This window comes from Patiria miniata, unplaced genomic scaffold (genome assembly GCF_015706575.1).
Source record: "Patiria miniata isolate m_02_andy unplaced genomic scaffold, ASM1570657v1 HiC_scaffold_3, whole genome shotgun sequence".
NCBI classification, from domain to species: domain Eukaryota; kingdom Metazoa; phylum Echinodermata; class Asteroidea; order Valvatida; family Asterinidae; genus Patiria; species Patiria miniata.
The window spans coordinates 41,979,792-42,051,606 of NW_024037069.1; the positions used below are offsets into that span (position 1 = coordinate 41,979,792).

At 40.5% G+C, this 71,815-nt stretch overlaps 4 protein-coding genes across 5 annotated transcripts; 3 read left to right on the forward strand and 1 right to left on the reverse strand.

Moving 5' to 3' along the window:
* Window positions 1-337: 337 nt before the first annotated feature.
* LOC119738117 lies at window positions 338-9,211 on the reverse strand. 2 transcript variants are annotated; one of them, XR_005272428.1, is made up of 7 exons: window positions 8,910-9,211; window positions 6,234-6,394; window positions 4,733-4,829; window positions 4,170-4,328; window positions 2,744-2,841; window positions 1,677-2,005; window positions 338-766 (listed from the first exon to the last, which is right to left on the reverse strand). XR_005272428.1 is itself a non-coding variant. In XM_038212857.1 (6 exons), exons 1-6 carry the CDS (start codon window positions 9,088-9,090, stop codon window positions 1,931-1,933), a joined length of 771 nt encoding a protein of 256 aa, XP_038068785.1. In that variant the 5' UTR covers window positions 9,091-9,211; the 3' UTR covers window positions 1,576-1,930. The 2 variants fall into 2 exon arrangements, 1 of the variants encoding a protein (XP_038068785.1); XM_038212857.1 differs by lacking the exon at window positions 338-766 and having other exon boundaries at window positions 1,576-2,005.
* Window positions 9,212-16,723: 7,512 nt separating this feature from the next.
* Window positions 16,724-22,059, forward strand: LOC119738718. Its single transcript, XM_038213654.1, has 6 exons — window positions 16,724-16,927; window positions 18,291-18,451; window positions 18,702-18,792; window positions 19,546-19,719; window positions 20,234-20,328; window positions 21,134-22,059. Exons 1-6 carry the CDS (start codon window positions 16,825-16,827, stop codon window positions 21,215-21,217), a joined length of 708 nt encoding a protein of 235 aa, XP_038069582.1. The 5' UTR covers window positions 16,724-16,824; the 3' UTR covers window positions 21,218-22,059.
* A 5,417-nt stretch (window positions 22,060-27,476) lies between these two features.
* On the forward strand, window positions 27,477-33,974 carry LOC119738308. Its single transcript, XM_038213153.1, has 6 exons — window positions 27,477-27,920; window positions 30,285-30,445; window positions 30,776-30,875; window positions 31,163-31,327; window positions 32,891-32,988; window positions 33,161-33,974. The coding sequence occupies exons 1-6, from the start codon at window positions 27,779-27,781 to the stop codon at window positions 33,236-33,238; spliced, it is 744 nt and encodes a 247-aa protein (XP_038069081.1). The 5' UTR covers window positions 27,477-27,778; the 3' UTR covers window positions 33,239-33,974.
* Window positions 33,975-38,846: 4,872 nt separating this feature from the next.
* Window positions 38,847-44,373, forward strand: LOC119738309. Its single transcript, XM_038213154.1, has 6 exons — window positions 38,847-39,205; window positions 40,143-40,303; window positions 40,965-41,055; window positions 41,172-41,342; window positions 42,250-42,344; window positions 43,124-44,373. Exons 1-6 carry the CDS (start codon window positions 39,052-39,054, stop codon window positions 43,202-43,204), a joined length of 753 nt encoding a protein of 250 aa, XP_038069082.1. The 5' UTR covers window positions 38,847-39,051; the 3' UTR covers window positions 43,205-44,373.
* Window positions 44,374-71,815: the final 27,442 nt, after the last annotated feature.

A 71,815-nucleotide genomic window follows, 5' to 3' on the forward strand; every position in this document is an offset into this window, starting at 1 on the left:
CGCATGCCTAAAATCGAAAACTTGATCCCATGGTCGATTTGACATCTCTTCGAACATTATTTTTAACTTTGTCAAACATTATCAGATTTTGACTTTTGATGTCTCACTTTAAAGTGGGAAAGGCGTATCTTTCATGCCATACCTATATTATCTATATTGGTTATACATTCTACGTCTGGCATTCCGTTATACATGTATTTTGTTTGCATTTTTTATACACACTGTACAATGAAATGAATTTTGAAAACTCCCATTTTCTTGCATCCGATTAATTAGGTTAAAAAAGAACACTTATAGCAAATGACTGGTTCAGACATCGAAGATAATGAAGACTAAGTCCATGTTTCCTGCTGTATGTTTTATTTAATGTTAGTTGACCGAAAGCCCCTTTAATACAAAATCAAGTGTTAATCATTTCACTTCTTGGTTTGTCTTGTTCACACATCGACATTAGCAGTAAAATGAAATTAATTTTAAACCAGATGTTTAAACAAAAACCGATTATGTCAATATAATGCCAGTCTTAAACAAAATTCTCACAAATAAGGCTTAAGTTTAACAACAGTGACTCTTTTGGTCAAACTCTCTGTTAGGTTTCTGAGAAAAATGAAATGTGCCTATTACTAACTCGGAATAAGCCGTTCGCAGTTTGAATTGAGCAATGGAGTATAACAACATGCGAGTTCGGTACAGTGCGGTGCAGAACCCCAGACGATGGATCCTCCCCCGTGATGCCTCCCTCCGTTTGGAGGGGTAACGATGCATCAGAGTTGCTGACTCGAGTCATGTGACTTGGACTCGAGTCGGACTCGAGTCGCTATTTTTGTGACTTGTGACTTGACTTGTAAATACCAGCTTTGACTTGTGACTTGACGTGGACTCGCAAACAATGACTTGTGACTTGACTTGGGATTGCAAAAAATGACTTGTTTATACCAACCCAAGTCAGACGCTAAATCCAGTAAAATGAATAGTTCCCACTAGTTTCAAAAGTTTTCAAAAAGACTGTCACAACAAACTACACAGTTTTCAATGACCAAGTCTCTTGCTTAATGTAATGGTTGATCAAACTTTGAAAGGAACCTTTCATGAAAAGAAAGCAGCCCTTTGTCAATTGCATGTAAAATACCGGATAGCCTAACCCATTGGTAGGCGTTTAGTATACATGAAAATTGAACAATAAAGTGTTAGTATACTACATGTAATCGAGTGAGTGAAGTCTTTTTTTCATGTCATCTCAACATTTATTTCTACAGTGTTAAGTAAATTTATTAAAGTATACAAAGGGCTAATATCCGACAGATATGTGATAAACTACAAGAATAGTATTAGCAACACATTGAAAAAGGGGAATTAAGGAGGCATGTTCAAAATAACTCGTAAGTTGACGCCAGGTTCTTTTAGCTTATTACAGCTGGACAAAATAATGTGCAACTTGACGTGTTCTTGGACAAAGATACTTGTGACTTGACTTGTGTTTAGACCAAATAACTTGTTGTTTGACTTGTGACTGGACCTAATGACTTGTGACTTGACTTGTGACTGGACCTAATGACTTGTGACTTGACTTGTGACTGGACCTAATGACTTGTGACTTGACTTGGACTTGCAAACAATGACTTGTGACTTGACTTGGACTTGCAAAAAATGACTTGCTGCCACCTCTGCGATGCATCCAGCAATGGCTGGTCTTTGTTTAATTCTGTCTATGTGTGGACTCATGTGATAGCACTTACTCACGTCTAGGATATCATTATATTCTTCTGAAAAAAAAACAGTACCTTTGTGATAGTCAAATAACTGTTACAACAAGTCAGACCGAAGCCAGTATACTTTTGAGCTACAATCTTCTACGTTAACATGACGTTTATAGGATCACAGAAATGTGGCTTGATTGCGCATGACTCGACGAAGCCTTCATCAAGCCAAATCACAATTTACGGAATCTTCGCAGCTTCTGGATATGCTTCTGCATCTCTTCAGTGGGCTCCTTCAAAGCATTACCCTGGAGAGAAAAAAGGAAACAATATATAAAAGCCAAGAATTTGTCCCATGTTGGTAAATTTTCTTCCTGCAATTATGTAACCAAAATGTAGTGACTTTAATAGTCAATTTCGAATTTGAGGAGAGAAACCACAACATATTAATAAAGTGGTTGGAAAAAAAATGTTGCAACCTGACGCCGCTTCCGCGATTGTGTACAAAGTCAATGGAGAGTCAATAAAATGTTCCAAGTATTTCCTAAGAAAATTGACAGTGTTCCTCAGTCCCAGATTCATGTCTTATCATTAATTCGCAATGAATGACCTTCATTGAGATGATATATGAAGCAAAAGGGGCATCAGGTTGCAACGTTTTTCCTAATCGGAGTTGGGCTTACAAAAATCATTGCTTTAAGTTTTCCAATGCCTGTCTCTGAATAGTTGCAGCTTCAAGCAAAAGAAAAACAAAACTCATGTTGAAATTCAAAAAGACATTAGTTCAACGCTTCAATGTTGTAACCGTAACTTCCAGGGCATTTTGCTAGGATAAAAACCTAATCCTACAAAATCCTCAATTTTGCAAAAAGGATTTTGAAGGGTTTGAGTTTTAGAGTTTTGAATGTGAGCAGTAGGAATGCACAAAGCACATCCTTCATTCATTAACATATTCAGTTGTTTCTGTAACTGATTTGCATTGAATTTGCATTAAATATGGTATCGGACTGAATAAGTGAAAGAGAGGCCCAACTCGGAGGTCTCACCTGTTGGCACTCTTCGGGGACTTTGAAGTACTTGTCTCGGTCACAGATACCAAGTTCGAAATTGAAGAGTCGATTATCGAGGAACTCAGTTTGCTGATCTTAAAAAGAACATCAAAGAAATCTCTTAAAAACAATATCTCTCAAAAACCAACTCTGTTTTAGCTCATTCGTTATTATTTTGCTAAACTGTTCATTTTAACATGTACATGTAGTTTAAGCTTATTTTAAGTTTTATAAACTTTGTGATCTCGTATAAATTGAGCAGTTTGGGTTTTTTCAGGTTTCTTCCTTTCTTTGCTTTTTCAAACCACAAGTAGAGCCTTGCTCCCACTGTGTCCACCATATCCCTAAAAGCTGATCGTGCACCTATTTTCTTCTCAACACAAATCGAGGTACATCTTTCACTCACACACACTAAGACACACACTAAGCTCGTTTTTACCATACTCATGAGGACCTGATCCTTTCCTTCTATTGTTCCCTTTTGTTTTGTACTTAACTTTTCTCGACAGCTCCCACAAGGTATGTACACGAAATTCTCCCGAGGACCTCGGGCCCATTGAAATCGCACACACCCTATTGTCTTTCAAGTTTTCAGTCTGAATGGACAACCAAACCCATGCATGTATACAAGCAAACAAACTACTGTGTGGACTTCCGAACAAAAGATGTACACATAAACCAGGTTTCAGACACGATGTTTGGACTTCTTGCCCACACAGGTTTTCCCCTCCCTGGAAAACAGGTTTAGAGGCATGTTGGGGTTATTTGACGCAAAATGAAGAGAAACATTCAAGGGAATCATAGGGGGAAAATGGGTTGAACATATTCACAGTTTGAGTAAATGAGTTGGACAGTGCGAGTAAACGGGGTTTTTTTTTCAACATGTCTATGTGTGAACCTTTGTAAACACCGGCAATTGAGGACCCCCTATTGTCCCTAATCCTCATTCCTTTGTTTGTAAACAAGCTTCCATTGAGTTTGTACACGTATTTCGATCGTAGACGTTTGGTCAATCGTAGACCATCTGTTATACTGCCCTAACCATTTTGTCCCTGCTCCACGATTGCCGGTGTTTACACACGCACACACACATGTTTACGTTACATACCAAGTGTGGACGTTCGATTGTTTCGTGTAGTTAAGAAAAACCTCTGAAAAAAAAATCATTTTTCTCTTACTGTGAAAACTATTTTAACCCAATTTGTTTTCTATGATTCCCTTTAGTGTTTCCCTTCATTTTGCAACTGATAAACCTTACCCAAAAATGCCTCTAAACCTGTTTTCCAGAAATGGGGAAACACTGTGTGAACTTGCCCAAGTCCACACAACGTCGCCTCTACCTGGTTTATGTGGACTTCTTTTGTTCAGAAGTCCACACAGTAAATGTAATGCCCACCCACGTCCATCCCCTTCGGATTCTCACCAGTTTCTGGGTCGAAAAAACGGCGTTCGATTGACACTGGTACGCAATCTCCGTGAGTCACAGTCTTCACGGTGTGTACACCTAAGCTCGTCTCGAGCCAGCTATCCGTAACAAGATCACGATCGCCTATGACTGCCTCTCCTTCGTATTTGGCCGAGTCTATCCCACAAAACAATTCGAAAGAGAAAAAAAAAGAAAATGCAAGGAGACCTGGTCACGAAATAAGGGACAAGGGGCAGGCATACGTTAAAAAGGAGTCAAGAAAGTACTCGTATCAGAATTAAAAAGCAGACAAAACGAAATCGTGGTAATTATTTGCTATCAGCAGATCCAGTAAAGGCACAATTTACCCATTGGAGCTCACAATGCACTGACAAAACTTCTTGTCAATGTCATGGCCTCACCCATTAAAGGGTCTGTACAAAAATTGCATCAAGTGGTTTTGAACTTGTTGTCAATTAGACATCCAAAAGTGAACCTGAGAGTTCCATAGAGCACCCAAAAATGCATAATTATGCCCCCCCCCCCCCACAAACCCACTGACGGTAGCCTCTATATCGTACATGGAATGAAATACTGCTCCGGGAACCCTTTTCCTTCGACTTCAATTGCAATGCACACCACTTCATCTCCGCCCGTGTATATTTCATACCGTACACCCTACAAAGACAAAAAAAGTCATGTCCAATGATCAAAAGTAGAAAAAAAACACGTAACTGTTCTTCATAGAGAAGCTTGGTTCTGTTTGCTTTGTGTGCGCCAGTTGCCCATGCAAATCAGACGGCAGACAACAATGAAGTAACATGGAGCCGGATATAATAACCCGATTATTTTCAAGCCGCTTTCAGCAACATAATCAAGAAATCATTGAAAGCAATGGGATAGGCTATATTAAAACACGAGGATCGTACAAGTACTTCTACCCCAAGAATCCCTACCTTTAGGACCCCGTTCCAATATAATGTTAAAAGACTCACCAACACAGCAGACACTCAAATTCAAAAGTGACATTCTGATATTTCTTGACACATCTGAACAGTTGGCAATGATGCACCTGCTTGAATATCGATAAGTTTAATTTTGTGGAAAGAGGGCAGGGCTTTGATTTATGGGGAAATTACGGGGTAAAAAAAGAGGACGATGGCAAACAGAAAACAGATTCAAAAACCAAGATGGCAAACTGCAAAAAAAAGGTAGGAAAGTCGCATTTTCTTTAAAAGCACTTTCAAAATTACAACTAGGCCCAACATGAGTTTATCTGAAGGAAAAAGACGGCGGTAATCCTTGTCTTTAGGACACCTGTATGTTTTTAGGAGTTCTGTTCGAAACTGACTTTTGCAGATGACTGTTCAGTATCAAAGGCTAAATCAGTTTTCTTTTATCTTCAGATAAACTCATGTTTGTTCCAGGTTTGAGAGCACTTTCAAAGAACATGCGACTTTCCTACCTTTTCGTGCAGTCAGACGTGAGACGTTTTTGAGCTTATTTTCTGGTTGTCGTCGTCGTTTACCCCTTAATTTCCCTCAAAAATCAAAGCCCTGCCCTCTTTTCTCAAAATTAAACCTGCTGATATTCAAGGTGTCATTACCAACTGTTACAAAGATGTGTCACGAAATATCAGAATGTCACTTTTGAGTGTCATTTAGTCAGTAGTTTTGGCAAGTCTTTTAACCTCGTACAGGAACGGGGTCCTTAATTAAGGCCATGGGCGTCGCCAGGATTTTTTCTAGAGGGGGGCAAAACATATTTTTCCCCAAAAGTTCTTGTTTTTCTCAACATATTCTCGATTTATCAGTTTTAGAGGGGGGCAGGGATATTTTGCCCCACTAACCATTAAATTAAAACCACTATGATTTTTTTTGCTTTTCCATGGGGGGGGCAAGCGCCCCCCTTGCCCCCCCCCCCCCCCTCGCGACGCCCATGATGAAGGCAAGGGTTACCGAGACTGCATTAGCCTGCAAAAAGTCACTTTGGTACTGGACAGTCATCTGCCCAAGTTTTGAACCGAACTCGTAAAAAATGGAGATGTCCTAAAGATCAGAATTACCCCTAGGACATACCCACCTTTTTGTAGTCTTCAATCACTTTGAAAGAGTACTCAGTTCCATTGAAGAAATCCTCAAATATCTTCGCTGCATATTTCTTGGATATGTCGTCATACGCTCCCTCGAAATTAAGGTACTCGAGCAGAAGGCTGCCCTCTTCCACCGAAGTCAACATGTCGACTTTGTTATTAAAACAAAATGAAAATACGTTCAAGTATGGCCTTTAAAATAAACCAAACGGTTCGTGAATTAGCATGGTCGTCTACCAGTACCACTTGGTATAAACATTCTGTATCCAGTCACCCACCACTTGTTTCTCCCCCCCCCCCCCCCAAAAAAAATGTGAAGTGCCATAAGTTTACGTCCTATATCGTCATTTTCTAGACTCCTCACCCTCTGCTCAATTTGGAAAGAATGTTGCAACCTGACGCTACTTCAGCGGTTGTGTACAATGATCAAAGTCTATGGGGGAGTCAGAAAAGTTTCTCTAAGTATTTCCTAACAAAATTGGAAATATTTCTCAGTCCAAGATTCACGTCTTATCATTACTTTTGCAATGACTGACCTTCATTGAAACGATAATTATATAAAGAAATAAACAGCGTCAGGTTGCAACATTCTTTCCCTTAAATATGGCTCCCAAGGGTGGATCCAGGGGGGGCCAAAGGGGGCATGGCCCCCCCCCCCAAACGAAACCATTTTTTTTTTTTATGTGACATCGCAATAAAGGCAGGCAATGAGTACACCACCATCTTTTCCTCAAAAAAACATTGGTTAAAGTGGTCACAAATTGCCTCAGATCGCACCACAGAGCATCTAGAATCCAAAAAATTTTCGGGGCCCTTAAGCGGGCCCCGAACCCCACGCCGTAATTTTGTTGACCCACTTTTTGGGGGGACCAAAACATTTTTTGGCCCCCCAAAAAATTGTGTTTTCTGGATCCGCCCTTGATGGCTCCCTATTTTGTTCTCTCGTAAGTTGGTGGGTTACTTAACGAACATCCATGAGAATCAAACCGGAAGAGAGGAACTGTCAATATTAAGCACACCAGCCTTCCCCGCCCGACTACAATTGCGAGTTTCCGTTGAAAGTCTATTTGATATAATTTTTAAGGCTCCCGTTTGAAGTTAGACTAATAAATATTGAATAAATGAAATATTCATGATAAATTAAATATGCATGATGAGGTATCGCTTCCTTATTGGCTTGTGCGTTGACATGGGCACCGCAGACTTCCAGACTCTTAACTGTGGCTGCCTATTATTATTACTATTATTATTATCATTATTATTATTAAACAAAACGAATCAGGTAGAGTGGGAAAAGTGCAAGCACTATAAGTTGCTTAACTGAGCAACCCCCACACACCTGAAGCGTCGACGAAGAAAACAAAACCAAGAGACAATAAAAAAAAAACGAGAAAAAAAGGACAAGTATGATCGACAAAAAACTGAACAATAACGAGCAACACTAGACAAAAAATAAATGGACCTTAGATACTTGTTGGCTATTGACTTAAAAAGTATGCAAACTGCCTGCTGTATAATTATACACGATCGGCAGTCCGACCGATGTGTGTGCCCAAAATATGCTCTTGAAGGCGAGTTGGAGAGTTTTGTGAGAAAGATTCCCATACACCCTGTGCACAGACCCCATGAGACTAGTCTAAACAATTCTAAAAAATTTCTCATTTAATTCCTTTAATATTTTCCCTGTCAAGTTTGACTTTTTAGGACATATCACTTTCTGATGGCTGATAGGTCACTGAAGGGAAAACTTAGTGATGGCCAGATATGGAGATCTTTACGTTTTGTGTTTGGCGGCAAATCATGTGGTGGCCGGAAACGGAACTAAGTTTTTTTTAATGGGAAAGAAAACATCAATTGTTTCATCATAATTGTATCATCTCTCTAAAAGTCAGTCATTGCAAAAAGAATGGATAGATTCCCATATCTGGCCATCACTAATTTTACCCCAGACTGGGACCTTAAGTGCTCAAAACGATGCAAAAGAAGATCAGGCCCACTTTACTCATTCTTTAGCCAGCAAATTTCTCCAAAACTTTCATTGGGCAAAAAAAAGGTCCTCAGATTTCACCAAACAAGTTTGAAGACTCACTTCAATTTTCAAAGGAGACTTTTCTTCAATATTTTCTTCATACACAGTATTGAGAGTCCCAAATTTTCGGACTAATGTTTCCCCTCGGTGACCTATCAGCCATCAGAAAGTGATAATATGTCCAAAAAAGTCAAATTTAGCATGGAAAATATTGAACTATTTACTGCGAAAACACTTTTAGAAATTTTCAGACGAGGTTTATAGGGTTTGTGCACAGGGCTAGGGTAACAAGTGATGACCAGATATGGAAATCTTTCCCCCAAAACGTTGAAAGACATGAAACTGGGACTGGGAAACATTTTCAATTTTGTTAGGAATTACGGAAAAATTCCCATATCTGGCCATCACTTGTCACCCTGTGCACAAACCCTATGGGACTGGTCTGAAAATTTGTGTTTTCTTAGTAAAAACTTCAATATTTTCCATGCTAAATTTTACTTTTTATGACATATTATCAATTTCTGATGGCTGAAGGTCACTGAAGGGAAAAATTAGTGATGGCCAGATATGGGAATCTTTCCTTTTTTTAAACCTTTATTAAAATCAAATTCAGACTATTTTGTTACGTCTTGCCTACCTTCATCGAAAGTGAAGTAGGGAGGAGGTTCACAAGGCACATGGTGTTCATGGTCTTCGGTGCTACCAACTCGTTTGGGCAGGCTTCTGAACACATCATAGGCCCTAGGCATGGCGGGCTTGGTCACGGCCACTGCTCCAGCCATCACGACCATGGTGCACACAAGGAAACTGGACAACATCTTGCTGGAAGGACTGTCTCCGAAGTTCTCCGCAAATAATTCTTTTAGACAACTTCGTCGCTCGTGGATAATCTTATACGTCTTCACTGGTCAATGACTACCTTCCTGGTTTATTAAAATGGCTTATCCTTGTCGGCTGTTCTCCTTATTGTGAAACCTCCCGGTTCATGTTTTATGCAAATTTCCAGTCTTCTTCGTTTTGAACGGACGTAGGACCACAGCGACGTAAGGAATTCTCGCCGAATCAGAAGCTCTACACGCTATACGCTCCACTCAACTGTGACCGCTGCTTTATTTGAACATCATAAATATTCATGGTATAAAAGAGTTCTTGCAAGAGAGGCATGCATGCGCACTGTTATATAAAACCCCAGAAACGTATCCCGCTATTGATGTCGGGGGGGGGGGGGGGGACCGCACATCCTCGTCGGATATGCAGACATGTTTTTTTCTCCGGACACTTGGCCTCCGCAAACTCAAAATCAGCAGTTTGCATCATACAGGTTAGGAATTGAGCGCGCAACAGAACGTCATTTGAATCACGGTCCGTATTTGATTACAGGTTGTGTTGCCCAGCGGTCAAGACAATCCAGTTTAGTTTTATCCGAGAAAAATAGGCATTTCGCATTTTAGGAGTGAAACTTTGATCCACAATTTTCTTTAAATTCATTGTTTAGCTATATATTTTCCTTTATTTGTGAGTAAAATTGTCAAAGTGGCGGAGTGAAGAAAAATTATGCCATTAAAAACAAAAGCAAAACAAAAGGAACATTTAGAAGAAAAAAAAGAAATTAACACCGAAAAACAAAACAGAAGAGGAAAGAAATTAAAAGAATATGAAAATAACCCCATCAACTATGAGCAATATATTTCAAAGCGATCCTCACGTTGGCTTCTGTGTTTTTATGCTTTTCACTAATTTTGTTTTTGAAAGCTGGTGCTTTGTGAACTGACCGAGCAGCTGTGAGAATGTAATATACAATTTGCCGAGGGTGGGGAGACGGGAGTCAGACGTGGTTTATGGCCAAACCAAATTCATTTGATTGTGGACAACAGACCTGGACGCGGCGTTTACATTCCAATGAGATTTGGGTTGGTCATTATAGAAAACACCGTCCGTTGATATTGGGTGTGGCGTTCACATTCAAATGCGATTTAGGTAGGTCACAGAAAGCACCGTCTGATGATATTCGGATGTGATGTGCACAATTAAATGACATTTGGGTTGGTCATATGAAACAGTGTCTGACAATACTCGGATGTGGTGTTCACATTCAAATGAGATGTAGGTTGGTCATAGAAAGCGTCGTCTGATCACGGATCCTACACACAAAGATTAACGACTTGGCCCAACTCCTGGTCAGACGCGTGATAACGGTCAGTACTGGTGGCAAATACCATGAATACTTTTCAACAAAGACCACTGCGCGCGGTGGCTTTCAGATTTTCAAGGCTCTTCGCCCGATCTGGGCGCGAAGTCTGTCAAGCCAGCGAATTATATTTTTGAATATTCATGAGTCTACGTTTTTTGTCTTTATTATTAAATTTTGATAAGTGATAACTACATAACCATGGTAATGCCGAGCACAATATCTTTAGCTTTAAGATGGACAATGAAATGTCGCTTTTGTTTCATCGGTTCGGCATCCTATCTCTCTAAAGCCCGGTTCATACTCGGCGTGAAAGCGAAAGCGAACGCGAATTTGTGACGTCATGGCAAGTATTCGCAGTGCGAATTCGTAAAAGTTGAACACATTTTAACTCGGGCGAATTTCGCAGCGAATGTTTCATGACGTCAAATTCGCTTCGCATTCGCTTTCGCATGAAGTATGAACCGGGCTTAAAACTTTAAAAAACGAAATTTGGGCAAACGGTGTTCTCTTCGAAATTTGACGTTTATTTCCCGGGTAAATACTTCATCTATGACGACAAAAACTGCAAAATACCATCTGTTATATCCTGCAGTATTTATTTTTTAAATAATTTGGAACAAGTATATCTTAAATAAGAAGTAGTTTTACTTACAGTTTTATGAATATTTCCGTTTTAGATGTCGTGCAAAAACCCAACACAATGACACATCTGGAATATTCGCGATTACGCGGGTATTAGTGCCCGTTATCACGCGTCTAACCAATTAAGGCAAGTCCACTGAGTGCATTTTGTACTAGAGCTCAGAACAGTCATTTATCCTGGTGTCTATAGGATCCGTGGTCTGATGAATATTGTGATATGGCATTCACAATTGTATATTTTTCCCTTTACTTTATTTTACTTTATGATTTTTCGATTGATTGTTTCATATTGTTTTTCGTATTTCCCTTGGTTTTATATTTCTTTTTTTTTTATACATGTATGGTTTATTTCATCACAAGAGGGTTTGGATGTGCCATTTAGGTCAGGCTAGGGACATGGCCCCATTAGCCCCCCCCCCCCCCTCCCCCGGATTCACCCTTGGGCTTTCGGCACACCGCACTTGCCCACCCTCCGCCCCGGCAGTAACCTCTCTGGCTCCGCCCGCGTGGAAAGACCATTTTTGTTCATAGCGAGAGGGCACTGTTGCTTTTGATGGCCGGCTCAGTGACCTTGTTTATTTGTGTGATGAGGAACACTGCTAGTTTTCCATGAGTGGGCAAAGTATAATGGTGCGAGCGGGGCACTAATAATTGTTCCTTCGAGGGGCAGTTTTGCATGTTGAGAAGTTTTCTCGAGAGGAGCACTATTGTTTGTTGATGTTCAATTTTCCATCTAGAGAAGGTGCACAATGTTGTTAATACGAGATGGGCACTTGTGTTTTGAGAGGCAGTTTTCCATTAGGGGCCGTATCACAAGTCAGACACTTTATAAATACGCATTTGCTGACTTGTGAGGCGTCGGACTGATGGGCCTTTATTTAGTTGGGAGCTGCGATTTTGTCGGCCTTATGAGGCGTCGGACTTATCAGCGGACCCCTTCCAAGTTCCAATACAAGACAGGAGACACATTTATTTTCAGCGCGAACAATGATGAGTTCGTGTGCGTTTGAGGGGCAGTTTTGTTTTCATCTCGAGGGGCGCATTTATAACAGCGAGAGGGGCACTTTTGTCGGCCTGGGAAAATGTGTGGGGGGGGAGTGCCCTCCCCCTCCCCGGTTCGGCCGCCCCTGCTCAGAGCCTAAATATGACGTTAATATGGTCCAAACTGGCATGATCCCGATTTCCACATTCCGACTTGACTTGTAACACCCCTTCTCCTCCACAAATTCACAGTTCCCCCTCCCCCACCCCCTGGTACCGCCCCCCGGAGAATTTGGAATTTGTCATTTGCCCAGGAAACGTCTTTTTTAAAGACTTTTTGTAAGTTAGTAAAACGAAGAGGCACTTTGTTTACGCTTTTCAAAGTATTTGCAGCACTTTTGATGGCCTGAACATTTCAGGGAAATGTTGTTGGGTCCACCCGTGGCGCCCCTCATAAAATACTGGTGTCTATCCCCCACAGAACAAAATTCTGGCTAGGCCACTGCGGCTGAAATGACAATGCAGGAATACGGTTGTTGACTAATCTGCCCGAAATCATTCACCTTTTTGTCGACCCCAGTAAATCCTCACTTTGAATGGATATCCTTGGGTTGGTTGGCCTATATATAGCTCTCTTTGCATGGATACCAGTTTGACAAAAGAAGAGCGTAGGCTGCAGGTCCAATGACTGGACTGCACCCCCTACATTTATTTCAGTAGGCAAGCCCAATATGGTTTGTCCCGGCGCCACTGATTGAGGGGCACAGTAGTCACCGATCTGAGAATGCACAGGTATAGGATGCCGGTGCAGTGCGCATGAATACAATTAAAACACTGGCATACACCTACAGTTCACCCATAGCGGCCACGAAAATGCAGATTTTTGCAATTCAAATCTGAGTCAGTGAATACAGTTTTCAAAGATGCGTGTTGAGGTACATACCTAACGAAAATGTACAAATGAAGTGCTTTTGGCGTAACGTAAAATGAAATTGGCTCTCATATGAGCTGCTAGAATTATATCAGTCACAACCATTATACTCTCTTAAAACTGTGTTGCGCAACTAAACACAATCTTGCTATCACTTTATAAACATTTTAGAAGATAAGCTTTACTCTTTAAATTCCGAAACGTCAATATTCACTTGCTAAACAATATCCATCAATACTCTTTATCACGGAGGAATAATCACGTTTATTATTCAAACATGGTTAACAAGCTGATAGCAAGAAAGTCTTTAGAAAACTGTGAATTGCTAAAAACACCGTTTTTGTAGTGTACTCTCGGCCCACATCGCGTGATGTCTTGGTTGGTAATCGTTTCTAAAGTAAATTGTCCAAGCTTTGCAAAGTTCTCTGCTTATAGCCCCATGAAATTGCGGCCCCTCGATACTTAACTGCACAGTTCAGTTGAGTTCCGAGGTCACATTTGACACGCAGCCAGCGCGTGATCGAGTGAGCTTATATTGTATGTATTTACTCCAAACAAATTTACAAGGCGCCGATCCAAATGTACTGGGCGGCGATATAAGAGGAGGGGGACCCCCCTCTCCCTCATAATGTTTGGGCAGGGAGGCAATATTGCTTGTATGTATGTTTGAACAGCGCACCCAAAGGCCCATGGGACGTCGTTGCTAGGTAAAAGGGCGCCCTGTTTTGTTGGCGCACGGAGCCCAAAGGGCCATCGCAATTTTGTCCTTTAAAAAAAAATAGGTAGAACAAGCAATTTTCAAAATTTTCAAAATGGTTGCCATTGCTTGTGATGATATCCTACCTATTTTTTTTCAACGGACAAATCTGCGATGGCCCTACAGCCAAATATCTTTCTCATGACATACTCTGACTGTGCCAAATTCCATGCTTGTATCTTCAAAGGCAGAATCCCATCACCTATCTGCCGTATACTTTGTAGGCCGCCTCCGGTTCCAATGGTTTCAATGCTACTCCCCGTGCATGTAGGCGTGGTTTGAGTTGAAATGACATCACAATAACGACCCGGATGTATCTGGTCTCATTTTATGGACTCTGTCCAGCACACGTGATCTCTCTCTTTCTCTCTCTCTCTCTCTAGTCGACAGAAGTCGGAATCATGTTGAGATTTGCCCATTCATGTATATCCTACATTAAGCTAGGAAGATCAGTTTGAAGCACACCGATGTCCCTAGCAACTACATCTATACAGCTGAGCTTTGGTCTTCCCCTATTTCTCCTTCCTTGTTTTGGTGGCCAGATGATAAGTTTAGAGACTAGATCTTTGGTGTTCCTGTATAAGTGTCATGCTAGTTTAAGACGACGTAGTTGTGTCTTACAGGACAGTTTTGGTTCCTTGCCATATACAGTTGGGTATTTGTGATAATGATGCGGACTCCAATGTACATTAAACATTGCCGTAGAAGTCTTGTATACCACCCATCTAGTTTTCTTCCAATTCCCTCGTAACGGTCCATGTATCGGAGCCATACAGGATGACAGACTAGATAGTTGACTTAAAGATCTCTTGAAAAAAAAAAAGTAAGACTGCTGCAAAACTGCTTACTGACTGGATGGACCTGAAATATATAAATCTAAAAATTATAAATCTAAAAATTAATGTGGCCTGACGTTGCGAACTTAGCAAGTTCTTCTTCTTCAAGAAGAACTTGCTAAGTTCGCAACGTCAGGCCACATTAATTTTTAGATTTAAAAATCTCTTGTTAGCTCTTGTTGAGGCCGGTATCCAAACCGGATATCCAAACAGAGTCCATTTTGTTCACGGTGACCGTTTTAGCCGAACTTTAGGCTAATTTTGACGGACTTTTTTTCGGGGAAAAACGAGTGTGACAGAAAATTTAGCAGAATCAAAATTTTGGTAGCAGTTTTCTAGCAGAATTCGGTAAAATTTGTGATTTGACTGAAAAATAGGGCAGATTTGAAAATATACCGGTAGCTGATTAGTTTTGAAAAAAAGCTTCAATTTGAGGTTCCCTGGCGCGTAGTAGGGCACAGTTGCAAGCCATGCTAAACCGTGCAAATTTATCTAATTTCTTATCTTATTTTAATGTTACGATTTGTGCAACATTGTGCATGCGGGTATAAGTGTTTATAATGTATTTCGTGTAATAGTGGGTGATCTAACAGATTTTGTGTAAATCTAGCAGATTTTTGAAGTGCATCTAGCAGAATTTTGCTGTTTACCAAGCGCGCACGAGGATTCACACACACGGTAAATGCGCATGCGACAGTCCACTACGCATGCGCTTTACAAAGCAATCGTGGAACTGTCGCAAGGGTGTAGTACGCACGCGCTAACGTCGCCCAATTCCAAGCGAGCTACACACGAAGAGACGGCTGCGCGGTACCCGTACCGCGCAACCATCTCTTCGTGTATGTTAATTTTCCCGAGCTCAATGATGCCGAACTGGAGAATATTTATGGACTTTAAATATATCTCCTGCACAAAAGAAAGTTGTCAACGAACTACTGAATTTACAACTGTAGTTGTAAACGAACTCAAGCTGGACAAATTTCTCCGAAGATTTTGTTTCAGGTGCATACTGCTTCGCACAAATAAGGCCACAAAAAAAAATAAGTCGGTCTCTGGTCAGCGCGCGCGTCGATTTTAATCATGCGCGTCGATCTTTTTTTTTTCCAAAATGTTCCGCGGTAGCTCCAACAGCGACCTCTTTTTCCGCACCTCCTCAATTTTTTTTACCAAAGAGCACCAAGGAATGGGAAATTGCACCAAGGCAAATGATCGAAAGCAACAAGGCAAATTATGGAGGACACCAATGTACATGAGGACACCAAAAAAGCAAAATAGTACCCAACTTGTCTGTACAATCCAAGCTTGAAAAAAAAAAAAAAAGCTGCGTGGCCGCGTCAATTCCGGAACTTTGGTCTGACCAGAGACCGAATATTTTTTGGGGGGGCCTAATCGGCAGCTCAATATGCATGAGGTTTACATGTATAACATGGTTTGTTTCGCTTCGCCTCGGGAACTAGTTTGTCAACTTCCAATACCTCGGGGAGCGAATAAGGACTGTCCACCCTCAAACCATGTTATATTTGTATATTACTGGCCCCGAGATGTAGGTAAGCTACACTGAGGGACCAGTAATTCCACCTTTTTTTTCCAGAAATAAACCGTGCTATTACTTCACCTCATAACACACTGCCATTTAGTAGCCGATCACTGCCTTGTCGATAAAGGTCTTCGCATAATGGTCTTCGTATAAACTTTTTACTTCCCAGACACCTGGCAGAATCGGCTAATAAACTGCTCCAATTTGATCATGAATATGTATGAGGTGTAGTTATTTCTATTACTGAAAGCTCAGAACGTCTGCATTAAGATGTGTATCAGAATTCTGAAATTATAATGTCAGATGTAAAAAGGACAGGGAAAAATGTGGGTCCCAAATTGAGAATGACCAAATTTGCAGTCGAATAATTCAGACGTTGTTAAATCACACCCCTGCACATTATCCAGGTTAGTCACAGCTATAAGCCCACAATAATTCTGACTGTGACCTCCAGTAACAATGCGCTTTTCGAAATTGCCAATCACCCGTAGGCCACAAGTGGGCTGCCTTTCCTTTTTTTTCGTCGATGCGATTGTCATTCAAATCATTTACGAGGTCTGCGTGAAAGTGCTAGCGGTAACGCCGATCCTTGCAGTCGGATTAGAGTTGGACCGCCGGTGCACACACTCTCGACTCTTTCGTTCGCTTGGTATTACAGTCTGCAGAAGAAGACCAAAATGTACGCTGCCGTGCTTTTCTCCGTGTTGATAGTAGCTGCCTCCGCGGTCGGCGAAGAACCCGAGAAATGCTGCTCTGACCCCTACTACACGTTCATAGCAGGTAAGAATATCAACTCCAACCCAAAATGTTTTTCTCGGTTGTTGTTTTTTGGGGGGCTGCAGTGCCTTTTCTCGTTTTATTAACCTAAAAAAAAGTGTCTAAAGCGCTGTAGGTGCGGTAAAACTTGCCCCCATAAAATGTGACCAATTTACTAGACTACCTCCGTAAATAAGGGACACACTTGGGTCTATTTTTTTGGTGTAAATTTCGTGTTGAAATTTAGATACACAAACGTGATCAAACGAACCTGGATATTACATGAAAAATAGACGTCTGAGAAAGGAGGGACTTCTTTTCTATAGCTTTTAATAGGGTGTGTGTGCTTCTAAAACGTAAATAAACTACAAAGTATAGATATGAAAATCGAAACTTAACAAAGTTCTACATTTTAGGGTACATGTTCGAAGCGAGGTAGTCCAATAAACTATTGGCCATATTTATGGGGCTAAATGTTAGACAAACTGTTTGTTTGGCCACCATAGGCAAAAACCTTCAGAATTGTTTTACTAATTTTCTGCCAAAACATTCCTAAAGGCCTATATAAAAAGAAACTCAAAGTGAGTCTTTTGACTCATTATCGTAAAAACAAAATGAGTCATTTTGTCCGTGTAGTGACACACTACGGCTCAAAGTGTGTCACTACACGGACAAATTGACTCATTTTTGTTTTTACGATTATGAGTCAAATGACACTATTTTTGTTATACGGTTATTGTATCTTAGAATGCCTAACTTGATTTTCCTTTCCGTTTAGAACCTTTAGCATGTGATTTCGCCCATATTAAACACCAATCACATTTCGAGAAAAGTTTGCTGAAAGTTGCCATCACGTGACCACGACATCCAATTTGTTAACCAGTTATATACAGTGTCCATATCCAAAATTATTTTTGATAGCAGTGTATTTTTCAATGTTAACAAAATGCATATTTCCAAAACAAATAGTCGGCATAGTATTTTGGCCCCATCAATGGGCTAAAATCGCATAACCAAGAAAATGACTTCTTCCTCATCTCACACTCTAAAAAAAGAAAATTAGTCAGAATTGACTATAAACCAGTCAAATATGACTAGCTATTCAGGGTCAGCTGGGTGCAACTGAAAATCAGTCAATCTGACTAGATTTTCCAGTCAGTATTATTTACTATAGGAAAAATAGGTATGCAAATAACTAAAATTGGAGTCAAATCCAACTACTTTTTCAAGTCATAGTATGAAACTTCGCACGTTTAACTAATTTCCTAGTCAATTTTCAATAGCTAGGACAACCAGTCAATATTTTGCTAAAGCTGTTTTTATAGCCCAGAAGTTAAGACTCATGTATCCGACTACTGATGTGTCATTCATTCATGTTTAATATCAGAGATTGTTGCGACTGAACTGAAAGAAGGCGCGCTGCTGACCGAACTGATTCAACAACCTGGGGCCTACGATTCCATCGACAAGAAAATCGGCTTGAAATACAACGTACACATCTCTAATGGCACCCAAGAAGCCTTCCGGCTAATCGCAGACTACAACGAGGTATTTGTCTGGCTAAATGTTGTATTAAGGTCATGTATAGAAATACACCTTAGTTTGATGTTTTCCTGGCCTGTAACTGAAAGGATCGTGCCGTTCGTGCATCGGGAACCGTTACGAGGTGTCCAATGAAAACAGAAGCCCTACATCTTAGAAAATTCAAACAGTGTCCAATTGTCTTGTTGATTGATATCATTAATGACAGTTGAAATGGCTTTGTTTAGATCACATATTGTGGTTTATTTATCGACAGGGAAAGGCCTACGTTATCTACAAAGAAGAGGAAGAAACAAAATGCGACATCTATACCTTTTCCTATGGTTTCCCATACAACTGTGTGCCAGGTATCTGAATCAGTCAATTTGTGCTTGCTTACGCCATGTAGGTCTTTATGGTACTTTCATTGTCATCAAATATAAATTTCAAGAATGTTTATACAATTGATAATCAAAAGAACTGAAGGTATATTAACCTAGACTCAGAAATCCAATAGACAGGTGTTACTGTTACACCCCACCATAAATGGTGGGACGTGGACAAGTCTGCGAAAAAAGCCAACTCTCCTCGATCAGAAGTGTCTCGGCTTCTAAAAAAAAAAAAGTTTGTTAGAGAAATCATCACTTAAAGAAATCTTGTCAATAAGTAAAGCAATGGATTGAAACATCTCTGAACACAAGTGGCGGGTCGTTTTCTCAGGCTTTCCTATACCTGACCTTTGATGGTTTCTGTCTACCCCGATTAATCAATGATCTGATTGGAGTCGAACAGTTTTCAATTTGTGTTTCAGCCCTCGCTTGTCATATTGGTAACCAAACCATGGGCGTCGCGAGAGGGTGGGGGAAGGGAGGCACCCCCCCCCGGAAAACGAAACAAAAGGAAAAAGATGTTCGAAGCCATATTGCTGTTAATTTGATGGAGGGGTAGGGCAAATGCTCCCCTGTTTAAGCTCGGAAAAATGATAATATAGAGAATTGAGAATATAATAAAAAAGTTAAGAATTTTGGGGAAATGTGCTTTGCTCCCCCCCCCCCCCCCCCCCCCCGGGAAAAAATCCTGGCGACGCCCATGAACCGAACATTGTATTTCTTCCTATACAGAGGACAGCAAGTTTGCCGGTTCTGTAACCATCGGCGATCGAGCTATACGTGCGAACAACTGGTACCACAATGACCAGAGTTCCCCCTCCGAAGACGTGCACACTGTGTACACCATCGAGGAGGAGGAGTGCGTTGATGTCAGCAGCTTCCAGCGAACCTTCGACCCAGAAACAGGTATTAATGCAGTCTCAAAATCTGGCACATTTGGTAGAACTTGAGAGTGTGGAGACATGCAAAGCAGGCATGAAAATAAATCGGCAGATAAAAACGAAATATGGTACCTAGTCTCTATGTTGTCGAACTTGTTCTAGTCTCGTTTTTAGACTTAAAATTAAATGGTCTCACGCTCAAGTGCAACATGCTGAAAAAAATCTCCTTGAATATTAGAACAGATATCTTGAATTTGGCTGGTTCAATCTTATGGCTCTATATTTGCACTGCTGAATTATTGAGAATCTTAGTGGGAATAAATAGTGGGCCAAGCTTACAGCTGGCCGACATTTGCTTTTTTTTTATGCACTCGGGCCTCAGTCTGGCACTAATGGTAAAAAAGATCCTTCATCTAACTTTGAAACAGAAATAATGTTAAAACATATAGCGACTCGAGGGATCTGACGCATTATGACAGTACCTATCATATTGCCGTGATTTGCAGAATGAAATTGCTACCAACTTCTTGTATTTTCAGGAGATGAGATCAGCCTTGTAAGGTCCACCTATTCGGATTTCAGTCTGGGCATCTGCCATCCGGATGATTGGTTCAAAGTCCCAGAGGAATGCCAGGTAAGATGGTTGACATTCTTACCCCAACCCGGATGCGAATTTGTTCCGTAGGTGGGTTGCTCAAATGTCATGCATAATTCTGTTTCCTTTGAATTGTTGCAAGACACTTAGGTTCTCGTTCTCTTTCTCGTTCTCCCTGGATTCAAACCAGAAATCTTTCTATCCAATAGCCTACCGTTTGGTAGCTTGACGACGTCCGTAATTTAAAATGCTTTAAAGGTTACTGGTTGACTAAATAACAACAATGCCCTTGACATCATTGCCCCGTTTCATGAATAAACATACTGGCCCAATCGAAACTGTTGAATTATTCATAACTTTTGAGCAACCCACCTACGGAAAAGAAATTCGCAACCCGGATTCTTCAAACTTCTTCAAAAGGAAGTGAAGGATTTTGTCAGATGGGGAAGGTACCCTATACGGCCCAGTCACTATCGTCGTACGTCCAAAGAGTTTTTGGTGTGAAAATCAGACAGATTGAGTTTTCCAGTGAAAGAGTAAAATTCGAATCTTTGGAGTGAGTTTGAAGTTGAGTGAGTTGGAATTTGGTGGAATCTTATAAGTAATGTGCGTTGGGTTCATGTTTACAGAGGTGCAATTTGAGAATTCAGGAAATTTGTTGAGGAAAAAAAGGGCAAGTTGGAGTTAGGAGAGGAAATTGAATACCATTGATGAGAGAAGGTTTTATAAAACCTGTTTCTGTTCTCAACAATGGTTAATATACCTCTGGGCTAGTGTCAAAAGTTAACGAATACATTTTTTAAAGAAGTTTGATGGACTTTTTGTCTTATTGATTCTTCCATAGGCTGGGAGAGCAAAGATGGTCGAAGGCATCCCCAAGAAATATGCCGGACTTCGCGGACCAGGAGGAAAGCGTCTGTTCCAGTAGATGACTCGTAAATACGGCTTCAGTTTGAAGATGGAAAGTACTTAAAACGAAATATCTACCGAGCTGAAAGATTTTAAACGCTTGCGCATAAGTTTCTTTTAGATTTATACTGGTTGAGGGTTAATGATAATTTAGTTTCTGCTGGTTCAAAGAGGCCTGCCTATAGACAATTATCATGTTGCGGCCATCTCTTTTTTTCCCATTCAAATCAACGTAACCAAAGCGAGGCTGGAAGGAAAATGGTCTGGTTCCTTTTGCATTAAAACCATTATCATTCAGTACTGTTATTGAATACAAGGAATAAAACTGAATTGGTGGCAGCATGTATAGTCCTCTTTCTCCCTGACACTGACTTACTGATCACCCCATGTTACCAGTGAATTAGACTGGACATAGTCACATCTTGGCCCAAAGGTTTGACATAGGATTATCCCGAATGACTAAAGGGTTAAATCCGGCCCACTGTTCGGGCCACATGCATGAAAAGACTAGAATCAATTGAATAGAATTTGCTCGCTCTGTGACCAACCTTTACTAGGCTTTGATTGTCTTGTTTTATCTTTATCATGGTTTTCTTTGGAACCAAACTGCAAATAATTTACAATTCAGTCTAGGTTGCTAATATAAGCATGTGAACCTGCTTTGTTTGAAGGTCGGCAGCCTGTGCTCCACACTCCAGTGTTTTGTGTTTAAACAAAAACATGATTGATCATGATTTATCTGGAATTCTCTTTATATTGGTATTGTTTGTAAATCTTTGTATTCGTTTGGAATAGAAAACAAGTTTGTCTTGTCTAAAAAATAAAATTGAAATATTCCACAATCAGATGTTTGAAATATAATTGTGTGTTGCCTTGTTTAGTTCCCATTGTGCATAATTATATGGGTTTGAGGTTTCAACAGCATTATTGTCAGACGGTTTAATTATCGTCTTTGATGGTATCACGTCCTTGTTGTACTTGAAAAAAAAATTGGCAAAGATCTATCAGATTTTTTTGTCCTCATAATTTGTGTAATTTCATGATGCGCCTGCCTCTGTCAGCACTTGCTTTTGTTTCTTGATATTATTAAAACAAGTGGCATTTGATAATTGAAAATGCAATTAATACATTGCTGAGAATATTTTTCACTCGCGATAGATGTAACAGAGCTACCTACGTAAATCAGTACGTTCTCCTAAGTTCTCCTAAATACATCGTTCACACAAACATCGAACAGCTCTGTCAAACTAAACGTCCTATTTTTGGCTTTCCAACCCTCGGGATGAAGGTTCAACCATTATTGGCTCGGAAAACAAGTCCGATCTCCCTGGTAATGCATATGGGTGGTCAACGGGGAAGAGCTTTGCCCCCCCCCCCCTTCCCCCACTTTTGTAAAAGTGGGGATATCATATCATTTCCCCCTCCCCACTTTTTTCGGCCCCGAATAAAAATTGTAGCTGATGTATATGATTGAAAAGCTCAAAATAGCTGATTCAATGACTCCAAACTCGAAAATGATGTTTAAATGAAAGTGTACAGATTGTGCCAAAAGATGAAACAATTTTTTATATTCTGTAACGAAAGAGGAATTACCACAGGCGCGGTTCTAGGGGGGGAACTAAGGGGGGCTTTAGCCCCCTAAAAATTTTGTCTAGCCCCCTAAAATAAATTCCGTAAAAAAAATGGCATTAGCAAAAAGAAGGATTGTGATGTACATGCGAACGGTCTCCCCCTAAAGAAATAGTCGTGACAAGGGTGCATTAGTTAATATAGTGTGAATGATTTTAGGATTTTATTGGCGCTCCCCCCCCCCCCCCCCCCACCTATTGATTTTCGGAGGCCTAAGTGTCTGGAAAAAATAACCGGTTTTCATTTCAGCACGCCTCCCTGAAAAAATTCTGGATCCACCCTGCTAGCCCCCCCCCCCCCCCCAAAAAAATATTGGTTCTAGAACCGCGCCTGAATTACCATCTTCAACTAAAGCTCTAGTTTAAACACCAATAATGTTAAAACGAGTCACTCATACAGTGTTCGGTAGTGGATAGCGTACTTGTTCTGCCGTGGCAGTTTTTTACTTATTTTTCTTGGCGGCAGCATGGGGAAATCATTGCTTTCTTTAGAAAAAAAACAAATCAACATAGCTCAAGCAATATCTTTTGATTCAGTTTGTTTGATCTAAACTGTTGTCCTACCGTCTCAATGTTGATAGCACACGGCCACGTATATCTTAAACTTGGATTGAAATGGAACAAAATCCGTCATCACACTTTAAGCCTGGGGATCGGGTTCGTGTACTAGGCACAATTCACTGTTGGAAATCCAACATGGCCGACCTCAATACGACAGTATTCTGGGGGTCCAGACCGGTATTGTGTGCGTCATGCATCATATAAGTTGTGATGGATTGTCACCTGCATCGCAAACAAATACCTTTCGGGCCAAGGACACATCCTTGCTACCAATCTCCCGGGGTTTTTCTTTGTTCTTTTCTTTCCATTTATCACCGCTTCTAAACGTCTGATATAACTTCTGGTTGAATTAGAACACTGGGAATATTCTTGAATGGTGTTGATACGAAATGAATGGTGCATGGCCGGTACCACAGCCGGTCGGTGCAGTCAGTGACGAGTCAACCGCGTCCCCGGGGCTCACTTTATTTCCAACCACTATTCCAATAGTAAACCCTGGATAGGAAACTTTCTTCCTGTATCCTGATTCGATACCGCAATTGGCTAGTAATGGATTTTTATCGTGTACTTGGTGCTATTATTCACAACGTGCAGTACGTGTTTTCGCGATCATTCGTCCACGCCTTCTCGAAAATACTAATTTCCTTTCCAATTTGCTAATATTATTATGAAATATGATACTGCATGTTGTCTCGATAAGATCGTAATAGTTTAATTTTAAAAATCGTGTTTTCGTAACTCACGCCGTGCTTGCGCTGCGACGAATTGACTCTTTTTACCCCAGACGCCGCATACAAAAACAAACGGTAATGTAACGCATATCCAGGTACCAGACTGTTCCTCATTTGCATACGTGTTCAAAAATCTTGCACATGCAAATGAGCCAATACCAGGGTGAGAGAGCAGGTAGTGATTCGAGTTGTGTACACTTTCGAACGGAGGATTATAAGAAATGAAGTTGGGTTTTCTTCGGTTTCTTTGTCATTTTTGAAAGAATAAAGAAACAGAGATCTAAATTGATAAAAATCAATGAGAAGTATAGTCAAGGTGTGCGCAGTATTAGATTGCTGGAAGGGGAAGAAAGGAGCGTTGAAGAATAGGACAAATTATTATTCGCAAGTAAGTTGGGTTTTTTTAACGAGGCCTATACAACATGGCATGGAGGAATATGAACATGGGAATGACAAAGCAAATTATAATATCGTTAATGTTGTCGCTCTGAGTTTGAGGGGATGGAGGCCTGTGTGGTAGCTAGCGAGATATTCTGTTCAAATTCCATGCGATCTGGGCCTGTCATGCTGGTCGGCATCATTTTTTTTTAAACACATAGGCCTAAACGTGCATGACTGATCCGGCAATGGCAATGAACAAAAGTTGACTTGTTTAAAATAGTTTATTCGAATAACTTTTATTACTTTTATATGCAAAATCTGACTGAATTATGTCTGCCTTGGTTTCACGCCTACCGAAATGTTTCTATTCTTTTTCTCTATAAAGAGAAACCGAGGAGATGGTTTATGCTAACTTACTGCACAACCGGCCGATTGACCTTCATATCAAACAAAGAACTTCAGCAAAGCCATAGCAAAAACCACCAGTTGCAGGACGATATCCGAGATGGGCGAAAATGGAGAACTTCACGGAAGGATGGAATCGACTGTATCATCCACTGAATGGAACATGCGATGTGATAAGCATCTGAAAGTTTGACTTAATCAATTCTTACGATGTGGAACTGTTAACATTGATTGATTTTGTTTTTGGAAAAAAGCTGTGGAGTTCAACGCAAGTATTTTCATGAGCTCCCAAGATGACTGTCACATTATTGACAGTTTGTATGGTGAAGAAAGCAATGAGTACTTTTACGGTTTGAAATTATATTGTGTTCGCCGTTATAATAAGATTACTAGCTATAGCCATAGTATACCGTCATATTCGCTCACAAAAACGATTCCCAATACACTTACAAGTAATTATATTTATTTTCAGAAGTATAGCTAAACATTTAATTATAAACAAGACCGTGCGTAGCTTGAATTATTCTTTGACAAAATTAGTATAGTACTATTTTGGTTTGTGATTCATCTCCTTTCACACAATATCACAAGAGGTGAACGATGTCATTCCCTGATCAATCTAGGGACGGGAAGAAGTTTTTACTGATTACTTTGTAAAATTAAGGGTTTTTTACTTTTTAGATTCTAATTGGTTCATGTATATGGAGATCAATGTAAAGACCCCTCTCAAAGGTCCCCATCTTCGTAGGAATATTAAAACTGCGTATTCAACGCGCGCGAAATACGGCGCAGCCGATTCGCGTCATGAAAATATGACGCGCAAATGCCGATGCACGTGGCTATCTGTGTCCGCCATATCTAAAAACAAAAACCATCGTCTTATTGGTAAAAGGGGGTCCGCTCATAAGTCCGACGCCTCATAGGTCCGACACCTCATAATTATGTCCGACAAAATCGCATCCCCTAACCAAATAAAGGCCCATAAGTCCGACGCCTCATAGGTCCGACGCCTCATAAGTCCGACGCCTCGTAGGTGCGACGCCTCATATCTCCGACGCCTCGTAAGTCAGACAAATTAAACGCCTCGTTTTACCGACGTCGGGCTGATGAGGCGTCGGACCTATGAGGCGAAATAAATAAATGTTATGCCTCATAAGTCCGACGCCTCATAAGTCCGAATTTTCGGACTTATGTGGCGTCGGACCTATGAGGCGTCGGACTTATGATACGGCCCCGGTAATGGTAATAGTGTACAAATCGTTTATGAGCAAGTGTTCACAAAAAGCTAAGGAAAGAAGAATGCAGAAAATACAAACTGCTCAATTTAAACTCGATCGCAAAGATGATTAGAAACCTTTAAACAGTACCTGTGGTACAATGTCATGAACATTTTCGGGGAAAAAATGCGACTGATGAGCTTTAAACAGTAACAATTTTAAGGGATATTATTTTTGAGAGAATGACTTGTAACAATTATTTGATTATCTTAGAAACTAGTTACTGTTTTTCCCTGCAAAGAGGAATATTGTAACCCCCTAAATCTGAGTAAGTCCTATCCCATTGAGGCCATATACGTAGACAAAAATCAACAAAGACCAGCCATTGCTGGACGCATCGTTGCTCCTTGGGGTCCACGGCCGCTCAGGGCTCCTCCAACAAAGTGCATGATCCACCGTCTAGGGCTCTGTACCGCACTCGCATGTTATTGAACTGGGACGCAGTTCATTGCTCCATTCAACCTTTGAACGGGTCTCTCCGACTAAGTAATAGGGAAACCTTATTTTTTCCAACCAAAGGAGTTACTATTTTTATAGTTAAGCCTGATTTGTGAGCATTTTTGTCAAGACCGGCGTTTATATTATCGGTGTTTTTCATTTAACACCTAATGTCGTCGTGTGAACGAAACAAACCAAGTACATGTAGCACATTAAAATTTAAACCCTTTGACCTATAGTCATGACATTTCTTGGGTATGTTTATGATGAGTTGTTCTACGCATGTACCGAATTTCATAACTGTTCGTCACTCGATTACCGAGATCTTAGCCCCCCCCCCCCCCCCCCCGCGGCTGAGAGATGGTCAAAATACCCCGGCCCTTTTAGGGTTAAAGTCCGAGTCGAAACGTGTTTGTCAACTTCCACATTCACAAAGTTTTAGAAAATACTAAGAAACGAACAAAGTGCGGACGCGGAATCTCTTAAGACGCCTGCTGAATAAGAATCAGCTCCACGGAAGTAAACCCGTACCACACTGTCATCTTACTCTCAATTGTCCGAAATCCCTGGCCAATGGTACTTAATGTAGCGTGATATCAGACAGAGGGAAAGCCCCAACGCCTTTATTTGTCATTGTGTTACCAGAGTCTTAGGAATTCTTTTGCGATATCTAGGGGGATGTGTTTAAGGTAACGATAGGGTATAGGGAGATTTGAGGGTACCCCTTCGTCTCATATCGTGCTGGGTATCGTTGAAATTCTAAAGACAAGGTCCGTCCAGGCAGGATGGTGCTAGGGGCGGAGCCTGCAAAACAAAGTCTTTGTTTGGCTTAAATAGACATTAAGAACACCATTAGAACCCTGGAAATATTCTTGAGAAGAGTTGACACGAAATGCGACACAGTGGCTCCCGATACCTCAGTACAGTCAGTGACGAGTTTTTTTTTATTTAAATGTCTGTTTAATTGAATAATAAACTAAGATTCTCGGATAAACATTCGAATTTTGCATGTTCAAGGGGTGTATGTTACACCCAACGCCGCCCGGCGCTCCTCATTTAGGAAGGCAGTTATTGACCAGTGAAGACGTTAGGTATATTCCACGGCGAGCGTTGTCCAAAAGAAATTCGTGAGCGATTCGAAGACAGACCTTCTAGAAAGATGTCGCCCAGTCTCCTTGTCTGCACCATGGTCGTGATTGCTGGGGCAATGGCAGCCGGCATGCCTATGTCCCAAGAGATGGTCGGAATCCAGTCCAGCCATGTGCCTTGCGATGCTCCTTTATACTTCACTTTTGATGAAGGTAGGCACGACAAGAAAATACTCCAAACATATTTTTAGATAAACTATTGCTGCCAATGAATTAGTGTTTGTGTGAAATTCCAATTGTTATTTGCTATATTTCCAATAGGGGGCCTATGGCAAAAATGATGCAACCTGAAGCCGCTTCCGAAACAGGTTTTTTTTTTGGCTTACCTTGTACCTCAGACAGTGTTCTTTCATGTAAGAACTGTAAGGAATATGTTGACAAAGTCTTTAAGAGATATTTGTAGGCAAATGTGTGGCCAAACCTAGTGAATTTTTACATTCTTTATTTTTTATTTTTTTATTATTTTATTACCTTCACTGCACAAATACATTAGAAATGACATGTGGTGCAAAAGGGAAACCCCGAACAGGCACACAGGCCCACTAAATGACCCTTGTTCACACATCAAAACCGAAAAACAGGGGACAAGCACAACAACAAGCAAACAACCGAAGAAAACAAAGAAATACTGTTCAAAGAAAAATCACAAAAAGAAAAATTAAAAACTACAATTAAAAACTACAATTAAAAACGGCCACAAATTCGTCACCGACACCACGAACTGACACCGGTGGTCAGCGTTGCAGAAATACAAATCAGAGAAAAACGCTTTGAAAGGTTTGACACGAATTTACTCAGTAAAATATTCCATCTATCTTAGAGGTTTTAGTATCACTTGAAAATGCTTTAACTACTATTATAAACGTTAAATTGTGAAAATATGCTTAGTTATTTAGCAATTAAATGATTAAGATGGGTGTCAGTTCGTGAAAACGAAAATGTATGTGTTTTCGGAGAGTGCGCGCATGCAATAGCGTTAGAAAGTGTCAGTTCGTGAAAACCAAAATTGACGTGTTTTGGGGAAAGTGCGCGCACACACTGCGCATGCGTGCGCGCACTCTCCAGAAGCACGTCAATTTTCGTTTTCACGAACTGACACTCCCTAACGCTATTGCATGCGTGCACTCTTCGAAAACACGCACATTTTGGTTTTACGAACTGACACCCTGTGCAGAGTCACTTCGTGGTAACTCAAAAAACACAAGAATTGACCAATTTCTTGAAAATTCATTATTAAAATTTGCTTATTTAAGATGATTTTAGCAATTTTAACTTCATCATGTTAAACTTCATGATACAAACTGCTAATATCGGCAAAAAAAAGAAAATGTGATTTTTTTTTGTACACATGTGATACAGAGGGTGTCAGTTCGTGGTGTCGGTGACGAATTATTGCACCAGCATAATAAAAAATATACGGGTGAACTCTACCCAAATTACACATCACTGGCTAGTGAGTAGTGGTCAAGTAGGCCCGATTTAAAAAAGGAAAGAACTTGTGAATTTCTTAGGTTAGATGGAATTTCGTTCCAGGAGTTGTATTTGAGACCGCATGTTTCCACCTTCGTTTATCACGCGCCGGTTGAAGACGCCATCATGTAGTAAAATTTAAATAAATTGGCCACATACTCGCCTACAAATCTCTCTTCAAGAGTTTGTCATATTCCTTAGGCCAAAAATAAAAGGCTCCGGTTTCTGGTATGCGCGCGCGTCGCCGTAGCCGCGCGCGTCGGAAAAATTAAAAAGTTTTATTTTTTCAATGTAAGATGATGTCTCAAAACCGCCAAACTCACTGGTTTGACTGGAATCCTGCTGCTGCACAATTTTAACGTGTTTTTAGATGGGGATACGATCAAGTACAAGCTTTATGCGGCCTCTCCGGGCTCCCATACATTTTGCACTAAATTTAGTCGGGCACCATTTGCAGTCATCAGCCGACATTTGAAAAAAAAAATTAAGAAAAAAAGCTGCGTCGCAGCACCACTTTTGGGGCAAGCTCCATACCAGAAAATAGACTAGCAACTGAAGCAACCAGTCCAAAAATACTTTCCTTTTGAGTCAGGCGCGGTTCTAGAGCCTATATTTTCAGGGGGCTAGCAGGAGTGAATCCACAATTTTTTTGCAGGGAGTCGTGCTGAAAGGTAAACCGCTATTTTCTCTGGACCTTAAGGTCTCCGAAAATCAATAGGGTAGGGGGGAGGGGCCTCGTACCATATTCTCACTCATATTTTCAATGGGGAGCGCTATTATTACCTGACAGTGTTCAAATGCACCCTTCTAACGACACATTTTTTTAGGGGGGGATCGTTGGCATGTGGCGTCGCCTAACATTTTGCATTTTGCTACTGCCAATGTTTTTATGGAATTTTTTTTTTGGGGGGGAGGGGGGCCAGACAAAGTTTTGAGTGGGCTAACCCCCCCCCCCCCCCCCAACAAAACAGTTGTACTGCTGGACGACCCAGCGCCTTCACGAACCTTTCGGTTTATTTGCATTTTCATTTTGTTATTGTTACGAAGTCGACGTCATGTCTTCGGTGAGCGAGGGCAGCCTTCTGGTCGAGTACGTTAATTTCGATGGGGCGTACGACGCCAAAGCCCAGCAGTTTTCAGTCAGGACGACTGTGGATTACTTCAATGGAACACTGTACACCACTCAAACGATTGAAGACTACAAAGAGGTGGGCGTGTCTTTATTATTACTAGGAGTATTTTATATTATGATCCTCGTGTTTTAAGATATCAAAGCCGATTGATTTCAATGATGTCTAAGGAAACCTCTTGTCAAAACCGGAATGAAAATAATCGGCCCCGTGGATAACATTAACAAGTCCCTCGCTATAAAACTATGATCCGGCTCCGTTTAGCTTCATTTTTGTCAGATGCCTGATTGGCATGAACAACTGGTGAACACGAGGCAGGCAACAGACAAAAAGTCTCTCTCTACAGAACAGTTATCCTGTAGGCTAGTTTTAATCTTTGGACATGAATATTATTGTTTGTCTTTGCAGGAGAAAGCGTACATGATATATAACAAGACTGGGCATGAGTTGGTGTGCGTTGTAGATGACATCGCAGGAAAAAAGTTCCCGTATCAATACTTCATTCCAGGTACAAAACACATTGTTGTTTACGATCCTATGAGTGCAGTTTTTTTTAAAGGAATTTTGGCATTGTGTTGCCTTCACTTGATCTACTCGTAACAATAACAACTGTAATTTTTTGGCACCCATGTCTTACGTTACCTTGGGTTTGTATTTTCTGGTTTGGGTCTATTCGATATGCGGACTGTTGCGATTCTTGTTCGTGAACGCCTAATCTACATTTCTTATTTCGTGACATTCAATGCATTTTACTTTATTTTTTTTATCTCTCTTTTAAACTGTTTTACGGGACAGCTACTGCCAAGTTTGTAGCAGAGGAAACCATAGGTGACCGTGATCTTGTTGTGGACAAGTGGTTTGAGAAAGACGAAGCCGGAAACAAGCACACCATCAAGACTGTGACTCGTGGAGAATGTATACCAGTGGCAATCGTGCAACGTAGATTCGACCCAGCCACTGGTGAGAATCCTGAGAGAAGCGTGTGTGTATGTGGGCGGGGCGGGGGGGTGGAGATGACAGAAAGGGGGATAAGAACAGGACAGCGTTAGAAAGGGTGGTTGGCCTAAAGTGGGTGTAAGTGAGTGAAAGATATACCTAGTTTGTTTTAAGGTAAATTGGTCCTCGATTAGCTTTTCGGGATATGGTGGACACAGGTTCTTTATTGTATATATAACCACGGCAAATAGCGCTCTCCATCTCAAAGGACGCCCCCGCCCACGCGCCATCTTGTTAGGAAAATTCATAGAAATTACATTAATAAATACCTTGGAGAGTTGATGGTTTCTGATTGGTCGAGACTCGATCACGTGGCCGGGCATTAACGGTGATAATGGACCGGCTTCAAAGATCAAGCGAATAAATGGCCCCTGAACCAGCATTGATCAAGCCCTGAACCAGCATTGATCAAGCCCCGTTCAGCCCCATGCACGCCAATGATTGGTCAAAATATAGTAACAGTCCTGCGGTAGCTTGTAACAATAGAGCAATGCACATGCGCTCAACCGGCCCCCATCGCGTGAGACTGACGCGCGCGTACGCAACACAGTTGCTATGGATGCGTGCGTGCGCGCGCGTAAGGAAGTTTTGAAACGACATCGTACAGCAGTGCAGTATATACTGAGGATGTTTACGACGAAAGTGTAGATCTACGATTTATTTTCTTTGAACACTTCACCCACCGACATATTTACCTTTCCTAAACCAAGCATCTTTGTAATTCCGGACACAAGGAATGTGTAAACGAGATTTCAGCTTCCTCCATCAGGTAAAGATACGAAAACATTGTTGTAATTTGTTTCGCTACGGCAGCAGTTTCTGTTGAGTTTACGTCGTTATAGTTGTTAAGCTAAAATATGGCCCATGAACATGAACACAAAAAAGTCTGGAAATATCGCCGAAAGAAAGTCACAAAATTGGAGCATTTTAATTGTTTATTTCGTTAAAAAGGTATTTATTAATGGGAATAACAGTGTGAGGATCCGGTCTTCACTGCGTGATAATGACCGGTTGTGGGGGTGACCGCTGTTAATGGACCTCGACTTCGTCTCGGTCCATTAACAGCGGTAACCCCCACACCCGGTCATTATCACGCAGTGAAGACCGGCTCCTCACACTGTTATTCCCTTAATATTGCACATTCAACGCGTGTGTGCTCAGTGTGCAAAAAATAATGTTCTAAACACGCCCGCGTGTTGCTCGAAGTTTCTTCGATATATACGGCGCAGCGCGCCCATGCGCGTCACGAATAATTGTGACGCGCAAAATGCCGGTGCACGTGGCAATCTGTGTCCGTCATTATCTAAAAACAAAAACGAAAAAGCTTAACAAATCGTTTTTGAGCAAGTGTTCACAAAATACAAACTGCTCCATTGAAACTTGATCGCAAAGATGATAAGAAACATTTAAACATTACCTGTACTACATGGACAGTTTAGAAAAAAATACCACTGATGAGCTTTAAGCAGAAACAATTTTAAGGGATATTATTTTTGAGAGAATGACTTGATGTTTTTTTCTCCTCAGATAAGGAAATTCAGTGGATGGAAAGTCGAATCCACAATTTCCATCTTGGTATCTGTGACCGTGAGAAGTACTTCAAAATCCCCGCCGAGTGCCAACAGGTGAGACCTCCGAGTTGGGCCTCCCTCCGAGCTCCCACTTTATTCACTCCGATACAGAATTCAGTGCAAAATCAATCGTAGAAACAAATAAACTTGATAATGAATGAGAGATGTTGGTGTTTTTTAACCAAAGCTGATTATATTTTGTGGTTTGTTTCCTTCTTTTCTCAAGGGTATTGCTTTGAAGGACCTCACTGCAGGGGAGATGTACCAGCAGTACAAGAAGCTGCGTAGATTCCGTGACTTTTGATTTGCCTTGATGAAGGCTTCGTCGAGTCGTGCGCAATCAAGCCGCATTTCTGTACTTCTGTAAACGTCATGTTAACGTAGTAGATTTTAGTTGAAATGTATAATTGCTTCAGTCTGACTTGTAATAACAGTTATTGATTATCTTAACATTAATAGTTTTGCTGAAAGAAGACTACTTGTAGTACCCTAAATTAATCTGAGTACTATCCCATCGAGTCCGTATGCATACGAAGAAAGAAATCAACAAAGACCAACCATTGTTGGACACATCGCTGACCCTTGAAGTTCCACAGCGGCTCGCTGATTTCTTTCCGTATGGGTGGAACGCTCCAAATCATGAACAATTCAATAGTTTGGGGCCAATATGTTTATTCATGCACAGAACAATGATATTAAGAGCATTGTTGTTACTTAGTCAACCAGCTACCTTTAAAGTGGATGGCGTGATGAGCTATGGATACAAATATCCCTGGTTCGAATCCACGTCGTCGTTGCTTATTCACATTGACTATTTGTTTTTATTTTTTATCTCTGAATATCGTTGAGATAATTCTATTTTAAGGCCAAAAAAGAGAACGAGAACCTAAATGTCTTGCAACGATTCAATGGAAAACTGAGTTATAATACATTCGAAAAGCTGAAAACAAAACAAAAAACTGGAAAACATCAAAATGATTACTAACATTAAATGAAACGTGCAGCTTGTACCTTAAGGGAATAAAACAAGTTCGAGAATACGTGGACTTGGTCTAAACTTCATTATCGTCGATGTCGAAACCAGTCGAGTTTTCTTTCTGAAACCAATGAATTAGATGTAAGCAGCAAGAAAATAATTATTAAGGGTTCTCAATATTTTCTTTGTGCGACGTGCGTGTAAAATAAATTCTACAGAGTTTTTCTGATCAAGACTATTAAAACAGAATTAGACGACCTGAAAGTGAGCGATTTCCAAACGAAAACTTACATTTAAGTTGTGATTTAAACGATAAGGGATACATAGTCACAGTATAAAGAATTTACGTGAAAAAAAAATGCTCAACCCTAGCATTTTGGTTAACATCCCAAGTTTTGCTTAAAATGTGATTTTTAAGCTTTAAAAGTACGCGCTTAATGCCCTCGACCCAATAACTGATGCCCAAGTAGGGAAAATACAGGCTGGCCATAAGTTGGTCAGATTCCAGTATGGGCCGCAGAGCACAGCTATGTGGTTGCAAAGGCCTAAGCGTCGCCGTTGTTGAACAAAGTTAATCCGATTACGCCCTTGTACGTTATAACCATATCGAACAAGAAACAGATGCTACATGTAACAGCATTGAAATTCACGCACCCCCCAAAAATGGCTTTTTGAACGTTGTGTTTCTTAGAATATGTGCTCAGTATGATTGAAATGTTAAACTATTCGGTAACAGAAGAAGAAATTCTAAACTTCATGTCAATGAAAAAAATCGCCGTCATCGATGCCGAAACGTCAATGCTGGTTAGGCCTACTGGTAAAGCTGACCTTAAAGTGGGGAAGAAATCGTTCGCAAAACGTCCCAAAATTTATGTATTTATCTTAATCTCTATAGGAATCCCTCAAGTTGTTATTTCACGAACGGTTAAACACATATAACACAAGTATATTCCGAATTTTAGCTTAATCTGATGTTACAAACGCTTGTGTTACACCTTGAACTGAGGATTTTTTGCTGACCAAACTCACATGCATGTTTTCAGATTGGCCGATTTGGGGTCAACAATGCTGACGAAGCGCTTATTAGCAAATTCATTAGCGCGACTCGGCGCGACTTCGCGTGCGTCTCGGTATCGTCCAATGTAGGCCTAAGCCAGCAAAAAGGGTAATGTTTATTAATTAATAACTCGTGAAGGAGGCGATATTGCAAATGTTTACTGCACAACATAATGGATAGAAACCTTATTAATGTTCGTGAGGGAAAAGATCGACAGATATTGCAAATATTAGTGTTACAACTTTCAAAAATGCACGTAACCAGGCACATTCTTTCCAATTTCAACGAAAAGTGATGACATATATGGAAACAAACCTTGAAAGTTGTGTGGAGATACGGCCTTGCAAACGGGAGAAAAGATTTCTAAGATTTCGCCCGTTTCATTCCAAATAAAGAATTACGTAACCTTTATAAATCGTCCTTCACAACCACATGGCTGAGCATGGCAACTCAAAGAATACATGCGAAACGTATGCCGCAAATTCGTAAGTAATTACTCGACCACACACAGCTATTGCGATCACAGATTTATATAAATGTTTTAACCGAATTGATATTATTTAAGAACCAGTCAAAATAATATGTAAACAAATCCTCACTCATAGTTATCTGATTTTAGGGATTAAGTGACTTTTCCGAGAGTTTATATTTCTGTAAAGGTTACCGTACATACATTTTCATGATTGACGGCAATGTCCACAGAAATTTCCCATTTGTTTTCTGGTGTTGAAATATTTCTAAAATTGTGTATGGGAGGAAATACTTTCAAACCAGCCCAGCTCGGGGAGATGTATGCAGAAGACTCAGGCGTGGATCGGGGGAGGGGGGGTGTTCGGGGGGTCAACCCCCCCCCCCCTGCTCTGTCAAAAAAAAATACACAGAAATGTATACAAAATAATGCTCCCCCTCCCTTGGCTCTGACACCAAAAAACAATTGTACTGGTACTAATATACGCATGTGTCCAAAATACGGACAGAAAACCTTCTGGGTTACGGGGGTATTTGTACATTATAGTGTTAATTATCATCGGATTTGAGCAGCGCCTTCGCTCGTGCCCCCGCCCTGCAAACAGGACGCTGGGATACTCTGATGAGCTTCACAGAATCTTGTGAAGGAAGTGGCCTATGACCTATGTATAAAGCATCTGGCTGCAGCTGTTCAAGACCGCAGTTAGACAATGTGCGCAAATGCTATCCGAAAACTGCCCATAGAATTGTGCACATTTCATACCGGATGTGATTTCTGTTTCATCGCGGACCATGTGGACAAAATTTGAGCGTCGCATAATGCAATCCGACCGTTCGTGATTCGAAACGGAGCCTGAGCGAGTGACGAGAATTGTAAATTCACAACACAGATAAGTTTTACGGAATTTCCTACATTATAACGTTTATTAACGAGCCAAAAACATTTCTAAACTGGAATAAAAGAGTAATGACTCAGTCTTAATGGCCGTTTCAAACCTTGCAGAGTCATGACCTTGATGACGCGCAGGTCACTGGTCACGCAAAACCCAACCAATCAGAGAGTGAATTCATCAGAGTATCCCAGCGTCCCGTTTGCAGGGCGGGGGGTACGAGCGAAAGCAGCGCCCAGATTGTTACGAGCCCCCCCCCCCCACCCCCTCCCCCGCCTTTTTTTAATTTTGCGTCAGGACAAAAAACCATGTCTGTATACATTTCAGCATTGATTTGCTGATGAACCCCCCCCCCCCCCCACGCAGAAATTCCTGGATCCGCCCCTGAAAACCTAAGACGGACAAATGACAACGAATTTAAAAAAAAAAAAAGCATTTCAGCATTTGCAAGATGTTCCATTTTGTTACCTCCTGTACAAAGTAACTTTCGATCTAAAACTTCACTCTGATTAAAATCCTTTTCAAGGAAGTCAGTTGAGGTTTTAGTACAGCAGTACCGTTCAATACACACCAAATGTCAGTCACTGTACAGAGGGATTGCTTTCTTCGTTGCAAGATTTTGCATGGGGGCACTATAGGATGGCCTCGTTTTCAGTAGGGGCACCCATTAAATAATTATTGTCTGACACAAAGCTAATTTATGCCCCCCCCCCTAAATTCTGAGGGGTGTGGGTTGTATGCATGCACACAACACTCTCACCGTGTTATGCTGAATCTTGGTTAAGCATGGAATATGCATAGAATTTGCATTAAAGTTGATGACATCACAGGTGAGAGTGGCCCAAGTACAATTTACACCCTTTCACTTATTCGATTGTATTTCTGGATCTGGGGACCCAAATGGAACGGGGTAAAAAGGAATGATTGAGCAATCGTCAGGCCTTAATGTTATTATTGCATTGAAGAAAAAACATTAAATCGTTTTAATTATTTCTCTTCTGAATGTTGCACTTTTTGTGGCACACCCCGTACACTGTGAACCAAGTCACTTATTATACAATACCTTTCATTCTGCCAATAAATCGTTCATACCAACATTAAACAGTTGCCTATCATCAAAGCTCTGTCAAACTATGCGTCGCAGTGGCCTGTCATCCAAAGTAATTGTTGGCTCAGAAAACGAGGTCAGTTTCCCTGCCAGTGAATACGACCCTCGTATAATTCTCATTCAAAACAAAATACATCGCCACAATAGCGTACTTTCAGGCTCAATATTCTGAGGCAATTTTGTCAGTGTTTTTGATAAACAGATCTAATAATTTAACCCTTTAAAACTGTTGATAAAATTAGACACACATTGATACATTTACTTTCTGATTTTAATGTTTTATTCTTCCTGTCCTTTCATCTTTGCCGTAGCCCAATAATTTTTTGACTCGCCAGCCGGGCTAGGAATATTTTGACTAGCCCGCCGCTGTTTTGACTTGCATTTGGCTAGCGGGCTACCGCTAAATTCGAACCCTGAAATTTTACATTTGCGTGTTCAGTATCAGCATGGCCGTTAAACCCTTCAGGCATTTTATTAAACAAAAATCAACTCTTAGTCTTTAGAGCAAAAGAAATGTTAGGTTTATGTATTCTTTCTTGTGTAATACTGTTAGGGTGTAATGTATATTGTTTAATTAACAGATTTATAAACCCAATAACTGTGTAAAGACAATAGCAGTTTAGTATGTGAAACATTTCTAAAATTCGCAAAAGTTTGGATCTCGGGATTGTTAGTGAATATCTGGAATCTCTATAGACCTACGACTTTTGATTAAAGTGAAGATGTAACAATATATTGAAGACGAGGGGAAGATGCGGCGTTTGGATGTGTAATATACCAAATAAAATTCCCTGTTTTCACTCGCAAATTATGGCTGATTGGGCCGATTTTTCCACAGTTTAATGAAGGATGTGACAAGCATATATATGACACCAAATGTGAGCCGCCATTTGTACGATTCACCCCTTCATACTCATTTGGACAATTTTCCCATGCACTCCCTCAACTATTTCATTCACACAAAGGCTGCTGAGCATAGTACACTATTGAATCATGTTATTACACAGTGGGTGAGCCTACATGTGTGGCTTTTTCCTACTATTCGTTGGGGAAATAATAGCCCGTTGTAGCTCTTTTGTTGACATTTCCAGCAACTACAATGTTCGGCACGTTCTGCACATAAAAAATTGGGAGCCAACGCTGATGTTTGGTATAGCCGAATGTTCAGTACCACCGTTACTGAGTAACGGACTCGTCACTCGTTAGTCATTACCGCTACGATTAATTCCTCCAAGTAATTGTTCATATAAGCATGAAACACTTGCCTGTTACGAGAACTCTTTCAAACTATGCCCCCCATTTTTGCTTTCCATCCCAAGGGGAGGAGGTTCAACCATTGTTGGCTAGGCAAACGAGGTCAATTTCCTGGGCAATTAATTATTGAAAATGACCCTCGGTGTAATTGTTATTTAAAACCAGATCAAATCCCTTAAACCTCACAAAATGAAAAAAAGGGATCGTCTCTGAAGAATTTGTAATTCGTCAATGAACCATGACATTTAGCCTCTGATATTGCATACACCCATAAACTTGTAAACTTGTTTATGCCGTGGTGCAACTGAAACAAGTCTTGTGACAATTCCCCCGAACTGCATCCACAATTTCAGCGACGATCATCATGTACGCCGCCGCCGTTGTTTGCGTCCTTTTTACGGCTGTCTCGGCCAGCCAGGGCCCGCTGAACATGCCCAGTGTGCCGTGGAAGACGGAGCAGACCGACCTGCCCCATCCTGTGATTTGCTGTAGTGCTTCCGCCTACACGTATAAAGCAGGTGGGTTCTATATAGACGGATTGCATTCAGTAGCCATCTTGGAGGGGTGCCAGTGACGTAGTCGGGGAGTGGTGGGGTGCAGAATGGCAGAGCGCAACGGGCTAGCTATTATAAAAGCAAAGTGGGACGCTGATAAATTTCACGCTATAATATTTTCACAAATGAACCGATCAGTATCCAAGATTGGTTAATAGCTATAACCGTTTATCACTCAATTTACTTAAATGTAATCATTTTAAGTAACAGGAAAAAAGAAGAAAAATTCAATAAACTGAAGTTTATGTTATTGGATAACACAACTGCCAAGAAGGTAACAAATTATTCTGAGGTGTTACCATCGATGACAAATTTACTTGGAATTATCACATCGATGTAAAGTTTCTAAGAGTATTGGAGTAATCAACAGATTAAACGTGCTCCCTTTGAGGTACATTTGACAACAAAATAGAATATCTGCCTTTCAATAATTACTCCTGACCTAAACTATGGAATAATTAACCATTTTCTAGATGTTGAAGGTCATAATAATTATGTTTAAACGCAAACTTAAATTGTACCTTATGTAGTGTAATATTTAATGTGTCTCTACCTTTGGACCTTGTGTGGCGATCCTACACGTATAGTATTGTTCACAACGTCGTTTACTTCCATAGGCAGCTCATTAGGTAGACCTCCACCTTTCAATAATTTTTGATGTGAACAGGTGCGAGTGTCTTAAGTGAGGTTCTAACGCCTAGAATACTGTTCACGCGTTCTTCAAACTTAAACTTCTGAAATCACCGATATTGTACCTGAAAACTCATTTTGGTTGCGCACCATTGCGAAGCTGTATAGAGGTTGCCGGTTTGAATCCGTCCTTAGTCCAATTACTTTCTGTTCAACCACAATTTTTTAAATACTGATATTCCCCCTTGAAGCCATTTTGTGATTATTTCAGTTAGCGTGGTCTCGTCCGTGAAAGACGGGTCCCTCTCTACGGAATTCATCCATCAGCGTGGCGCCTACGATGCTGTAGCCAAGATGATCGCCGTTGAAGAGGTGTTGGGATTCACCAACGGCACCGAAGACACTGTCAAACTCATCAGCGACTTCAACAATGTACGCCTGCACTTGTTTTTGTATCATCATTTTGTCATAGCAATGGTCTCATGAACAAAGTCGTATTCAAGTTCATCAATACTGAATGACACGATTGTGTTCATGTTTCAGAGGGGATGGACAGTGACAAAATGTCTTGGCCACAGTTCATTTGAGTGGCTTGTTACTTTATTTGAGTGGCTTGAAGATTAACATGTGTTTGGTTTGTCATTGACTTGTCATTGGCTTGTCACTGACTTACCATTGACTTGTCACGACTTGTCATTGACTTGTCTTTGACTTTTTTTGACTTGTCACTGACATGTCACTGACTTGCCATTGACTTTCCACTGACTTGTCGTTGAATTGTCTTTGACTTGTCATTGACTTATCTCTGACCTGTCACTGACTTGTCATTGACTTGCCATTGATTTGCCATTGATTGCCATTGATTTTTCCTTGACTTGTCACTGACTTGTCACTGACTAATCATTTACTTTTCATTGACGTCTGATGAATAGATATTGACTAGACATTTGTTATGACTATATGACTATATATAATGACTATAACTCTAAACGAAGGTTTTATATACTTTCATTTTTTTAGTAACAATGTTCTCAATCACAATAAAACACGTGTTCACCCAGGAAGATTTGTTTTTATTTTTACTGTTCTGCAGGGGGTGGAGTATCGCATTACATCACAGAAAGGAACGATTGAATGCGAGAAAACGGACATTCCCACCCGTTTTCTGCACAACTGTCTGACAGGTATTTATCTTCGCATGTGGTGTATTTGTCATGTGATGTTTGTTCTGTTCGTTCGTCAGTCTGTTTACTCGCTCGTGTTTACTCATTCGCATTTCCTACTCGCCATCTATACACAGACGAAAAGTTCATCAATTGGGTAACTATCGGCGATCGGGCCCTGACAGCAGGCAACTGGTACAAGCTCTGGACCAATCACCCGACTGAGGATGTTCACGTGGTTTACACCTTCCAGCATCCCGAGTGCGTTGACCTCGGCTACATCAGTCGTGGGACGGACAAAGCGACAGGTATGTTGGGCTGTCAAAGAAGAAAAGTGGATTTAGACAGTACGGTGCATGGTTTAACTTTAGACCATATAGTCGAAATTTTGCAATAGGTACAAATTATTTTTATCTCTGTCTTGCAGAGGGACCCGTAGAATGTATACGGGTCCCTCATCATTTCAAATTAAATTTTCATTTTAATTCCAATGTCTATTTAGCCTATATTCAAAAACAAGTAACAAGGTATCCAAGAGGTATGACGTGAGTGATTGCCATATTCCAGACATATAGATGGGCAATAGGTGAAAGTATCTTTTTAGTCAATAACTAACTAAATATTTACTTTAATTAAACATCTGTGACTACGCCAGTTTGGGATTGACAAAGTCAGTCAGAAACCACATATTTTATATACTCAACCAAAAAAGAAAGTCCCCCCTTTCAATCCTGTTTACTCTGACTCAAAAACTGCTGAGCACCTCTCGCTCAAAAAACGACTAATCAGTAAAGAAATTCCGTAGCAATCTTTCCATACTCTTTAGGCCTACTTGGCCCAAACCAGTGATAATGTGTACGAAATTATGCAATTTATGACAAATGATACAGAAAACAGTTACACTTTTGTATACGTGAAGGTTGTGGTTCACACTCACCTGGCACGTATACAAAAGTACAACTTTTTTCAATAACATTTGTCATAAATTGCATAATTGTGTAAACATTATCACTGTTTTGGGCAAAACAAAGAGTATGGCTGGATTGCTAAGGAATTTCTGTACTGATCAGTCATAATTTGAGCAAGATATGCGGAGTAGTTTTTTAGTTTAAAAAAAGTATAAGGGGGACATTCTTTATGGGTTGAGTGTACCATCAGAGTTTTAACATGTAGAATGAGGACATCATCAGTTAATACAAACTTTAACCGTTTCAGGTGCTGAATTGTGGACTGACTTCCACACCCGTTCAGACTACAGTCTCGGCATCTGTGACCCAGACAAGTGGTTCAAACCGCCTCCAGAGTGCAAGGTGGGCTTGTGTGTAGGATGAGACTAGGTTGGCCTAAACAAGCTGCTCTCGACTGTCTCGTTATAAGACAGTCATACTCAATCTCAGTCAATTGGTTAGTGACTCAGTCATTCAGAGGGCCCAGCACATGATCTAGTTGAAAGCAGGAAGGGACAAATTCGAAAAACCTCGGTGTGCATCGATCGTGGACCAGCGGAAATTGCGGATCTGGGGGGGGGGGAGAGAAAAGAACCCATCTTCTTTTTAAGTAACGTCACAAACAAGGCAAGCACTGTGTACACCACCTTCTGTTGCTAAACGAAATGGGTTACAGTGGTCAGAAATGGCCTCAGAGCACTCCCTAGAGTAGAGCATCTAGAATCCCCCAACAAAATCTGGACCCCTTAAGCGGGCCCTGAACCCCAGGTGGTAAATTTTTCGAATCAACGCTTTTGGGGAACAACATTTGTACGCCCCCCCCCTAAGAAAATTGTGTGTTCTGGATCCGCCCTTGACCAGCGGTAGCATCTCCAGATCACTCCCTGTTGACACTAGATTTGATTTGAACCATAAACCCCTCACATTTTGAAATTTTGAGGAAAGTAAAGTTCACCACCTCCTTTTTTATCCATCCCTATCGGCTCAAAACAACAAACTTGTCAACATTGTTCAAATAACTGATCAAAAAATACAAGCAGGTTAAGTTGCTTCAAACTAATACGAAATTTAAGGCTTTTCAATGTGTCTGCGGTCATAATAAAATTGTTTGTGTACCAACCCTTGTGTGTCCCATCTTACAGGCCGTCAAGCTCCTAAAGGCGACCCCTCAGCAGTGGTTTGGCCGTCTGAGCCCTGACGGGAAACGTCCGATCTTCTGGTAGATGTCAATTCATCCTCGTCGTTGACCGAAGACAACACGAACATTTATCGAATTGAGAAAGAAACTGTTCTCATCATATAGAGAAACTCTCAATAAAAGAACATCTTAATTGGAAAGCTCTTATAGTGACTGGCGCCCTTTCTTTTTTTCGTTTTATCCTTTCAGTTTTAGATGATACCTTCTTCCCTCTTGAACATTACACATGTACTTCACATGTAAACTGAATGAGTGGTTATACATGTTCGTCGATTTGAAGGAATGATTTACAGGGGAATTCAACTGAATTAAGTTCGTAAACCGGGTTTAAAATGTGTTTCAGCCAAGTGCTCGTCATCAGCCATGGCCGTTAAACCCTTTAGCTATTTTGTTTAATCTAGTCTTTAAACAAAACCGATTACAAATTAATAATGTATTCTTTCTTGTTTTACTATTACAGTTTAATGTATAAGGTTTAGCAGATTTATATACCCAATAACCGATTAAACTGTAGAAACCCAATAACTGCCTCCGTCTTCAAGGGTAAAGACTTATGGAGACTGAAGTTTTTCTGTTGCAGCCTCTCGCCTATGGAACAGTCTGCCAAAAGCCCTGAGTTCACAACCAGACGCTGTCTCTTTCAAACTTGTCTCAAACTGTACCTCTTCATTCAAATTTATCATTTAGATCTCAGACCCCAGCGCATTGAATAGGTCTATAGATACCAGCACTTTAAAAAGTTACTATTATTATTTTTTATTATTATTGTTATTAATATGGAACATTTGTGCAAATTCACAAAACTTTTTTTAAATGGCTTTTTATTGAACAGGTGATGACATGCTTTCTGTTTGAATGTTAATGCAAGTATAGATATTGTGCCGAAAGGAGCAACTCTTTTCGATCGCATAACGGAATGGCTATACTGGAATTGTTAATATCCTTATTAACTAAAACTCTAGTTTAAACACCAATCATTTTAAAAGTGGTTGCGTTTCTACTCATAATGTACTCGATAGAGGAGATCCTACATGTACTGGGGTCATGGCGGTTTTTATATCCTTCTATCGGGACTTGGTGACAGCATGGGTAATCATTACTTTGTCTATAAACAAAATCCACTTCTCGTCTTTTACTCCAGTCTGTTTGTTGTCCTAACGTCTGAATTTTGATAGCACACGGCCACGGATATCTAACAAGTTATTGAAACTGGAACAAATCCGCTATGAAACTTTAAGCCTGGGATCGGGTTCGCGTAGTACAATTCACTCTTGAGAACAAACATGGCCGATCTTAATACGACAGTATTCTGGGGGTCCAGACCGGTATTGTGTGCGTCATGCGTCATATATTTCAAAGTTGTGCTGCGTCATGCACAAGCAAATACCTTGGGCCCAAGGACACAGCCTTGCTACCATTCCACCAGTTCGTTCCTTTTTTTTTTAGTTCTCTCTTTCCATCAATCACTGATTCAAAACGTCTGATATAATAGGTAAATTTGAACCCTGGGAATATTCTTCCGCCAGTCAGAACAGTCAGTGACGAGTCGTTTTTATCCAAAATTGAAATGTCACATCTATTTGGGTTTTTTTTTAATATTGTATTTTTTAAATTAAAATCTGACTCAAACCAGGAACACGAGGATTACAGCAGTGCAAATCATTCACTCAATATGAGCTGGTTTGTCTCCATTCTTGAGTTTTCGTACTCCTTCAATCTAACGATTTTCGCTACTAAATTGTCCTGTTCCCAACCAGCCGTGGAAGAACGAGTGAAATTTTCCTCTGATTAGAAATCATAAAATACGTCTATACCTGGTTCCGCTTAGGTAACTTTTCAGAGGCAATCTAGAGAAATTAACTTCAAGATGTATCGATTTTTGAAGACATGGGGAAGAAACGGCGTTTAGGTGCAAAGAATATAGGAAATAAATGTGTGATTGGCCGGTTTTCAACATTCTGTTTAAGACCGGTTGGAGTCTGGATGCTTATGGTTATCCAAGCCAACCAGCCAGACGGTCTTCGTTCAAGACCGGCCACGTGTTGGGCTCTCGACCAATAGGGATTGGTAAACCGTCTCAGGTGTGAATGGCCAATGAAATGGCCCAGCTTTCACACGTAAATGGTCCGATTTTTTTCACAATTTTTGATGGATGTGACAAGCATATTTTCCACTGCCAGGTCCCGTCAAACACCAGACGTGACCCGGCATTAATATTGTATACGTTCACCGCTTCACACCCATTTGGGCAATTTTCCCCTGCATTTCAGACTTCAAATACTTAATTCTCAACAGGGCACCTACACATATTCAAGGGGTTTTTTTGGGGGGGGGGGGTCGTTTATGAGAAAAGAGTGAGCTGAATCGACCAGACAGGAAAAGCAAACCCATTTCCATCGTTTTTTTTTACCTTTTTACACGGTGAATACAATTTCGGTGCGCATCACTGAGCTCCGATGCGATAAAGACCCACTCTTTCAAAAGGTGGCCTCGCGTGACAAGTCGACCAAAAACAGGTCCCTCGACAACTTTACTTTATTACAAGTACGGTCAACAGGTCCCTCGACAACTTGCGACAACTTTACTTTTTCTGTTTCGTAATCATAATCTGACCTCCTCAGACTACCGCCCAAGAGGTTAAAGGGCCCATGCAGGGTAATTTTCTTATGCAATCCTTGAAAATGCACTTGTACATGTATGTCCCATTTAACATAATTTAATTTTTGTTTTGCCATTTCAAGGGTACATTTTGGTGCCTTTTAGTTTTTATGCTCATGGCAAAGGTGTGGTGTTATTTCAGGCAGAAACGTCAATGTTACAGCTATTTCAGCACCAAAAATGTTGCCAGAATTTAGGACATTTTGCTATAAATTGTAATTTTGCTTTTGTTTTTGGTGATTCGTTGTGGTGTCAGTACATGGCAGTAACCAAAAGAGCAAATTTTTCTCGCAAAAGAAATGCTTTCAATGAGCAAATGTGTTGGTGCACAATTTGAGCAGAACACACGCCTGGCCCTAATCGGAACAGTGTCATGCTGAAATGACACCACAATACAGCGCCCTCTGTTGTGCGGAAAGCATAGACATTGTTCAAAGTTTCAACTTAAAAGTACACTTTTTCAAAAAAGTACAGTCTATTTTTTTTCTCATAAATTGTGTTACTTTTGACATCTTTGGGGGAAAAAATGAAATATGGACACAATCAGTAATAAAAGATTGAGCCTAGGGGCCAAACTTAGTACGACAGTTTCTGAGTGGGGGGGGGGGGGGGAGTTGCGGGTCTAGACCGTCATTGTGTGTGTGTGATATGCACCACAATTATATCCAAAGTTAATTGTGCTGCAGAATGTTACCAGCATCACAAGCAAGTACCCTTTCCCCAAGGACACATCCTTGCTGCCATTAAACTTCTTCTTTTTTTGGCGCCCCATCCATCACAGCTCCAAAAAGGTAAATTGTAGAGTTGAATTAGAACCCTGGGAATATTCTTGAATAGGGTTGAGACTAAATGCGGCATTGTGCCCGGTGCCTGCCGGTCATTAAAAGTTCACAAACGGTAGTAAAAGTTCATATTATTTCTGTTTCCGGGGTGGGGGGGGGGGGGCTTTATACCACTTTATTTCCAAAAACAGAGTGACAATCTGTCTAAAATTGGGAACAAGACGATTACCGTGAATTCATCCCCTCAATTCCGTGGAATTCAATTCACTACATCAGATTTCATGTTTATAACCCCCGGCCACCTAAAACTGGAGTGAATTCACTCTAAATCGTCCTGTTCCCAACCTTGTGTGGAAAGAACGAGTGAAGTTCCCTCTTTGGAAATCAGAAAATACATCATACCTGGTTCTGCATAGGTAACTTTTCAGAGGCTATCATAAGATACAATATTACGCATCACAGACATTGTGTGTGCGCTATGCAAGTGAAACTGCCGTGAGCTATTATGATTCGGATGAAGTCAACCAAAACAGACGCAGTAAACAAGATATGAAGCTATTGTGTGCCTATTGCAAAGGTAGAAACACGCTGAGAACTCCAATTTGCCACGTTGATCAATTCTCCTTTGGACATCAAATGACTTGCAGCCCCTGCTACCCCCAGACTACGATTTTTCTCACGACCCGATGCATAAACTAGTTCAAACACCCTGACGCAGGGGCGGCGGAACCGGGGGGGGGGGGGGGCTGGGGGGGGCAGATTTTCCAAGTGCCCTTTTGCGGCCATAAATGTGCCCCCTCGCCTCGAGCATAAAAGTACCCCTGCGAGAAAAAAAAATGTCCTTCGAGTATCTTTCTATTTCTTAGAAGTAACCATTTCCTAATAATGGTATAGATAGTTTTGATATAAACGAGGAATATGAAAACAAAGCCCAAAAACCCATACAATACGCCCTAAAAGGGGCACAGGAGCACATAATGCATAGTTAGCATATAATCATCATTTTTGAAGAGCGCCCCCCATGTTGGAAGATGGTACCAGCCCCCCCCCCCCCCCCCCCCCCCCCCCCCCCCCCCCCCCCCCCCCCCCCCCCCCCCCCCCCCATTCGATTTTACGGAGGCCAAGTGTCCGGTGAAAAACACGTGTCGACCTTTCAGCACGGATGTGCAAACACGACATGTATTGTCCTTATTGAGCCAACTGTTCGCAAGCCAGTGCAAAAGCACCAGGTTAGAAACAAGTTAAGCCGGCAAACACTCTTTCCCGAACTACAAGGCAAGTGGTTGTTCCTCTCATTTTTTAAAAGACAACAAAACGCGCAATTACGTAGGTTCTGAAATGTATCACTATTGTTCGACGGGGATTCATCCATCAGGATTCACAAAAGATTCACTACTCAAGAGCACATACACAGTGAAAGCATGTTCCTTTTTAATAAACAAGTTTCACTCCAAACAAAAATCAAGTCCCTTACAAAAACACCATCACTCCATAATTATTCGATGAAACCAGTTACACCTTCTACTTAAAGCAATATGAACCAGCTGAACTTGTTAAGGGGCCATCCATTTTGGTCATTATCACGAGCGTATGTAACCGTGAAAAATGACACACTTGGGGAACTCGCAATAACTAAAGACTCAGGATCTTTGAAGGGAAAAGTCGCGAGAAAAATTGAATAAATAGAGACAAGGGACACAATTCTAGATTTCAAACCAAAAACGACCAAAAAGAATTTATTTACTATTTAACAACCTTGAAACCAAAAAAAAACAGAAACTAAAAGCAAAGCAAAAAACCTAAAATCCAAAGACTAAAACCAAGTTAAAACCAACAGTGTGTAATAAGTGGATCGTAAAGAATTTATTTACAATTTAACAACCTTGAAACCAAAAAAAAACCAGAAACTAAAAGCAAAGCATAAAACCTAAAATCCAAAGACTAAAACCAAGTTAAAACCAACACAGTGTGTAATAAGTGGATCGTAAAGAATACACTCTGACAGAATATCAAATGACTCCAACAACAGATAAACTTCAAGCAGAAAAACACTCTCCGGGTAGGAGGAACATAAATGGATGATATACAAAACTTGTGTCTGCTGGTCTGGCTAAACTCAGTGAGGCTAGAACATGTGGCAGCTTATATAGGGGGAGTATGTGGGCTGAAGTAAACAAACAGGGGGACACACTACCAACAAAAAAGGGGGGATGTTAAGTAAAACTAAAATGATTTTCTTTTCTAAGGGGAACTACTCCTAGTACTAAATTCACAGTGAAATGTATTATTCTGGCTGGCATCTTTCAGAAGATAAAACCAAAAGTCCATTATAGTTTTTAAAAAGGTGTCTCCAGCGGACCCGACTTTTAAAGATTTAAATTTTACTGTATACATGTACATGTATAGTGATTCTTGGTTCGCGATAATTTTAGATTTTAATACCACAGTTTTACTTAAAACAAACTGCTGTATGGAGCTTTTTCAGAAAAATTATATTAATTTTGCCTCGGTGTAAAAAAATTATTCCATGCCCTTTAAATAATAACTGTGTTAAAATGACAGCATTAATTACAACCACAACAAATTGCATGTAGGCTACGAGTAAAAATGAATGCGATATGTAAACTAAATATGCAATCGGTGAATTGAAGCTAAACTAAAATGAGACAGTTAATATAATATATTATGCAGTATATACAGCAAATCACAACTTGATAAGAACTCGCCTCTCTCGTACCCAAACTATTCTCAAAATTATCAAGCACTAACAAACTGGTTATACAAACAGATCTTATTTTTTTTATCACAAATCCTCCAACAGCACAAACAGCTAAACATTCCTTAGATCATGGTGTACACTGCATCTTTCTTTGGTCATTATACGGCAGTGGTGAGGCGTAAAATAGCCGTATATGTTTTAAACTCGTACGATTGCCATTAGTCACAGCTTAATAACTGTTGGAAACCAAAACCTATCCGTTTTTCTAAACTGTTGCCCAAATCAGGTGACTTGTATGCGCAAACCAAGATTTAAATATTTCTTTTCTATTTGATATTTCACTGAGTTTTTAAGTCTGCATTCGCAACGTATTTGACGATTGATGCCCAAACAGCGCAGTCAACCTTCTCTCACCGACCAATCAGAAGACGCAAAATCAATCCTTACTTTTAGTTAGTATGGATTCATCAATGAATTCAATTTACCACAAAGGTTTACACTCATGCTTAATTTCATCCAGATTATCACTCCAACAACTAATAACAATGCGAAACTTGTACCTTATTATACACCGAACACCGAATCCTCCCTACAATTCCTGACGAGTTTTGTCTGCGTTCCTATCCTTGCGCAATCCCCTGTTTAATGGGAAAATAGCGTGCATAATCCTGTACACGGCCTGACGTTCTGTCTCTGAGTTCATTTTGACCACTTTAGGGCCTTGCTTTGGTAACTGTGGTTTAGCAAGCGCACTTGTTTTGTCAGTGATCTGTAAACTGATGATAACCCTATCTTGAGAGTCTGGGGAGAATGTGTCAGTTTTCATCTCTGCTAAGGTATAGGCGTCGTAGGTTTGTCCGTCATAGTCCCCAATAACATCAGAATTGCCTGTGTCAAGTTCTAAAACTTTCCCGTGCAGTATCACCTTACCCTTGGTGTTTCCTGAAGACATGAAGTCTTCCACTTCCTTAAAATCGAATGAGAAGCTTTGTTCAACACTTTCCCAGCACTTGATGTCATGTTCGTTGCGAACCCAATGCCATACTTCCTTGCCCTGATTTTCGGGTCTGTTACCAATATCTATGGAGAATGAACCGTACGGCTCGTACCAATGCTGCATTGGCCCATCGCTATCACATGAAAACTCAAAATTGCCAGAAAGTACGTAATCTTTCAAAACTGCAGGTTTTTCGACAGCGGTTACGGGAATTAGTCTCAATTCTATTGTAACTACGTCTTCTGAGTCTTGTCTAAACTCCAATTTCTTTAACTCACTCAATGTATTTGCTTCATAGGTTTTCCCATCATAATTCCCAATTGTATCGTCACCAGTTGGATCGTCCTCTTTCACGTGCCCGTGCAAAGTTATCCTATTGTTAACCTCATCCATAAAGTGTTCACTTTCTTGAAATCTGACCATAAAAGGTTGGCGATAAATGCCACCATTTGTAAGCGAGATAGCATTAGCTGTGGCCTCCCATATTTTATAGTTTTGATTTATGTTTCTACTCCCGGCACTAATATAGAAGTACCCGTAAGGTTCATAACTAGGACCATGCAACCCATCGCTATCGCATTGGAAGCTAAAGACGCCTGTCAGCTGGTACTCGACCAGGTTGGACTCCGAATCTTTTGTCACTTCCCCTTCTTTGACTAAGGAAATGGCACGGTCCCCACTATAACAACATTTACTCAAATCCCGCTGAGTGGATGTTTTCCAATCAATTAGATCAAAACCAAGAGCATTTCCCTTGGATATGCAGTCATCCAGGTCAAGTTCAGTGTTACCATCTAATTCCCATAGATTAGAAAAAACTACGTAGCTGTGATCGTTCTTGTTTTTAATATACGTACTTATTGGAAGTTTTTCATCACTACTGATTGAATAGTCATTGATTGAATTATGAACTCTGCTGTAGTCAAATAGTGGAAATGCTGGGCCTTGAATAATGGGCAGTTCCAGATCTTGCAGCTTGTCAGGGCATTGGACGCCCGCAATCTCTGCCACCAAGTCGCATACATTAAGGATGCTGGCCTGGGGTAACAAATACAACTGACCGTATAGCTCATTTCCTCCTAGGCCGGGATCCCGAATGCTCCACGCATCCTCCACTTTCTTGTAGTCTCCTGGTTTGTTGGGGTCTGTGATCTCTTCAAGAGTCAAGCCAACCAGAAACACGCCCAATACGTCTTCTACCAGGGAAATAGCGTCATCTATGGAAATGTCCGGCAACTTTTTGGCAAACGCGTAGATGTAGTCGATGACTTCATCCATATCCTTCGCGCCCCAAGGAGCATGCAACTTGTGATACCCCTGTTTCTTGACGAATGTTTTGACAAGCTTCAGCACTAAGTCGTCTGCCAGTCCCTTTTCTTTGTCAAATGATGACATCTTGTCCGCAGGTCGACGTACTTGATACATGTCAGAACCACTGCAAACAACGTCATCTTCTGAGGTGACATCGTCTTCCGTCAAGTCGCACGTTATGTTCACTTTCCTAGCCGATTGACCGGTGTATTCAATGGAGAAAAACCGCACCGCTGCAAACTCGATGTAGTCGAAGTCTGTTCCGCTGTCAAAAATGGCCTTTGTTTCGCCAGTTGGCAGTTCAATGCTGATCTTTCCCTTGAACTCAGATCCTTGGAAAATTCCATGTGCCTTCCGAAAAAGCTCGCCGATGGACATGTGCTTCAGCTTTTCAATTGCGGATACGATCGATATTTGAATTGAGTCCCAGTTGACAAATAGCAGAGCACCGCTGAGCCGATATCGACTTGGGCTAGCTGCTTTTTCGCTTGGCTTGTCCTCGGCATAAGTCAGCGAAATCACCAGCAAGCTGCAAACGGCGACCAATCGGAACAACCGCTTGTAACTCACATTCGTCTTCGCCATCCTGACAACCTATTTCAGCACCATGAGCAAACTAAGCCCTAGTCCGTTTTCTACGCGCTTATATCACCACGGCCGCGTTGAACCTTGTGCCCCATTCTGTTAATTGACAGATCACTGTCAGTAATGTGCACATTAATGTCAGGAGTGCACTCTAGGCTGCTGATAAAGCCAAAAAAAAGTCTCCTGTTTCTGGTATGCGCGCGCGTCGCCGTAGCCATGCGCGTCGGCAAAATGAAAAAGATTTTAGGTGAAAAAGGGTCCAATTACTTTCACTTATAACTCTTGAACAGCATAATCAGTGATGTTCATATTTTGTAATCAAATATACCATGAAGTGATTAACATTTCTTTTCGTGTACGTGAACTCACTTGACCCTTTCTTCCGGGTCAACCGGAAGGTTAAACTTAGGTGAATTCAAAATGAAGACTTTAGCCTAAAATCAAAACAAAGCAAAACTTCTTCCATACGGTTTACGGTATGATCATAAAACCCAGTGTAAACTTGTACCACGTTACGAAGATACTATATATTTTGTTACGTCATCATTACGTCACCCTTGTGCTATTTTTTAGAACACGCGTAAAAACATGTTTTTAAAACTTGCAAAATTGTAATTTTTACCCTATTTTTGTCCCTCAAAAAGTCAACTTGCCAGGATTCTCTGAATATTCTCCTTCTGGATTTGATCAGAGCCAACATTGGTCTTTCAATATCTGGTGAGAGAAGTTTTTGGGAATCGTCCCTCGCTAGTTTTCCTTTCATACCTTAAATGCAGACAATTACTCTTTCGTGCAATTCTTTCGTTAGCTCGGAGCAGAATTTTATTAGCCCATGCAAAGACAAAGAAAAACATTAAAAATAAATTTATTTTTAGATGTTAAGCGTATGTTGCATAAAACTCCAAGCTCAATATTGAAGTCTACCTATACGGTTTCTATTTTTGAGCTGCCATATGTTTTTATGTGCAGCTCCAGACATGCGCTTCAAAAACTAGACCATGTCTTCGGTGTTTTATGTAGGCCTATGTCTGCCGAGTCAGCAACAAAGTTCATATAGTCTAAGAGTAAACAGCGATCAAACTCTTTTTTTATTGCTTTAAAAAAATTCCTTTAAGGCATTTTCAGCAAAGAAAGTTTCAGTCTGTCGTCCTGTGTAGAGATTCATAATATATTCTATAATGAGAGTATGGCATATATATATGTATATTATTTAGTTGTATTCAATAGAAAGAGCCAACGAACTGAACCTTTTGTGATATGTGCTCAACAACTCATTCCTCAGATTTCAATTTTTGTTGCTGTTGAGTGATCGGGCAGATCTCGATCACCCTTTGTTTCTGTAAGATATATTTTTTGTTCATGGTGTAATTGGGTGATCAAGCACAACCCGATCACCGTTTAGTAAACTAAATCACAGCGCTTACATTATTATTACCCCTGATCATTGGGCCTGTTAGGCGCAAGGAAGCTATTTCAAACACAATAACCATCCCTGCTCTGACAGGTAGCCATTTACTCCTGGGTGGACAGAAGTAATGAGTGACAAAGTGCCTTGCCCAAGGGCACACGCACCATAACCCCAGGCGGGACTCGAACCCACAACCTGCCGAATTACCCGCAGACCACGAATCCAATACTCCAAGCCACGAGGACGGCCACAGCATTCAACAGATATCAAACTAACCACCGGTTATGTGTTATTTGCAGCGTGTTTTTATTACTATAATGTAGTTCTATTTGCCCTAAATAAATGTTCTTTTGTTCCGCCTTCGGCCGACATTGCATCTTTTGGACCAAAAAAAAACAAAGAAAACAGCCCCCAAAACGGCATGCCATTCACATATTGAACTATGAAGAAATTCAGACAAGACGGCTTTTGCTCGCACGATACCACGATCAGTGGTGTATGGCCCCGCAAAGGAGTTGTCACTCCCCCTCCCCCCGTGTGCTTATCGCGGACAGATCAACTACAAGACAAGCTTCCATAGTGTTCTCAAACTTGACCTTGTGTCTTAACTGAGCTGTCTCGGAACAATAAAAAAAAAATTAACTGGTAAACGCTTGCTGAACTCCTAACATTCCGTTAACGACGTAAATGGAAAGTTTACAATTTGTTTTCCTGAAAATCGAAAGGTAGCGAGGGTTGTACAACAATTTGTGATTTCAACAACATTTGTTGATCAAACAAAATATTACAAATTTTCATTCTAGTTCATTTTTTTTCTTTTTGGGAATCGTCCCTCGCTAGTTTTCCTCTCATACCTTACATGCAGACAATGAATCTTTCGTGCCATTTTTTCGTTAGCTCGGAGCAGAATTTTATTAGCCCATGCAAAGACAAAGAAAAACTTTAAAAAAAAAAATATTTTTAGATGTTAAGCGTATGTTACATAAAACTCCAAACTCCATACTGAAGTTTACCTATACGGTTTCTATTTTTGAGCTGCCATATGTTTTATGTGCAGTTCCAGACATGCGCTTCAAAAACTAGACCATGTCTTCCGTGTTTTATGTAGGCCTATATATCTGCCGAGTCAGGAACACACTTCATGTAGTTTAAGAGTAACCAGCGATCACTGTCCACTTTTTCATTGCTTTTCATAACTTGGTTGACTGTCTGGCTGTTGGAAACCAATAATTGATCAATGCAAATTATTATTCAAGAATACAAAGCAGGAAGACAATTCCTTTTACGCATTTTCAGCAAAGATGTATTAAAATTTCAGTCTGTTTCAGTTTATGCAGTTGTGTTCAATAGCAAGAGCCAGCGAACGGAACCATTTGTGATATGTGCTCAACAACTCATTCCTCAGACTTCCATTTTTGTTTTCGTTGGGTGATAAAATCTCGATCACCCTTTATTTCCGTAAGATATATTTTGTGTTCATGGTGCATTGGGTGATCAAGCACAACCCGATCACCGTTTTGAAATGTTCGACTTTTTGGCTGATGGGGTGGATTCTCCATCACATTTTCGTTTTGTGCTGGATCTTCTTCTGTGATTATGATTCTGGACAATATTTTTCCGCAGCTTTTCTTTCAAACGGAACAACGGATAAACTTCAAACTTGGTTTTAACATTAACCTTGATCCCAAGATGTACATACATGTGAGACGTCATGATGACATCCTCTTGCATCAAATTATAAGTGGTTTTAGTTAAAACAAAAGTGAGAGCCGATTGTTGAGTGGTCGGGCACAACCCGACCACTGTCTGGATTTTTTCTCATAAATCTTCTTTCTTTCCTTTTTTTTCCGGACAATACTTCTCCGCGGGTTTTCTCCTAAACGGTATATGGTATGAACTTGTAACTTTCAATATATATCGACCCTTATCTGAAGTGGTGCGTATTACTCTGACGTCATGATTACGTCATCAGGTGTCAAATTACAAGTGATTTTATCTGAAAAAGTTACCAATTACTTTCATCTATAACTCTTGAACTCAATAATCAATGATGGTGGTATTCTGTAATCAGATAGACAATTAACTGCTAAACATTTTTTGTCGTGTACGTAAACTCGCTTGACCTTTACTTCCGGGTCTACCGGAAGGTCAAAGTTAGGTGAATTCAAAATGAAGACGTTAGCCTGAAATCAAAACAAAGCAAAATTTCTTCCGAACGGTTTACGGTATGATCACAAAACCCTTGTGTGAACCTGTACCATGTTTCGAAGATGTTGTAAATTTTGTTACGTCTTCATGACGTCATCAGATATAAAATTACAAGCGATTTAAAGGCAAATTTGGACAAAATAGTTTGCGTTATATCTTTTGAACTAAGTAGAGTATCGTGTTCGTTTTTTCGTGAGGTTGTAGACTATGCCGTGACTAACAGTTCTTCTCCCTGGACACAAACCCGCTTGACCTTTACTTCCGGTGTTACCGGAAGTGCAATGAAAACTGAATATAACGCAAAGCGGAAGCATTTTACTACAGACATATATATTATACAAGTGTTTAGTGAGAAATGCAAGTCACAAAAAACAGTGTGATGACGTCATAATCCGAAAAGGCGCCCCCTAGCGGCACATACAATTGTGTTTGATTTCTTTAATCTGAAGAACATCGGTTCCAATTATACCAAATCACCCCTTGATATTCTTTGATTAGCCACAGATAACTTAGCAAGGTTTCAAATTCATGACGTCATCAGACCGGAAGTTACGTCGATGAGAATTTGAAAATGATCATATTTTAAATTGAATTCTATCATTTGATCCATGTCGTATATCTTCGTAGCCCAAATAACGATATCATAACAATTAATGTTAACCTTTTGCTTCCATTTACTAGTAACGTCATGAAACCGGATGTTAGGTGTTATAAATACATACAGTTATATTTTCCATATTTTCATACGTTACTTAACTTCACAATAAACATTTGTCCACTCCGAACTAAATCAGTATTCACTTCCCGTTTTTTTAATAATGACGTCATCAAGCTAGAAATAACTCGTATGTGTACATAAAATGTTTATGGAAATTTAGCACATCGTTAAAGATGCATTTTTCAACAAAATAATTTACTGTGATGGACAGTGTTTTTTTATTTTAAATGCCTGCCCAACCACTCTGCGTTTGTAACAACAAACGCGAACCTCTAGTTGCCTAATGTTCTTGTTGTTTTTTGGGCAAGATTTTGCATGGGGGCACTATAGGGTGGCCTCGTTTTCAGCAGGGGCACCCATTAAATAATTGTCTGACACAAAGCTAATTTATGCCCCCTCCAAAAAAAAAATCTGGGTTAAGCATTGAATATGCATTCATTGAAGTTGATGACATCACAGGTGAGAGTGGCCCAGGTAAAATTTACACCCTTTCACTTATTCGATTGTATTTCTGCATTGAAGAAAAAAAAACATTAATTCGTTTTAATCATTTGCCTTCTGAATGTTGCACTTTTTGTGGCACACCCCGTACACTGTGAACCAAGTCACTTACCTTTCATTCCGCCAATAAATCGTTCATACCAACATTAAACAGTTGCCTATCATCAACGCTCTGTCAAACTATGCGTCGCAATGGCCTGTCATCCAAAGTAATTATTATTCTTCAACAATTGTTGGCTCAGAAAACAAGGTCAGTTTCCCTGCCGGTGAATACGACCCTCATATAGTTCTCATTCAAACAACATCCATTGCCACAACTTCACAAAATTATCAAAAAAAATTGTTTCTGAATATACTGTAGTTGGTCAATGAACTCGCAAACTTGCTAATCTGGTTGTTATAACGGCACCAACTCGACTACACTGTACACAATCTCTAACTGCACTCCAAATTCAGCGAAGATCATCATGTTCGCCGCCGCCGTTGTCTGCGTCCTTTTTACCGCTGTCTTGGCCAGCCAGGGCCCGCTCAACGTGCCCTTTGAAGCGCCCCAACATGCGCCGTTGAAGACGGAGCAGTCTGGCAAGCCACAGCCTGAAAAATGCTGCAGTGCTTCTGCCTACACGTATAAAGATTGTAAGTTGTATAGAATAGTATCATTTCAGTATTTGCAAGGTTCATAACCAGGAAGTGCAATCGGGGCACGAGCACCACAATCAAGCAATAAAATTGTACGAAGTTATTTTCATAATGTGAGTTAATACTGGAAGGGAGGCTATTTGGGTGCTTTTTTTATTGAAACCCCCTTTTGCCTCCTCAATGAATCAGCAATATTTCTCCTTTGTAGAAAAAAAAACTTTTGTCAGTATTTAAAATATATAAAGTCTTCATTTCCTATTCTTTTCAAAGAATAGATATACAGGCATATAGGATCATTTGCATTTCGTGCATTTTGTTTATTTCCAATAAAAAAACACTCGCAATGAAGAATGTTCAAAACCTAAGCCGTTGAACTTTCGACTCAGTGGATATTACACTTTTCGAGAAAACAGTTAAAAACCTATGCACAACCTTTTATCACGAAACACGATTTTGTTCACAGAATTTTATATTCCCAAAGATCCATTGGCTGAGCGTTGGAAATCACCTGTACATATCTTGATTTCTTCTAAATGCCCCTAGCCATTTAGATTAATTTCACGGGATATGTAGTACCAGTACGATCTCTAATCCAAGATATCTTTTGGGTGATAATTTGGCAGTTTACTTTTGGAATAAGTGCAAATGGTCCTATGTATGCCGTTTAACTACATGTAGCCTATTGTAGGATCTTTTCAAACACCCAGCATAATCTGGATGTCAGGCGCTCTCCAAAAACTGCCAACTTGGCAAATGGCCCCTATTTAGGCCGAGTGACTATTATCCCTTTACCGCTTCATTCCATCAGATAGCGTGATCGTATCCATGAAAGAAGGTTCCCTCTTTACGGAGATTTATCACCAGCAAGGGGCCTACGATGCCTTAGACAAGAGGATCTCCATTGTGGAGGTGTTGGAATTCTCCAACGGCACCGAAGTCACTATCAAGCTTATAAGCGACTACAAAGATGTACGAATGCACTTAGTTTTTGTTTATGATAGCCATCAGGTCGTGTTAATTGTTGTTGTCATCCGGAAAACAGTTGCAGTCAAGACCATCACAAAGTCAGTAAGTTACTTTACGTTTGTGTGTGTTATATACAAATTATCGCATTTCTGCCTGTAGCCTGTGTCTTTTGACTCTTTTCGTCTACACGTATACAAACTATTTTTAAAAACTTTTTAACTTGTTTTCCAATATCTTACAAAAGTCTGTTAGATTGTAATCTATCTTCATGGGGACTTCTTATGCGGGATGCGTCTTGTATCATCTAATTTTAAAAAAAAATTACACACAACATTGTCACATCATATTCTAGTACTGGTCCAAATTCGCATTTCGTAGTGTGTATGCATAGCTGCCAACATTTCAAAATCCCAATTAGTAATCAACCCGCGCGGTCATTTTCAACTGCTCGTTTTATCAAAAGCTTTACCAACATCGAGTACAGGTACATGGTTTACATGTACACATACATGTGCATACCCTTCTTCGTGTGAATAATAATGTAATGTAGGCCAAAAGATAATTTAAAAAAAAAAAATTATTTTTTTTTTTTTTTTTTTTTTTTTTAATTATTTTTTTTTAATGTCTGTATTTGTTTGTTGGAGTCAAATAAATAATAACAATAATAAAATATGCGCATATTTTTTTGGAGATGCATGCTATCGATGTGGAATTTCGAGTTCGTATCAATGTTTTTACACACAATGATTTAGGGCCACCGTCATGACCGTATGCAATAGAAATATCCCGCCAACATACCTTGCAAACGCATGCTGATTTATCTTTTCTGGACGTTGTGACAAACTCAAACTCTATTACCAATTATTCCAACCATACTCTTATTAAATTCCATGATTAAATTGTCGCACTGATGGGTCTCAACCCGGCAAAAAGCGACCAAATGTGCTCACGATCGTCACTGAAAAGTACTCACATACAGTACACACAACCACACATCCACGAGATGCACACAAATGACACACCATTGAAAAATAGTTTTAGTCTGGTCCTCAAGTACTCCACTGCGCACACTGCATTGATGTCTAACAGGTGCTTGACTGCATTCTTATTAGACTTGTCACCAGTCCATCCATTATCGCGACATTTCGCCAGAAGTTTTCGGTCAAAAACGATACTTTACAAGTATTTTTTTTTTCATTAGGTAGAAAATGGGAAATTCGTAATGTTTTAGTGGCAAATCGTATTTTCGTAATTTAACAAACAATTCGTAATAATTACGAAAAATTAGTAACAGTTGGCAGCTATGTGTATGTGTTCACAGAGGAAAGTAAATTCATCAAATGGGTAACGATCGGCGATCGGGCCCTGACAGCAAGCAACTGGCATATGCTCTACACCGATGACCCGACACAGGACGTTCACGTGGTTTACAGCTTCCAGCATCCGGAGTGCGTTGACCTCGGCTACATCAGTCGTGCGACGGACAAAGCGACAGGTATAGGCATGTGTTGTGATGTAAGATGCGGGGAAAAAATAGCGTTTTGCAGAACAAACAAACAAACAAGCACCCCAACAAGCCACAGAAAAACAGCAGTCGTGTTTTCGCCGTTTCGCTCCTTGTCCACGAAATTGTCCATGTGTCCTTTATCCTCCATCCCATTCCGTTTCCATTTCAAATCAGTTTTATTTATGTTTATTAATATAAAGCACAAGCATGAAAACAAAGAAACATGCACGCAAAGTTACGGATACATCTCACAAATAAATGGAAAATAGATTTCAGTGCTTAACAAACGTGCCCACATCCACTGGAATTAAATGGTGGTAAAAGAAAAGGGTTAAATTCGAAATGTAAATGACTACAACACTTTTGTAACATGGAGAACAGGGTCTCTGTCCATTAATTGAATGATGATGTTCCTTTTTTCAGGTGACGATCTGTGGGTAAACTTCCACACCCGTTCAGACTACAGCCTCAGTATTTGTGACCCAGACAATTGGTTCAAACCTTCCCCGGAGTGCCAGGTGGGCTTGTGTAGGATTTATGAAGATTGTTATTACGAATTACAATTTTAAAATTGTGAACGTGTGGTGGGGACTGACAAAATATAAACAAGAATATAAGACTCGAAAGTGTCAGTTCAGAACAGTATTCATATTTATGAAAGGCATACGGGATCATTCGCACATCATGCATTTTGTTCGTTTTCAATAATAACAACTCACAATCCGAAGAAGAATGTTCCAACCCAATAACCTGTTTCAGCTCAGTGGATACAACACTTTTCCAGAAGAACAGACCTTCTGATCACGAAACACGACTTCGTTAAAATTATATTTCGATCGTTGGAAACATATCCATTGTTTTATTTCTTCAAAAAAAATGAATTAAGTAACACTTTACCATGAAATGTATGGGTGAGTGGTCATGCTGTTTAGAGTATCACAACCAAACACGAGTTGTGGGCTGTTCATGACGCAGATAAAAGAAGTACAGGGGAACAAAGCAGAAAGCCGAATCCCAATAACAAAGGTTACATAACCATGAAAATGCACAAACGCATGTACACCCAAAACGTACACGGAGATGTGCCATGCTTCATTTTATAGTTGTGCCTGCCACAAGACAGCAGCCATTTTCCGCTTGACAGAAACATAATGTCACCTCCACCACCCCACCGTCCACTCACAAAAGTTGTTACATTCAGCATCACTCGGGGTAGAAGTTCTTTAGAAGAGAATAGGGGTAGATTTAAACCAAGTAGCTAAGTAAAGAGATGGAAGATTCGACAGATGAAAGTTAATTAAACAAGTTGAATTAAGTATTAGAATACAGTGAATGATGGAATAAATGTGATCTTAAATATTAGGAATCAAACTAAAAACACTGTTTAGGTAGTTGACAAAGCATAACAGGTCTTTAACCAATTAGAATTGTCATCTGATATTTTATAACCATCGAAACGATGATGAACAACATACACTTGACCAAGCAACAAAGGTACATATTTATATCAAGTAGATTAAATGATGTACTTATTCTATGTATTAAAGAGCTAAATCAAGAGATATAAGTTTAATTTAATAATATAGTAAAATATATATTTCAGAATTTTATACAATAATGGTAAGGACTCATTAGCCCAAAAAGTCATGCTGTAACGCACAATTCCATTTTGGTATTAAATGATAAAGGAAGACATAAATGACAGAAAGTCACACGGAATAATTCACATACAGGGTGTTTAGCACCAGTACCATCTTAAATCCAAGTAAGCATTTGGAGAAGAATTCTGCACGGTACTTTTGGTATAAATGCAAAAGATGCTATTACCTTTTTCTCTGCCAGTCATTCAGTGATTCAGTTAGTCTGTAGGCTATCTCTTCGGGCAAAAATAGCGAAAATGTATCTCACAAAATGTACTTTAGTGTGAGCCTTGGCTTCAATAGACCTTTATCATGCTGCCACCATTTCAGTCATGTTCCCTGTATCCAATAACAGTACTGAATGATAATGTTATTGTGCAAAAAGGAACCAGACTAATTTTTCTTCCAGCCTCGCTTTGGTTACGTTGATTCGAATGGGAACAAATAATGATGGCCGCAACATGATAATGGTCCATGCAACTTGGAAATTCGTAAGTGAATGATTTGTTTGTTTGTCTGCTTCTTTGTTTATCATTTTATGTCCCTCTCCTGTGCAGGCCGCCAAGCTCCAGAAGGCGACCCCTCAGCCTCGTTTTGGTCGTCTTAGCCCAGTTGGGAAACGCCCGGTGTTCTGGTAGATCACAGGTCTTCCTCCTCGTTGACATGAGACATCAAAAATTTATCGAGTTGAGAAAAAGACACTTCTCATTATAAAGAAATACTCTTAATAAAATAAAATGTCTTGGAATGCTCATTGTATCACGGATCCTAGACACCAGGATAAATGACCGTTCTGAGCTCTAGTACAAAATGCATTGAGCGGACTTGCCTTAATTGGTTAGACGCGCGATAACGGGCATTAATACCCGTTGGCGCGTAATCGCGAATTTTCCAGATGTGCCATTGTGTTGGGTTTTCGCATGACATCTAAAACGGAAATATTCATAAAACTGTAAGCAAAACTACTTCTTATTTAAGATATAATTGTTCCAAATTATTTTTAAAATAAATACTTCAGGATATAACAGATGGTATTGTGCAGTTTTTGTCGTCATAGATGAAGTATTTACCCGGGAAATAATCCTCAAATTTCGAGGAGAACACCGTTTACCCAAATTTCGTTTTTAATTAGGCTTTTATTAAAAAGTTTTAGGGAGATGTGATGCCGAACCGATGAAACAAAAGCGACATTTCATTGCATGGTTCTTGGTCTGGTGGTGTTCAAAAGGCTTTTTTTCGTTCTTTAGAAACCTGTTTTCGAAAGACTTTGAAATGTTTCATAACGAATGTATCAATAGGAATTGTGAGACGCAGAGAAATGATCGATACATCTTTCAGAATTTTCAATTTGAAACAAGAGCGGCAAACTTCAATACGACAGTTTTTTGTTGGGCGTTGGGGTTGGGGGAGGTGTGGGTCTAGACTGTCATTGTGTGTGTGTGTGTGGGTGGGGGCTTATACTCTCTTATTTCCAAAAACAGAGTGACAATCTGTCTAAAACTGGGAACAAGACGATTACCGCATTCCCTCAATTAGATTAAGATTCATTCACTACATCAGATTTCATTTTCTAACCCCCGGCCACCTAAAACTGGAGTGATTTCACTCTAAATCGTCCTGTTCCCAACCTTGTGTGGAAGAACGAGTGAAAGTTCCCTCTTTGGAAATCAGAAAATACATCATACCTGGTTCTGCATAGGTACCTTTTCAGAGGCTATCATAAGATACAATAATACGTATTTAGAAAGCGCACGTATCCACCAATATTGGTGCTCAAGCCGCTACATCATTTTTACCCTGCTCATTGGGCCCATGAAACATTCCTAACACCATCTCAGCTCCCTGGGGAGTATACAGCTCGATGCTGCCCCTTCGGTGCAAAGCAGCTAAACTGCCTTACCCGAGGGCACACGCACCACACCCGCACCACAACCCCCATGCTTGTGTCATCAAAGGCACAATTCCCCCATCTCCCTTATTTATCTGCCCCACTATTACATGTACGTTCACCGCTTCACACCAATTTGGGCAAATTTTGCCTTGCATTCCGGACTTAAAATACTTTAATTCTCACCAAGGCTGCTGCCCTTAATACGGTTTTTTTTCGTTCTTTTACCTGTTGACACGGTGAATAATAACGCCGGCGCGCACCATTGAGCCCCGACGCGATAAAGAACAACTCTTTGAAAAGGTGGCCTTGCATTGGCAGACTTATTATAAAAAGGATTAGGAATTAGAGGGAAGCAAGTGAATAAAGGACTTTTTACTGGTGAAAGAACCACCGTGCTTTACTATGAGATTGCAATCTTTGCAGTGATTTTCCCTTAAACAAATATAAATGAGACATCAACAGAAAAAAATATCGGCCCACGAAGTACTCGCAGCCCAACAAGAATTCCTTTCTCATGGGGTAGGCTGGTTCCCGCCCCAGAAATCAGTATCAATAATGTATGCCGGCTCGCAAGGCGGATCCGGTTTTTGACCAAAATTAAAACCGTTTGTCAGAGGATTGCAGACTCGCAAGAAAATACATAACTTCAAAATGTATTGAGAGCAAAAAAAAATCTCGAATTTCTTAAAGAGCACGGGAACGCAACCTTAGCCTAAGTTGAAAGTAATTGTTTGCTTTGAATGACTCTTATGAGCTAGATGGTCATATAGATGAAAGGGTCTTAAAAGCATTTTACCAAACATGTGGTGCTACAATGTATACTGAATGGTGTCTTAAAGCAATCCACAACCTCGAGAATCCCGGGACATACCGTTATTTCGTTTTACCGTTTTGCATTTCCTCAAAACAAAAACAGTAAACAAACCATTGACCGTTTTGTCGTTTTACAGTTTTGTAAAACGGTCAAACGGTATTAAGATAAATACGGTTTCTCTGCTTTATAAGTTTAATAAAATTCATTACAGCATAACGATCAATGATTTTTGTTTAACAGTTTTACACAAATAACTTTGAAAAACAGCAAAACGGTCAGTATTGAATACAGACTGTTTTTTTTTTTTTTATTTCAGTGTCACAGTGAGCAGTCCGTGGTGCATTTTGTGGTGCTGGGCAAGGGGGATGGAGGGGGACCATGCTTTACATGAAAAAGTGTTACCTCGGCATAATGCGTGGTGTGATTCATGGCGTGACCCTGACCCCCTTCTCTCACGCGATTCAGTTGGTGGGGCTTAAGAGTTGCAAATGGCGCTGGAAAACTTCAAGGGAGGACATTACTTTTTACAATGGATACAGGATGGTAATACGTTTGAAGAAGTTGCAGATATTTGAAGGAAATTGGAGTTCGGCGCGGCTCTTCAATAGCCAGTTCGAAAACTATGTCGTGAGAACGAAATGTGAGGAGGGTAATTTGGGTCCCAGGCAATGACTCGATCCCAAGGACGCATTAACATTCCTAGGTGCATTGCTTAATTGCCTAACCTAAATCAAAAAATGGTCGACAGGACTATTGACCGTTTTTCATTGTCATGTTCTTGTAAAACAACACTCTGAAATGAAGCAACTAACCGTTTATCGCTTCCAACAATTAAGAAAAACAACAAAAAGGTCATTGTTTTTTTAGACCTAATACCGTTTGACCGTTTTACAAAACTGTAGAACGAAAAAACGGTCAACGGTGCGTTTACTGTTTTTGTTTTTGAGGAAATGCAAAACGGTAAAACGAAATAACGGTATGTCCCGGGATTCTCGAGATTAGAGCAATCTTGTGTCCATTATTGCTCCTGGGATGGAGAGACGCAATTGTGATCTAATGTTTTACCCAAGAACACAATCACTATCATAGTCCCCATGTTAGACTTTGAAACCACCACGTAGCCGAAGGGCCACGGCGTTTCACAGTTGGATTTGCCAATCTTACAAAGAGTATTTTCAAGATTTTCTTTATGTATCCCTTTCTTGGATGGTCGATGTCTTATTTAGAAAACACATTTGGATACTTTATTTAGGTCAACACACAAAAAAAACAGGCCTGGGAGCAGGGCCCGATTAAAGTGTTCCGTAGGCCTACCATAGCCTTGTGCACCAGTGTTTCGTAGGCCCTACTCCGCACTAGGCACCAGTACCAATTTCATGTTGATGCTAAGCTGTGCTAAGCAAACCAGTCCCAACTGGTAGCTCAAAAAGCCTGATGTCACACAATGGTATGTTTTGAATTCGAAGGCCCTCATTTTTTTTCGAAGGCCCCCGAATTTTTCGTAGGCCCCAGGCACAGTGTCTACTCTGCCTGTTGGATAATGGACCTGCCTGGGAGAGGAGGATTAATGGCCCACTTCTTCATAACCGGACCCGTCCATTTTATGCAACATTGTCCCGTGGGTGACCCTTACCAGAGTGCTTTCCAACATTTCAACTTTGCTATTAAACGTGGGACGGTACTTTTCCTTCTGCATAAATAGTTTTGAAAGACTTCATTACAATATGTCTGAAGGAATTGTATGTTGCAAAGAATGGACCGATTGTAAAGGTAACTGCGTCTGGTTTTGGGTTTGGTTCGGCAAAAATGTTAGATGGAAAGACGGGATCTTTTGTGCGGTTTTTACAAACTGAATAGCCGTAGGAAAATGATTTGTGGGAGCTGCATGGTTCTTGGTCTGGTGGTGTTCAAAAGGCTTTTTTTCGTTCTTTAGAAACCTGCTTTCGAAAGACTTTGGAACGTTTCAAAACGAATATATCAATGGGAATTGTGAGACGCAGAGAAATGATCGATACATTTTTCAGAATTTTCAATTTGAAACAAGAGCGGCCAACTTCAATACGACAGTTTTTTGTTGGGCGTTGGGGTTGGGGGAGGTGTGGGTCTAGACTGTCATTGTGTGTGTGTGTGTCATGCACCATAATTATATTCAAAGTTGTGCTGCGGATTGCTACCAGCGTCACAAGCAAGTACCCTTTTCCCAAAGACACATCCTTGCTGCCATTAAACTTCTTTTTTTTTTGGCGCCCCATCCATCACAGCTCCAAACAGGTAAACTATACAGGTTGAATCAAAACCCTGGGAATATTCTTGAAAAGGGTTGAGACGAAAGGCGGCATCGTGCCCGGTGCTGCCGGTCATTAAAAGTTCACAAACGGTAGTAAAAGTTCATATTATTTCTGTTTCCGAGGGGGGGCTTATACTCTTTTATTTCCAAAAACAGAGTGACAATCTGTCTAAAACTGGGAACAAGACGATAAACTGTGAATTCATTCCCTCAATTAGATTAAGCTTCATTCACTACATAAGATTTCATTTTCTAAACCCATCCATCTCAAACTGGAGTGAATTCACTCTAAATCGTCCTGTTCCCAACCTTGTGTGGAAGAACGAGTGAAAGTTCCCTCTTTGGAAATCAGAAAATACATCATACCTGGTTCTGCATAGGTAACTTTTCAGAGGCTATCATAAGATACAATAATACGTATTTAGAAAGCGCACGTATCCACCAATATTGGTGCTCAAGCCGCTACATTATTATTACCCTGCTCATTGGGCCTATGTATCATTCCTAACACCATCTCAGCTCCCTGGGGAGTATACAGCTCGATGCTGCCATTTCGGTGCAAAGCAGCTAAACTGCCTTAACCGAGGGCACACGCACCACAACCCCCATGCTTGTATCATCAAAAGCACAATTCCCCCATCTCCCTGATTTATCTGCCCCACTATTACATGTACGTTCACCGTTTCACACCTAGTCTAGGGGCTAGACGCTGTTCTTGTTTGCTACGCCGATAACCCGCCACCGCGACAACCTGCCACCGCGACAGGGCGCTATCACGACCAACCAATATCACCCACGAACCTGTCAGAAAAACGTCTAGGGTACTTGCTTAAATTTCCCCCCGAAAAATGGGGGAAACTAGTTCGCGTGCGCCAATTGTGTATGTAATTTCCACTTCACAAACGCGCACACACGAAACAGATCTGCCATAAAATTGCACAATAGTCTGGTAGCTCGCTTTACTACTGGCTGGAAGTTTCGGACATATACAGTGGATAATTGTCTGCTGTCGGCCGAGCCGCGGGTTGCCAGCCGGCCGAGTACGGCGCCGGGCCCGCCTGGGGTAGCATTGCAGTACGCTCGCGCTGTTTGGTTCGTAAAATACGACGGAGAAATGGCACACACGCACAGACGTACACATGCACTATAACATGTATACATGTACACACATATTGTACATGTACATGTACATCATGATTCAATCCGCGGGATATATACGGCGCGGTATGGTACGTCAGGGGATCAGACTATGAATATGCATATATTTCGGGTAATTATGCAACATATATAATACGCGCTACATACATTAGGCAAAGCAGATGCGCGCGCATTACACAACCAATAGCAAGTGCCCTAGACGTTGTTCTGACATGTTCGTGGGTGATATTGGTTGGTCGTGATAGCGCCCTCTCGCGGTGGCCAGTTATTGGCGTAGCAAACAAGAACAGCGTCTAGCCCCTAGACTACTTCACACCAATTTGGGCAAATTTTGCCTTGCATTGCGGAATTAAAATACTTTAATTCTCACCAAGGCTGCTGCCCTTAATACCTTTTTTTTTTCGTTCTTCTACCTGTTTACACGGTGAATAATAACGCCGGTGCGCACCACTGAGCTCCGACGCGATAAAGGACAACTCTTTGAAAAGGTGGCCTTGCATTGGCAGACTTCTTATAAAAAGGATTAGGAATTGGGGGAAGCAAGTGAATAAAGGACTTTTTACTGGTGAAAGAACTGCCGTGCTTTATTGTATGAGGTTGCAATCTTTGCAGTGATTTCCCGTAAACAAGTATAAATGAGACATCGACAGAAAAACATATCGGCTCACGAAGTACTCGCAGCCCAACAAGAATTCTGTTCTCCTGGGGTAGGTTGGTTCCCGCCCAGAAATCAGTATCAATAATGTGTGGACCGGGAGCCAGTCGGCTCGCAAGGCGGATCCTGATTTCGACCAAAATTAAAACCGTTTGTCAGAGGGTTGCAGACGCCAAAGAAAACACACAACTTAAAAATTAATTAAGAGAAAGAAATCGAATTTAAAAGAGCACGGGAACGCAACCCTAAGTTTGAAAGTAATTGTTTACTTTGAATGATTCTTTTAATGAGCTACATGTTCATAGATATGAAATGGTCTTAAAAGCGTAGAATTTGTTTACCAAACATGTGGTGCTACAATGTATACTGAGTGGTGTCTTAAAGCAATCCACAACCTCGAGATCAGAGCGACCTCGTGTCCATTATAGCTCCTGGGATGGAGAGACGCAATTGTGATCTAATGTCTTACCCAAGAACACAATCACTATTATAGTCCCCATGTTAGACTTTGAAACCACATACCATCGCGTCTGTATATAGCACACCGTAGCCGAGTAAAGAGTATTTCCGAAGATTTTCTTATGTATCCCTTTCTTGGATGGTCGATGTCTTATTTAGAAAACACATTTGGATACTTTGTTTAGGGCAACACAAAAAAACAGGCCTGGGAGCAGGGCCGGATTAAAGCGTTCCGTAGGCCTACCATAGGCCTTGTGCACCAGTGTTCCGTAGACCCTACTCCTCACTAGGTACCAGTACCGATTTCATGTTGATGCTAAGCTGTGCTAAGCAAACCAGTCCCAACTGGTAGCTCAAAAAGCCTGTTGTCACACGATGGTATGTTTCGAAGGCCCTCATTTTTTTTCGTAGGCCCCCGAATTTTTCGTAGGCCCCAGGCACAGTGCCTACGATGCCTGTTGGATAATGGGCCTGCCTGGGAGAGGAGGATTAATGGCCCACTTCTGCATAACCCGGCCGTCCATTTTATGCAACATTGTCCCGTGGGTGACCCTTGGCAGAGTGCTTTCGAAACTTTGAAAGTGGGACGGTACTTTTTTCCTTCTGCATAAACAGTTTTGAACAAATTCATTACAATATGTCTGAACGTATTGTATGTTGCAAAGAATGGACCGATTGTTAAGGTAACTGCGTCGGTTGATTTGCTGTATTGGTTTGGTTTGGTTTGGCTTGGCTTGGTGGATTTTAAATGTAATGGGGAAAAATTGTTAGATGGAAAGACGTCATCTTTTGTGCGGTTTTTACAAACTGAATAGCCGTAGGAAAATGATTTGTGGGAGCTGCATGGTTCTTGGTCTGGTGGTGTTCAAAAGGCTTTTTTCGTTCTTTAGAAACCTGTTTTCGAAAGACTTCGGAATGTTTCAAAAGAATATTCAAATGGGAATTGTGAGACGCAGAGAAATGATCGATTGTGTCGGTAAATCTTTCAGAAATTTCAATTTGAAAAAAGAGCTTACGGAAATTAGCTTGCAGGAGCTGTTAATGTTAGCTTGTTAGTTTACCGCAAACTGATGTGGTTGTTTAGGGGCATCTCGAGTGCTACAGATCGATTGCATTGCAGTCATATGTGAGGTGTGTGCTAATTATTCAACAGGATTACGCTTGCACTCCGGTGCATTCATTTTTAACTAATTTACATAAGAAAACACACCACAAGATGGCCGCTGAATGCAATCGGTCTATTCCTGCTACTTTCTGCCCTTGATACTTGAACCCAGGGCCTCCCGCTAGGTTTGCAACGTGCAGTCCACCTCAATGTCCATCACAAGTCCAGCGAAGAAGCGAATTTCTCCCAAAGCACAGTACTAATAACTATTACAATGTTTAAAGCTTCTGCGAATTTCCATTTTCATGGGCAAAACTGTGAAGTCATTCCGAGCAGAAACCTCAATGTTACAGCCATTTCAGCACAAAATGATGTTAGAATTTAGATATTTGCTGTCCTAGTGTTTCTTTAATTTTTTGTGTTTGTACATGGCAGTACGCCAGTAAGTAAATATTTCTCACAAATTTATTCAATGAGCAAAACGTTGGGTTCACAATTTGATCAGAAGGCCCCTAAACTGGACTGTACCTTCCCGTTACGGTATCACAGCAACAGCGCCCTCAGTTGTCCAGAAAAAGTATGGAACATTTGTAATGATTAAAGAATTGAACTTTTCGATAAAATTAACGAAAAAGGGATGTCAAATAGCATTCATACAAAGTCATTACATGAAAAAGTCATTACATGAAGCCTTTGAGCAAACTCCATTTCACAGACAGACTACAGTTTATGCACTATGGGCCTATATTCTAATGCCTGTGCATGAATGACCATGGCAACCCTAGTGTTAATACTAATAATATCTAATATTTTATTCGGCAGATTGACATATATACACACAATTACAATAAATACATCAAGTTTGATATTAAAACAAAAAGGATATACAAACAATAAGAAACCAAGTAAACACTACACACGAAAGACAGAAAGTGGACAGTGCATGGCTGCCAAGGAGAAGAACAAAAGTGAAACAAAATACTGTCGCCGATAGGGCTCATCTCTCTTTGGAGGAAGAACCTAGTCATTTTTTTAAAGGAATGATCCAATTTGGTTATAATTATTGTTAAACCCTCTTGTCCTTTTCCAAATGACCTCCACTCTATCATTAACCCATTAAATGAAATCGGCAATTACATGCATATGATTTATTTCTTAAATAGAGAGTCTTGCTCTACACAAAATGATAGCATTTTGTACCCGACTTCAATTACAAGTCAAAATGGCTACTTTAGAAGTCAACACAGCTTATGGGTAAACATTAACCTGTTATATTTGTCGCCAAAAGAACGTGCAGGTCAGATGCAATGCCGTACCCTCACACCATTTGAGTAAGTCATTGGAAATAAGTTGAAAAACATGAATTCTGGACCTTGACAAGTTTCCAAATTTGTAAAACAAATTCTCTGTTGTGATTCCCGATAGACCATGTACAAAACCCAGATTAATCTGTAAGTTGGTGTGACCTTGCTCCATGGTATGACTAGGGTGCATTCAGGCACCCCACGTACCACCATAATAGCCCATCCAGGGGTTGTACACAACACACAAACGTTGCCTAACCTTCGCGAACGATTTTCATTGGATAGGCATCATAAAAGTTGCCTGACGCACCCCACAGAAAGTGA

Excerpts from the sequence above, each read along its gene's own strand:
- LOC119738308 (XM_038213153.1), top strand. The coding sequence starts at position 27,779 with ATGTCGCCCAGTCTCCTTGTCTGCACCATGGTCGTGATTGCTGGGGCA. Across the intron at positions 31,328-32,890 it reads TAGATTCGACCCAGCCACTG|ATAAGGAAATTCAGTGGATG; the intron begins GTGAGAATCCTG and ends TTTTCTCCTCAG. Across the intron at positions 32,989-33,160 it reads TCCCCGCCGAGTGCCAACAG|GGTATTGCTTTGAAGGACCT; the intron begins GTGAGACCTCCG and ends TCTTTTCTCAAG.
- LOC119738718 (XM_038213654.1), top strand. The coding sequence starts at position 16,825 with ATGTACGCTGCCGTGCTTTTCTCCGTGTTGATAGTAGCTGCCTCCGCG. Across the intron at positions 18,452-18,701 it reads TAATCGCAGACTACAACGAG|GGAAAGGCCTACGTTATCTA; the intron begins GTATTTGTCTGG and ends ATTTATCGACAG. Across the intron at positions 18,793-19,545 it reads CCCATACAACTGTGTGCCAG|AGGACAGCAAGTTTGCCGGT; the intron begins GTATCTGAATCA and ends CTTCCTATACAG.
- LOC119738117 (XM_038212857.1), bottom strand. The coding sequence starts at position 9,090 with ATGTTGTCCAGTTTCCTTGTGTGCACCATGGTCGTGATGGCTGGAGCA. Across the intron at positions 6,395-8,909 it reads CTACTTCACTTTCGATGAAG|TCGACATGTTGACTTCGGTG; the intron begins GTAGGCAAGACG and ends TTAATAACAAAG. Across the intron at positions 4,329-4,732 it reads GGAGCAGTATTTCATTCCAT|ACTCGGCCAAATACGAAGGA; the intron begins GTACGATATAGA and ends TTTGTGGGATAG.
- LOC119738309 (XM_038213154.1), top strand. The coding sequence starts at position 39,052 with ATGTACGCCGCCGCCGTTGTTTGCGTCCTTTTTACGGCTGTCTCGGCC. Across the intron at positions 41,056-41,171 it reads TCTGCACAACTGTCTGACAG|ACGAAAAGTTCATCAATTGG; the intron begins GTATTTATCTTC and ends ATCTATACACAG. Across the intron at positions 42,345-43,123 it reads AACCGCCTCCAGAGTGCAAG|GCCGTCAAGCTCCTAAAGGC; the intron begins GTGGGCTTGTGT and ends CCCATCTTACAG.